The 63,132-nt window shown below is 31.0% G+C and overlaps 2 protein-coding genes, 1 long non-coding RNA gene and 3 pseudogenes across 3 annotated transcripts; 2 read left to right on the top strand and 4 right to left on the bottom strand.

The window, feature by feature from the left end:
* Positions 1-6,502: 6,502 nt before the first annotated feature.
* LOC110631490 (tubulin-folding cofactor C-like) lies at positions 6,503-12,287 on the bottom strand (annotated as a pseudogene).
* Positions 11,459-12,600, top strand: LOC131183765 (uncharacterized). The gene is made up of 2 exons (XR_009151785.1): positions 11,459-11,775; positions 11,909-12,600. It is a non-coding gene; the product is annotated as an uncharacterized LOC131183765 (long non-coding RNA).
* LOC110631508 (50S ribosomal protein L29, chloroplastic) lies at positions 12,585-16,189 on the bottom strand. The gene is made up of 2 exons (XM_021779361.2): positions 15,744-16,189; positions 12,585-12,946 (listed from the first exon to the last, which is right to left on the bottom strand). The coding sequence occupies exons 1-2, from the start codon at positions 16,068-16,070 to the stop codon at positions 12,773-12,775; spliced, it is 501 nt and encodes a 166-aa protein (XP_021635053.2). The 5' UTR covers positions 16,071-16,189; the 3' UTR covers positions 12,585-12,772.
* A 13,736-nt stretch (positions 16,190-29,925) lies between these two features.
* Positions 29,926-36,068, top strand: LOC110631518 (ubiquitin carboxyl-terminal hydrolase 4). The gene is made up of 6 exons (XM_021779380.2): positions 29,926-30,332; positions 31,305-31,421; positions 33,596-33,694; positions 33,848-34,036; positions 34,273-34,454; positions 35,301-36,068. The coding sequence occupies exons 1-6, from the start codon at positions 30,216-30,218 to the stop codon at positions 35,704-35,706; spliced, it is 1,110 nt and encodes a 369-aa protein (XP_021635072.1). The 5' UTR covers positions 29,926-30,215; the 3' UTR covers positions 35,707-36,068.
* Positions 36,069-36,607: 539 nt separating this feature from the next.
* LOC110631520 (calmodulin-binding transcription activator 3-like) lies at positions 36,608-44,851 on the bottom strand (annotated as a pseudogene).
* A 4,234-nt stretch (positions 44,852-49,085) lies between these two features.
* LOC110643571 (probable mitochondrial adenine nucleotide transporter BTL3) lies at positions 49,086-52,763 on the bottom strand (annotated as a pseudogene).
* Positions 52,764-63,132: the final 10,369 nt, after the last annotated feature.

Below are 63,132 nucleotides of genomic sequence, written 5' to 3'. Positions count from 1 at the left end.
AATAAGAGAGAAATTACTGTTATTGGACTAAATATAGTTCAAAGTTTATAAAAAAAAAAGATTATATAGTTGTAATTTTCAAATTACAAAAACTGAATGAAATTTAAATTAATGCTTAAAATAATCAAAAGAACTAAACAATAAATAGAATAAAAATATAAGAACTAACTAATATATTTTTTAAAATAGAAGAATCAAATAGTTATTTTCACTAAAATCAAGAGATTAAATAAAAATATAAGAACTAATTAATATATTTTTTAAAATAAAAGGATCAAATAATTATTTTCATTAAAATCAAGAGATTAAATAGTAATTTTCCCTTTTCTTTTCATAGAAATGAGAGTGAGATTGCTTCTTCAACTAGGGTTCCTTGTCGGATGGACCATCAAAATGAAGCAGGTTATGAAATAATATTTAATAAAGAAATGAAAGGGGGCAGGTGATGTCATGAGTATAGTGTTTTTATGATTAGAAAATATCATAGTTGTAGTGTCAGCTAAACAACTAATTTGCTTGCTCTCTTAAGTTTCTACCCAATACATCTAAACTCGGACTTTCTATGCATCCCCATGCCACGTATATTGTTTTTTGTCTTTCCATTTCCATGCACAAAGACGACAAATCCCTCCCATTTTCAACTGTTTTAAGCATATATAACACGCAACACAAAGTTAACACATATGATACCCAAAAATACAAACATAATATATAAATTCTTGGAATAATCCAGACAGAGGAAGATTGAAATTCTTTCTTTTCACGCATTGATTTGTTTAACAAATCAACAAGGAGAGATCAGAGACTTAGATATTGTTTCAAAACAGGAAAATTTGACACAAAACCCAACTGGGTAATTATAAACTTGTAAAAAGTATGCAATTCTTGAATCAATTAAGCTCTGCAGGATGGTTGACTCAAACATAGCCACTTGCAGCTCAAACAGAATTATATACTGTTTTAGGCCCTATCAATCAGGGGTCCAATATCATAAATCTTATATATATATGTATAGTCATCTGTATTAGTTGGAGGGGAAATTTTTGAAATAAAAGAAGTATATATATATATATATTTCTTTCTGGTTGTTCTTTGTCTATGTTAGAACCTGGATTAAAAATACAATTAAGCTAAGATTGGCTTGGACTAGTGAGGTTAATATTTCTCCAATTTGTGACAGTGACAGTTCCTCTATGCCTGGTTAAGCAGATGATTAAAGAAACACAGAAAAAAATAGAACAGAGAGGACAAAAGAAACAGTTCATTAAGAAATACTTTGTATTACGTCTACTACACGTGAATCGTGTATGAGAGCATATATCAAACACCAACTTCACCATTTTTCAACTGTTCATGGCCTAACAAACCCTAATACGCAAAAACAAAAATAATTCATGTGGGGTATGCAAAATCTATGCTAGTTTCATCGTATCTTTACCGTTTCAATGATAGTTACATGTCGAAACGGTTCATTTTTCTCTTCTGCTGCTCTATTGAGTTACCCTATTGGTCCCCATTCATGGTCATCGTCACCTGCTGATTAGCAAGTCAATTTTACTATATGACTAATCAATTTATAATCAAATCTTCTTAATTACATTACTATCTGGCTAGTTTTCTCAACCGTTATTGCCAACACTATGGGTAAGGAATATTTTACGAAGTTATCTATAAACAATTACATTATCAAGCAATAGAAGATTTTTTGTATTGTTTAATTTTAATTAGTATTTTAAATAAGCAATTATAACTCTCTCTATATAATTGTTTTAGCCATCAACTAATATGTCTTATTTGCTGGCTTAAGTTCAATAGGCAATGACATCATAGTTTACAGCTAAGGATAGTGAAAGAAAATGAAAGTTACAGTTGATTACTACATATTATGTACTCTCTTAATATTAAATAAATCAACTAAAAATTAGTAATTTGGGCAATCTTCTCATACGTTTAGCTACTAGTTTTATTCTCATATTTCCATCAACTTCCCATTGGCATACACTGAACATACCCATATGGTCTGCAGAGATAAATCACCCATCCTTGGGAAAGTTCAAAAGCAAAGAAGATTTACTAAGCAAATGTTTGGCAAACCATAATATAATGTAATAAAATTCTAATGTATTCTTCTACTAAAGTTTTGTTGATATGACATTATACATACATCCCCCATCCACCAGAAGAGGAGGGCTATTCCTACCGTATAGCTCATGCTGTGTTATAGCCCAGTTGGTCTGTCTAAACACAAAAACATGAATTCAAATATTTTTAAGCAGGTGAACAGGAATCCATACTCTATATAAGCCATGGTTTTGGTAAAGACCACAACTAAAACAAGAAAGATCAAATCATTCAAGCAATACAGAAGCACTCTACCAAAGCACCCTACCTAACAAGTGGCATACTCAATTAATGATAGTATATATAATGCTTGGATCATTGTTGAGGAATATGTCAAGGAACAGAGAATCATGATAGATTTTTGTTGATAAAAACAATAATGGTCTTTCTCATTGACGTAAAATAACTTTTATATAATAGAATTACATCATTGCTGGTTGCATAAGGATTAGATATTTCTCTTTATTTTTTTTTCTCTCTTTTCCAAATGGTTAATTAAATTAGCTTCTAAAGGCACTATACATGTAGAAGATCAAAGACAGCAAGCAACCAAAGTATATATAATTACAATGTTTGATCACCAAAGAGTCCTTGGAAAGAAATTAAATGGAAAGATCATGAAATTTATAAAGAAAAAAATAATGTTATACAAGGAAAACTATGTATAGTTTCACCCAATTATTTTGACTACAAAATGATTCCACAGAGAAACGTTTCAAGCATGTGGAGATTACCATATAATTTACCCAATTACTTTCTATTTTCCTATTAATTAGAGAAATGGAGTTGGCGATAATCAAAGGTTGATAAAATAAAATATATACTTTCAATAATAAATATTTTGACCTATATGGAAATTATTGAATTTTCAAGCATCAAATACAAATAATGAAAAAGCTTTTGAAGTATTTCTATATAATAGTTGAAAAACTGAAAATTTATAAACTCATACTAATTGAACTAAAATCTAAAAACCATATATACCAACAGTTGCCATATAATCAAATAATGTCTTATGATGCAATAGATCAAAGCAAAATCCCTAACATCCCTTTAAATAAAATTTCAAGATACCAGAAAATAAAAACTTTTGAGCAATTTTTTCTTTTAAATATTGTGCATCAATTGAGATATTAAAATATAAAAGTTATTTAATTGTATACAAATAGTAAAAAAATTGCTTGGATTGTTAAATTGATCTGGAGTCAACTCAAATATAAATCCAAACAAAAAAAATTGATCAAAATAACATTCTAGGCTTGTAAAAGATTACTCAATAAAAATCCCAACTCTACAAAAGAAAAGTTAAGAACTACACCCATTAAAAAAAACATTAGATATTACCGGCTATCATTTAAATGTGAGCAGATTTCGGTTCAAACTGGAAAATCAAACCAAACCGAATCAATTCAGTTCAATCGATTCGGTTTTATATTATAAAAATTTCGGTTATTTTGGTTCGATTTGGCTTTGAAGAAAAAAATCGGTTAAACCGAACCGAATCAAATAGTAATTTTATATATTCAAATCGAATCAAATTAATTTTTGAATTGATTTATTTTTATGGGAAATTTATGAATTATATTTAATTTTTTATATATAAATTGTTTAATTTTATTGATTAATGGTTATTAGGTTCAAACCAAAATCAAAATTAGATCAAATAACTTGAAAATCAAGTCTAAATTAAAAAATAAATAAAAATCAAAACTGATCAGTTTGAACCAAATGAAACCGAAATAGAGCGGTTCGGTTCGATTCGATTTTTCATCCATTTAGATTTAGTTCGGTTTCTAAAATATGTAATTCGATTTTCATAATTTAATTTGGTTCGATTCGGTTTAAACTGAATACTCACTCCTACTATTATTCACTTAATCAAGTAGATGATTTTGATTAATTTTAGTGCTGTTTCTCATAAAAAAAAATAATTCTAAAAATATTTCCATTAAAAAAGAAAAGATAAAATAATCATAATATGAAAAAAATTAGAGGACCCACAAGAATTGCTACCTTCATTTCTCAACATAAGGCGAGCATTGGTCAAAGTCATCACCAAATAGTTTAATTGTACACCTTTATCTCATTGACGTGTATCTTCAAAAGAAATAAGTGACATATACAAATATTATTCCTGCAACGAGTATTGCATCTACCAATGTAGACTCATCCATTTCACACATTGCTTAACCTGCAGCTACCAATGCCACTAATATTTTAATCATGCAGGTTTGTGTTCTCTTCATACAGAAATCATAAATTGAGGAAACTGTCCGAAGTTACATAATTAATTAATTAATTATTCATATTGGAGTTTTAAAAACACTATTTTTCAGATCAATTTTTTCCAGTGTAAATTGTCCTAAATAACTGTATTTGGTAATTATATATTGTACTTAAAAAATCAGCACTATATAGGATACGCATATATATATTTTGTCTGGATCCTATTTTTCTTCATAGAGGCCAACTTAATGTTTGATTCCTAGCCCATTAACTAATACAAGTAGCCTGCCACTAGAATTTCACCAATATCCAATTTCATCGTTATCCCTAACCAGATTTGCTTGAACAGTTTAGACTCCAATCATGCAGTCCCATTGCTTAATAGAAGTATTGTATCACCTTGAATTTTCCCCAAATCAGAACAGAATTCAACTGAGACCAAAGGTGAAAATTACTACTGATAATTAGAGTAAATTAAAGGTATTGACTCATAAGTCTTGTTCATTTTTAGAAATGACAATAAGATAGAACAGATTATTTTCATCCCTACCTCATTAACAAATCGAAACAGATATGTTACAGGAAATTAAGTACAGGAAGAAGCAGAGCGAGAGTGCATTTCCTTTTTAAGAATGTTGTTGATAATAAATTTATATTCTTATAAAGATAAATTTTTAATAGTATTAGTTAACATCTGAAAATAATAATAATAATAATAATAATAATAATAAAACAAAGTTTTTGTAAGTTTATATAAGATAAAATTATAATAGGAAATTTTTTATTAACAAAAAAAAATATCCAAATGTTTGGTTCAATTTGCAATTATATTTACATTAGTGCCAATTATAATTAAATTGAACTGTATTTGTAAAAACTCTCAAATTTTTAACATAATCGCATAAACAAATTTAAGAAAAAGAATGAATAAACGCATATTATGTTAACAATTTGACACCAATATAAAAGTTGTGTATGAAATTGCTAGAATTAAAAAGATTCACTATGACTGCAAATTGGACTAAAGATTTAGATTTTTCAGTCATTGAATCTTAAAAAATAAATCCATCTTCATTAGTTCATTAGTTTATCCAACCATTTTCTAAAAATTCAAAATTTGCAAAAGCTATTTAGTGCTGACAAGGAATTTTATTGAAATGGTCTAGTTTCCACTCCCTAGGATTCAATACCAACAGACCAAAACCAAGCAATGTGAAACCATCCTGAACCTAACCCATTGCACTTTAAAGATATGAAATTATAAAAAAGACTCTCGTGGACCGAAACACTTTAATGGGATATATCCAAACCCAATTTGGCATGAGGAAACATGTCGACGGGAGGGCCCAATTGCTGAGCCTGCCCAAAAACCTTCGTGCCTTCACAGTGGGAAATAAGCTCGGCAAAAAGTGTAGCTCATATGGTAGGGTTTTTTTAGGTAAGATTTTTCTTTATTTTTAAACCTTTATAACTTTTTATTCCTTGGGAGAGTTGAAAATTTTTAAGGTATTTAAAGATTTGAAAGAAAAAATTATCAAACCATTGATTTTATAGGTTAAAAAATGGAAAATTTTTAAAAATTTTCAAAAACCTTCGCACACTTTACTTTAAAAAATAATGGGTTCTTCCAAATACAAACACATAATTTTAAAACATTACAAAACTTCCTATTACTTTATAAAACATCGTCCTAACACATAATGTAATATTGATGGCTTCAAATTGAAGTGCAAACAGTAAAGACATTAACAACTAATGAATTTTCCTCAAGCGATATTATAATATTTTTAAAATTGTAAGATCTCAAATTCAAATCTGAGTCAGAGTTCAATGAACCAAAAGTTAAAAATATTAGTGAAATTAAAATTGCGTAAACGGCGTGGCCAAAGAAGATTTTGGTTCTGTATCTGTCAAGTCCACATCCCAAATCCCTTAAGAGTAGGGCAGAGGTTCATGGAAAGGAAAAGAGTTACACGTCTCAGTGTAATACTGATCCAATGAAGAAAAACAAACACAGATCTAATTGCAAAAACAAGCATAGTTCTAATTTCAAGCATGGAATACAGAGATCAAAATAATTATCACCATTAAGAAAATGTAGAACCAACATGTATATAGAAAATAAAATTGGCAAAGAAAGTAAGAAAATTGTACATCACTTGAATCTTGCAGCATTTCCATTATAAAATAATAATTTACAAATATTGAATTATTAACAACGGCAAAATGATAGGAAATACATACCTTGGCAATCGTCTTGGTCTCTGTACCACTCAATTGGATATCAGAAGAGAAAAGGTGCAAAATTGATCAATAAAGACATTTTAGGAAAACTTTATAATCAGCATACGCTTGCAACTGAGTTTCCTGAAGAAGACCAGTTTTGAGAGAGGCAACATCCACGCCTGTTGATTTTCATTGTGGGATCAAAAGCATGCGAATGAAGTCAAAAGTTCAATAATTGTACAGGAAAATTAGGTCACATGGTTGGAGATGGTGATGGAAAGAAGTATATCATTAAGATTCTATTCTGAAATATATAAGCTGGCTAGGCCTAATCAAAGAGAATCAAGTCAAAGCTTGAAAAAAAAAAATTCTGTGGGCAAAACTGTAGATCACATAATGGGAGTTGGTAGGTAGAATTAGAAAACATTGTAGAATTGACAAAGCTAAGCTAGCATGATAGCACAGCTACAAACTTTTATGCTAGGAGAAGTTTCCTAAGCTTTCAGCTTAATCTCAATTGTTTCATGTTACAACAACTACAATAACAACAACTAAACCTCATCCCAAACTAGTTGACATTGTCTATATAGATCATTTTTCATCATGAAGTTCTGTTTGAAACCAATTCCACATCAATTGTTTCATGCTCTCAAACTAAAATATTCAGCTTTATATCAAAAAAATCTCACTAAATTATTTAAATATAAAAGTTGCTTAAAGTTTCCCATATGAGTGAAATTATGAAATATTCCCTCCGTCTCATAAAATTCACGATACAGATGTGGGTCCTAAACAAAAACTTCTTGTGAGTAGTAGAATCTAACTGGTGTAAACCAGAAGTATGGAAAATATTACTTCATTGTAAATATATAGTGCTGCAAAATTTGATGAATACTTTTACAGAAATCTGAACACCGCAATACTGAAAAACAAGACCGACATATATATTTTTAAGAGTTCATAAAAAAACACACTTTAAGAAACTAGTCAACAACTATTGTTATGCTGGCAAGTTGGAAAAATCGGTGCAAGATACCATGGCATGACTTTTAAACTTAGTAGGTGATAGATAGAATAAAACAGACAAAGAAAAAACAAGGACTTTTGCTGGTGAGAATAACTGAAAATGTTCCTATTGCCAGTTCAACTTTGACAATATTGGAAGAGCAATCACTAAACGCTTGACAAAATCCAAAAGATGCAATTTTCATCTTTATATACCAGCACTAAGTGAAACCTTCAAAAAAAACTAAACGAAGAAGAAAATTACCACCTTCTGACAACCCATTTTTAAATTGGAATGATTATCGAAAACTGGCAAGATTCCATCTATTAGACCAATGGCCAACAATAAAGACACAGGAGATATCATCAAATGGTCAATTGGTCAGAACTACTACATATATGATCCGTAAAATAAAATCAACAGCCTAGCAAGCACCAGAACAGTTAGAAAATCAGGCAGATGAGATACCTGTGCTCGAGAACAGACAAAATGCCTATCTTCATAATAAATCTTACAAAGATTTGTAGGATGCTTATAAAAGAATTTCCTGCTAAAGAAAGATCCATACTTGATCATCTTCCAGCTCCAGTGAACGAGTGGCACATGTTTCCCACAGCATGGAGACATAATGAATAGTAGTTGAAGACAAAATGGAGGTTGCATTGCCAGCTACCAGTGTTATACAATCAAGTACCAACATTAAAGTCGTTTAACAAAAGATTTGAATTTTGCATTCCATGAAAAATCACAAATTCAGTTTGACATTTGATTTTACACAAAAGCATGAATCACCAAATTCATCATTCTGGGGATAGTTTCACTCAAGAACATATTCACTCCTGCAGCATTCTACAACTCTAAATTTTGCACAACAACCCAAGGAGAGGAGCTTCCAGAACCAATGGTGTTGATTGACCGGTAAATCACAGGCTTCAAAAAAATGATCGTAATATTCACCACTGAGGGTGTCTAGCTCATCTTATGGCAAGATGGCAAAAAAAACTTTTTAACTTTTGTCAGCCAGCGGTTCTCTGCAAAGTCCAAAAGCTGCAGTGGGATCAAGAGTCTAGCTTTGCAATTGGCATGGTACCGGAGCTATAGATTCGAAGCCCATCTTCTCTTCAACTCAGAACATCTAACATGAAGTGCACATAAATGCTTGAGTGTGTGTGCAAAAGAGAGAGACTAAGAGTAAAAATCTGGGTTGGCCGAATGTGTATTCTGATGACTTTTCAGTGGCTCAATTGAACTATAAACGTCAAGGTATTGATTTAGTGTCAAAACTAAGATTTGGATTTGCAACTACAAAGGAAAAATATCAATGGATAATTTAAAAAAAAAAAAATCATCAAATTAATGTACATTCTTGTCTTGTAAGTTGTAAAAAATTATGAACAAATTTGTTGTTCAGGTTCAAATCTGCATTTCAGAAAAAAACACCCTTTTAGATGGTATTGGAAAAAATTGTTTGAATTATTTAACTATTTTGGAATTCTTATTACTAAAATCTAGATTTCATCATTTGAGCACAAAGAAAACCAATAGCAACACAAATTTCATAACATAACTGAAACCAACATAAATTGTGCAAACTAGATCTATGTGTGAGCTAATGTACAATGCACATATAAGAACAAGAACTGCAAAATCCCCATTCCCATTGGTATTCTAACAACAAACTTCAACTTCCATAAGAGATAATATCTGTGAAACAAGCAATTATTCAATTCTTAGCATTCTTAACCTCAAATGCATTTGCAGGGTTAGGAGGTTGTTCCTAAACTGTTTGGTTAGCCATAATGGAGTATAATGGAATGAAGTTTCAGTTCATTGTTCAATTGGATTTTTTATTTGATTACATTCAATTGCACGTTCCAAATATGCCCTTCATGTACTGGTCCCTTACTCTTGCAAACACCAAACCACTATTCCAATAGTGTGAAACTTTTTGTTAATATAGAATGCAATAGATGCTTCCTTTTCAACAAATTGCAACAAACTATCACGATGTGATATCAATACATATACTCATCAAACTAGGCAGTGATGAAACACCTGTCGCTCCTTGTTGAAGTAAATAGATCAATCTCCGAACACAAGCATGAGCTGAACATGATAAAACTTGGAAACATTACAACATAAAAAGCAGTCAAACATCCAATCTGTCTGATTGACTTTACCAGTAAATTGAGAAGAGAAAATGATACACACCAAGTTTGCTTTTCTCTTATTTTTCTATTTATTCAAGCCATTCAAGCTGCTGTTATTACAATGTTCTTAGTTCTCACATAGGCTTGAGGATGATGAAAAAGATAATGATATAAGATACAAGTTAACCCAATTGCAGAATCAAATTGAATATAACTTTCAAGAAAATAACAGTATGATTATTTAAATTTTCCAGTTCAAAAAATTGCCTAACCAGATTAGAAAAATAATTTAATTATGGGACCAATATCTGATTCACAACAATCTATAAGCATTCAAACAACTTCGTTGACTTCAGAAATGCATTATCAATTTCATCTCTCTGCAGTTTAAGATCCCAACGACCACAAGGTTTACGTGAAAAATTACAATCTTCTCAAACAGTCAAAATCTCCAAATTGAATAGCAAAATATCAATGTTGCCATATCTGAAAGCAATCTCCCAACCTGTTTTCAGAAATTTCGAATAAAACATAACCCCGCAAGCTTCATTTCATATCAGTTATGGAATGCCTCTACTGTACAAACTTCACTCAAAACGTAACCTTTATAATCCCCATGAATGCAGCTCCAAAAACATTGACCAAAAGATGAAGTCAGGCCTCCACCCTCTAAAATATGAGCAATGAGTATCTCTTTAGGAAGCTCTCTATGAATCTACTTCAGATTGGGATAAAGAAAATTTGCAATAAGTGAGGATTGAGGGGGAAAGAAGGTCCATGCTTAGAGGCCATCTAAGGCTGCCGGCCATTATTCTTCATTTAACCAACATTTCTATGGGTTCAACATGAACATTCAAAGCTGAGGCATGAATCAATTCGAATAGCAAAATGCGAGAATAATGTATAGGTACCCATGAAAATTACCTTTTTCAACTTGGACCCAATTAATACTTTCTATATCTAAATTCATCCCAAATCTGATTAATATTTATTCTCAACTGCTGAACTCCTCTCAAACACTTCAACTAAAACCCATCTTAAACAAATCATTATTATTGAAAAATACCTAAACCCCTTTAATTTGATATATTTTAATTAATAATTTAAAAAAAATTTGTTAATAGCTTACATTTTAAAATTTTAATAATTTCATAAAATATTTAAATTCTATTTATTTAAAATATAATAAATAAAAATTTATAAGTTTTATTACGGAAAAATATAAATTTTATATTTATTTAATTATTTATATATAAACAGATATCATACACTCAACGTATAAAATCCAAACATTCAGATAATGGGTCAGTGCCTGCAACCCGTTGCCATCCCTTCACAACGACTAATATATTTAAAATATGACCCGTGGTCATTCAATGCACTTGTCAAAAATAAATTTGAAATAGTTATTCCATCCGCCACCAAAAGCTAAAACATAACCACAAAATACCACTTCGCTTTCATTCAAAATCTAATAACACATTGATCAAAACATCCACACAAGATCAGTAGCATAATAATTAAAAAGAAAAAAAAAATTAAGTTACCTGCACTCAAAATTTGCATATCTGAACAAAACTTTCACCACTTCCTAGCCCCTAACTCGCTCCATTCCTGTTTCCGAAATCCTTGAGCACAATTGCTCCGACCCTCTCACTTTGCGCCAAAACAGACCAAATGGGCGACTGCACAGCCGTCAACCACTTGAAATCATCAGCGTTGCACCAATTGCCAGTGTCCTACGCCAAAGCGGCCTCCTTCATATCGTCCTCAATCCCTTCTCACCTCAAACAGTAAGGCACGAATCTAATCCCTACACAGTCCTCAATTATTGGTCTGCTCCTTACTCTTAGATAAATCACTTCCTTTCGCGAAATGTATCGTTATCATCAGTGAAGCCAACACAAAAACGTAGTTTTCAATCTCCTCCATCAAAATTGAACCCATCACTGGTCCGCGTGAACTCTGCAACTCCTTAATCGATTAATGAAAAGCGCATTAACGCAACCGATTAACCTCTCTTCGGATGAATCCAAATCCAATAAGGTGAATTCGCCGATCTCTGAGCCTCTGAAATTCTTTGTTAAGATCTCATTTTCTTTGTTTCTAGTTCCTGGCAAATCCCTAACTTTGAGAGTTCGTTTTGGTGCCTCTGATTTTGTCATTTCGGTTTCTTTAGGTTCAGAGAGCGGAGATTTGCTAGTAGATTTGTTATTAAATGAGAATTTCTTCTTCGGTACAAGCACGGCGTTCAGACTATCGAGAGACTGCTTAAGTTCCGAGACGGTTTTGAGAGAGGAGCAGAGCTCGTAGGAAGGAAGAAAGTAGGAGTTCTCGGTGACAAGTCGTTCGAGGGAGGACATAGAGGAGGAAATATCGATGAGATGAGATTTCAGGCGAGTGGCATAGGTGGTGGCAAGTTTCGATGACTCGGCAAGTAGGGACTCAATTGAGCGTTGGGAGTCGGAGAAATTGGAGAGGAAAGGGGTGGCGGAATCAGTGGTGGAGGAGGAGGATTTGGTGCGTGTTTGGTGCCGCTTAGAGAGGCGATCGAGCATTGCTTGGTGCTTTTTATGAAAGGTAAGGTCTAGGGGTTTGGTTGGAGGTGGAGAGATCGTGGTGCTGTCGCCTGTTCTTCTTGCTGTTCTTGTCACCAGCTAGGCGGGAGCTTGTAGTAAGGAATCAAGGAATGATGAATTTGATCGCGTTTAAATGGTTGATGAGTGGGTCGAACGACAGCGTTTTGGTACCTGTTGTGTCTTGAAACTGGCCCAAAATTTTCTAAAGTAGGTATCGGATACATAGAAACAAAAACAAGTGGATTTTTTTTTCCCTAAATTAAAGGCGAAAACAAGGAACAGTAACACAGAATTAGTACTGCCAGAGTGTAAGCTAGGATTCAAATTAGACCAATAACAACCCCACTACCCCCAATACTTTGAAAACAATAGTTAACAAAAAAACTAATCAATGATCTAGGAAGCATTACATATCATGAAACTAAAATATGTTCATTGAGATATGCATAATTATATATATTGGCTCATGCAGATTTCTCAGCTTCTGCAGCTGCTTCTTCCTCTTGCATCTTCTTCAAAGATGGAGGTGGCCTCACAACAATGCTTTTCTTCCATTGCCGATCAAACTTTCTTGACAACCTCTTGTTGATCCCCTCATCAATCTCTCTTTCCCGTTTAACAGTAAGCATACGAGCAATCTGTTATCAATAGAAACGCTCATCAATACAATAATATGACCAATGGGCCACTGGTATACACAAGGTGAAGTATCCATAACAACCTTCACAGCAACAAAGTTAAACATGTGAGTATGAATTTTGCTGCTAATAAACCAAGTGATAAATTGTTGAAAGAGGAATAGGCAAGAATAGAAAAATGGGATTAGGGAAGTCGAAGTTAAAACATAAAGAATCAAAGTAGCTGACTTCTCTAAGTCACAAAGAAAGATAACAACTAAAACATTACAGCTGCTACCTTGCCACTTTGAAGATAGTCCAAGTTCCAACAATCCACTAGTGGTTTGCAGGGAACATAGCATACAATCAAATCGTAGCTTATTTTTAAGGCAGACAGACCGTTAAAAATACATCACTAATGGCATGCTTTTAAATTGATACTCAGAAGCATCATTGTGGAGTTGGATAGTCCAATCATTGCCCCCATCCCCTTCTTCAAAAGAAGTAAAATGAAGTCATCAGAACATCATTTGATTCTTTCCAACTTATAGTTGCCGCATCAATCCCATATTTTGCCAATTTGCAGTACATAGAGATATCATTTAACTGTAAGTAATCTAGTAATTTCCTCATATAGCATCATTTGGGCCCTTCCCTGTCTCTCTGCACAGCCTTACCCAAAACCAAAACCTCATCACCCTTAATCTCCAGTGGCCCTCTAGGCATGCAAAGTATTATACTCAAATTGCTTTAGAGTTTAGATGGCTAAAAAATTAACCTTATATATGTTGTGACATCACTGACATGCCATAAACTACTTTGCGCTCCTGATTGGATAAGATGCATGCCCTAGCACTTGTTTTGGGTACACGCATCAGAACTTGTCAGTGTATCTGAGATCATTCTTTAGATGTTAGAGAGAGAGGAGAGGGGGAGAAAAAAGAGAAGACGAAGAAGTTCCCTATATATTAGCATAGCAATTTAACAGCACAGATGCTGGAATGTGGCATCATTCTAGGGCCGGATCAAGATAAAGATATGCAACCAAACACAACACCTCAAAAGATCTGAAACAGAAATTGGATCTTTAATTGAAAACAGAAATTGAAATCCAAACCATTGGCAAAAGATGTCTATACAACAACAACATAAGCCTTAGGCAAAAGATGTCTATATCAAGAAAAATTACAAGTAACAAAATACCAATAAAGCTATGATCTTATGCTTTACTTATTGCAATATTATGAAATACAATTAGCACAGAATTTACAAGCAGGTATACAGAGTTAACAACAGAATAAATGACAGAAAGGTAATAGAAAAAAGAATTAGAGCTTTGTATAGTGGTGCAATTGTCCTCATTCAAATGTTCAAGAAAAAAGAGTTCACTTCAATTTAGATATAGTACAAAAATATTTGTTTCAATATACTCTCACAGAATTTTACCTTTTGGGATCCCTATATTTCTTTTCTGTTTTTTTCTTTTTTTTTTTTTTTTGCTTAAATGGGATTAATCATCAATGTATATTTTAAAGTGTTGATAAAATTTGATGAGAAAAAATATTAGTGAGATAGTAATTATAATTTTTAAAACTTCACGTTGATCCCAAATACAAAAGCACAAGAGCAATCTATTCTCTCAATAATGATAAAATTTGTGGTCTTTTTCTTTGGCACAATTTAGGTTCAAAACTAGCATTGCAAAAAAGAAAAGATTATTTATCTCCTTTAAAAAATAAAAAAAAATCCTCCTCTCTCCTTTTTGATGTCCACAATCATCAAAATTTCTGACTCCACCATTGCGCTTCACAATTTTATGCATTTATGAAGTTTTAAGCATTATCACAACATTGAGAGGGTTGATTTGAATGAAAAACTAAAACATACAATATCTGTTCTGCATTTTTGTTGTTTTAAGGTTAATTTGGTTCTACATTTTTATTGTTCTAAGGTTAAGTTTAGTAAAACATAATGTAATACAGTATAATCAATTATATAATACAATCAAGAAATTATAATAAAATTTAATTATCATTACATTTCTAATATAATGATAATTTTTATTTTAATATTTAATTTATTTATAATGTTAAATAAGTGGTAATAGTTGCCATGATTTGTGGTCAAGTGGTAGTGATTATAGCGACAGCGGTAGGTAGTTGATGGTAGTGGTGGTAAGGTAGGTAGTGTTGGAACGGTAGTAGAGGTGACAATAGCTCAGCGATGATAGCTGTGGTCGACGGTGAGAGCAATTGGTGGTGATAGCGATTGGTGGTAATAGGATAAGATGATGGTGATGGCCATGGTAGCGGTGGTAGTGGTGGTGGCAGTGGTGAGTAGAAGCAGTGGTGGTAGCATGATTAGTGGTGGTAGTATCAGTGGTTATCCAATTCCATAATACTCATGACTCATTATTGGTTATCCCAACCATAAATTTAGCCATTGATCATGGCATAACTACTAGACAACTAATCGCATAGAAACTTCAACTAAAACACCAAACATACAGGCTTCAGCATTATATTGAAAACCAAAAGCCATGTCTATCAACATCACATCGAAAGCCAAAAGCATCTCCCACCTACATTAATAATCCCCTGTACATGTATTGCAACGTGTGTTCACAGTACTATCAGTGTAATGGAAATTATTTCAAAGAAGGCAAGAACAGAACCCATCAACAACCACTCTTGCTGCAATTAGTAATCCGTGCCTCGGAGAAAATTAGAATAAACCCAGAACAGATTTTTTTTCCATTTAACGAAAATTAACTGAAAAAAGAAAAACAAAGGCAAAAACGGAGAAATGGAAAGCATACCCTTTTGCGCATGCGGCGGAACTCGCTAGACTTGAACTCATTGCGTGCCGATTTCTGAAGCCGAAGCATGAAGAGTTCGCCTTTAAGATCAACCACCTCCTCATTAATTTGCTCAGTGGACATACCCCTGATTTCCTTCATTTCTTCTTCTCTCTTCGCCATCATTACAACCGAGGGGAGCGAGTTTCCAGAAAAAGACCGCGTCATTTTGGCAGGTACCGAAATTGGGAGGGGACATGTGTGGCGGATTTGGAAGCCGGAGAAGCTAGATCTGGGGAATGTAGATAAGGATTTGGGAAGGACAATTGCAGTGGAAAGATTGAACATGGCTGGTTTTCCGTGTGACTTTTCTCAGATGCTGTGAGTGTTCTAGCCGAAGAAGTAGATAAGGCCCTTGGCCCTTCTCTCTGAGAAATTATTTCTCTGCGTTTTCACTTTTCACCTTTTGTTATTGAAAATTTAAATTTCGCCCCTAACTTTTGAGAGAAATACATTTGGTGAGCTTTTTTTTTTTTCTTTTTCTAGCTTAATTTGCCCATTAATAATATAATCCCCTTCAATTATTTATAGTATTAAAAAACATAATTGTTAATTAATGTCATATCAACTTAAAATTTTCCACACATTCTTCTTTTTATATCCTTAAAATTATCATTTTTCTTTTTTTAAATCATTTTGGTTAAAAATATATAAAATTACAACTAATATCACATTTTATTAAAAAGTTAATAAAAGATGAAATATAAAAATCACTATATTTTTTTAGAAATCTTAAAAATATTAATAGATGATGGAAACATTGATTACTAATAATTAATTAAAATAAGATTTAGCACTAAAATAATATGTAAATATGTAAAGACTTAAAGTTTGTTTTACTGCTAAAAAATCAGGATAATTTTCTTTTTTTAATTTAAAAATTAAATTTTTATATTTGCATGTATTATTTTTCTAAATGAAATTTTGAAAATTTTTTTAGTGCAAAACTAGAAAATTAGGATATTTTCACTTGTAAAAATTTAGGATAATTTATTAGAAAAATATCTAGTTACAATAAAAAAAATTAATTGTATTACTATAAAATAAATTAATAACACATATAAAAAAAATATTAAAAATAAAATTAGTTTTTAAATATATTTTATAATATTTTATTTTTTTAATTATGAAAGATATAAATATTTTTTTAATTTTTGAATTAAAAAATTTTTCTATTATTAACGTGAATGCATTTCCTGTTTTCTCCATATTTTCATGAAAAATGAAAACTACAATTTTCTTAAAATATAAAGATAGAAAGCAAAAAATTGTTTTGAATCTCTAATTTTTTTTTTTAGTATTTCAAAATTTAATTAAAATTTGAAAAACAATTTTAAATTATTTTTCTTTATAATAAAAATCCTATTTTTAGTCTATAATATATATAAATATATTAGGGGAGATATTAAATTTACCAAAAATACCCTTCATGAATTATATTTTTTATGAAAATACCAATAAAAACATATTTATGGTAACATATTTATATATTAGTCGCTAATAATATATTAGCAATGAAATTCCATCGTTAATTTAAATTAATTCGTTATTAATTACTTTCACGACATCGGATCCGTCACTAAAATTTTTTAGCAACGACTTATTTATCACTAATACTTTTAACAATAAGAAGTTATTCTATAAAACTTCATCACTAATAACTTTTAGTGTTGACTTATCTATTATTAACTATAATTAATGTAAATTGAAATTATAATATTATTTTAATAGTAATTTTACTTACACTATAAATAATATTATAATGTTATATTCTTAATTCTATAAGTATTATAAATTCATTTAAATTATTTAATTTATTATAAATAAAATTAATAAACAATCTTAAACATTAATTTTACTTTCACTAATTTATTTTATAAATTGTTCTAAATATATATAAATTTATAATATTAAATTATAAAATTACAATTAAAAATTTAACTATTTAATTAATATAATTATAAAATTATTATTAAAAATTAAATAAAAAATTTATATTTATATCATTAAATATGAAATTCTAATCCTATTTAATGTCAAATATCTTATTTATTATAAATTTATAGCTTTTTTCCTTGAAAAATATTAGTAATGGATAAATTTTTACATTTAAACACTTCATTTTACGCAATAAAACCTAATCCTAATTAACCTTGGCATATAATATGATTCTTTTTTCTTTTTCAGTGTTTTTTTTAATGGGCAAAATCTATTTATAAGTTGTTAAATTCTTTGAATTTTTGCATTTCAAATATCTTATTCTTATGAAGATAGTTGCACAGTGGCACGTAAATGTGATCACTAAGATTTTATTATTATTACCAATATCAAATGAAATTATGAATGCAAGTAGGGTATTTTTGAAAAATACCTTAATTTGATTAATATTCTCAATACTCGAACTCATCTCAAACCTAATTAAAATTTATCTTCAACTACATGAACTCATTTGAAACCTGATTATTATTACCGGGAAATACCATAACTCATTTAATTTTATATATTGTTAATTAATAATCTATATAATTTTTTTATTTATAATTTATATTTTATATTTTAAAAAGTTAATAATTCTATAAAATATTTAAATTTTATTTGTTTAAAATATAATATATAAAAATTTATAAATATTATTATAAAAAATATATTTCATATTTAATTAATTATTTATATAAACAGATATATATACCTAATATGCAAAATTTGAACATAATTCAAACTTAATATGAGTATTGTTTCTTAAATCTAACCCATCATAAAGGCGATTATATATTATTCAAACTCATCCTATTTGGATTCAATCGAATATCGGATACTCACAAATATACGGCCAGTTGTTATCCCTAAATGAAATTGATATCCTTGTACATTGAATAGTTAAGATAGATGTGACTGCCCTTATAAGAATAACAACTGTGGCATACAAAAACTCAAAAATTTTAAAAACTTATAAGTAAATTTTACCTGTTGGAGGAAAAAAGACACAAAAATATAGTGAATAAAGCCAAAAAAAAAAATCACATTATAAGTCAAAGATAATTAAGATTGAGTCTTACTACAAAAAATATAGTGCGTAAATATAAAAGTTATCAATTACTAATATTCTAAAAAATAGCTACAAATTTGAAACAAATAAAAAATTTGTCATTGAATAGAATTATAACTTTATATTTATTGATATAAATAATATTTGGAATGATTAATATCATTTTTATATAAAAAAATGCATATATAATTGTATGAAATTTTAATTTTCTTAGGTTTACTTAGTTTAAATATAGATTATTAATTATAATTTGTTAATATCCTCATACGCATGAATATATATTTTTTTATTTTTTAATTTATTACAATCTTAGCTAAGTTGTTGATTTAGATTATGAGATTATAAGAAAAACTAATTATATTTTTTTATATATTTATGTGAAATTTTATGTTTCTCTCAATATTTATTTTAAGTTGTTATATTTTAAATTATTAAAATAATAAAAACAAGAGGAAGATATGAAAAGAAAAGGGGAAAAAAACAATTTAACTACTTGAGAGTATTATTGTATGAAATAATTAAAAATATCTGATTAAATTTATATTTATATTTTAATCTATACTATATTTATAACATATATAATATAATTTATAATTTAAAAAAATACTTATAAATATATTAAATAATTAATATATTAAATAAATTTTAAAATTATTTGCATTAAATAATATGACAATATAAAATTTCAAGATATTAATATAATAAAAATAAAAATTTTGTAATGATAATACCATAAACTACAAAATACATTGTAAAAATTTTTATATTTTCTAATTTTATAAGTAATTTTTTACATATTAATCTAGCTATGCAACCTCATTATGCATATTAATATTATTATAAATTATGAAAAAAAATATGCAAATTAAACTTTTTTTAAGTAAAATAACAAAATTTAAACAAATTTAATTCAATGAACTAACTTTCATTTATTATTAATTTATTTTAATTTTTAAACATTTTTACTCATTTATATTTTTAAAACTTCTTTTTATATCATTTTGTTATTATATTACGTTTAAGTTTATAATTAAGATAATATTACATATTAATAATATAACACATAACCTTCGTTAAAAATATATGATGGAATAAAAATATAATAGATTTAAATTAATAAATATTTTTATCTTTAAAATTATTTAAAATAACCTTAAAATTAATATTTTAATTTAAATAATTAGATATAATATTTATAATACTATGATAATATTATATTATATATATATAAATAAACAAAAAATTATATATAAAAAATTAAATTATAAATATGTATAACGAGAATAACAACGTGAGTTACACGGGACAACAAGAAAAATAGTATTTTCTAATTAAGTAAACTACAATTTTTTATAAATCAAATTAAATAATTAATTAATAAAAATTTATTAAAAATTAATTCTTATTATTATAAAGTATATGAATAATACATAAGCAAAATAAGTTTCTAAATATGTTTAATATTAATTTATTTTGAATGATTTAAAATTTAATTAATTTCTTAATTTTTAAAATAAAAAAAAAAGAAAATGCATGTTTTATTTTCTTTTAATAAAAAAATGAAAACTAATTTTAAATAATAAATAGTTGTTTTACACTTGAAACGCATTAATACTTTCATAACATTTTGCTCTTGTAAAAAAAAAAAAAAAAAAAAGAATTTTGACCCTTTAACTTTTCTTGAATAGTTAAATTAGTCCTTAATAAAAATTTATAGTTAAATAAGTCATTTAAATCTTAAAATGGATTCAATTAATTCATAATTAATTAATTATATCAGTTAATGATGTTAAAATTTTTTTATTAATAAATAAATTATTATTTTATTTTTAAAATAATAAAAAATATATATTTTAAAAAAATTTAAAAATAATTGGTATGATTTATTTGTCTTTCAATTGCTAAGATTTGATGGGATGATATTGTATGTGATTATCAAAATAAAGTGATTGATAATTGAGATGATATTACTATTCTATGTAGGGCTGAGCAGAATTCGGTTCAAATTGAAAAATCGAATTGAATAGAGTCAATTCGGTTCAATCGGTTCGATTTTAAAATTTAATCGGTTCGATTCGGTTTTAATTTATAAAAATTTCGGTTATTTCGGTTCGGTTCTATTTTGAAGAGAAAAAAATCAGTTAAATCGAACCGAACTGAATAGTGATTTATATAGTCAAATCGAATCGAATCGATTTTTGAATTAATTTATTTTTATGGAAAATTTATGAATTATATTTAATTTATATATATTAATTGTTTAATTTCATTGATTAATGGTTATTAGGTTCAAACCAAAGTTAAAATTAGACCAAATAACTTGAAAATCAAGTCTAAATTAAAAAATCAATAAAAAATCAAACCGATCAGTTTAAACCGAACCGAACTGAAATAAAGCGGTTCGGTTCGATTCAATTTTTCACCTATTTCGGTTTCTAAAATTGACGGTTCGATTTTTATAATTTAATTCGATTCGATTCGATTCAGTTTGAACCGATTGCTCACCCCTAATTCTATGTGTGGAAGTGATAGAGCCACAAGGAGATGGCATAGAGAACTTTTCATGATGTTGTTGGGGCAATGGAGCAAGAAGGTAATGAAATGCAGTCTAAAGTCACTTCGGATAAGCTAGATAGTTCAAGATCACATCTTGAAAAAACCTTTAGCTGATGCAGTAATGAAAATAGCTCACTCATTTAAAGAATATTTAACAAATGAGAAGAATCTTGAGTTTCCATGATGCAGTTTCATAAATTCTTGAACTTCATCAAGTGGAAATCTTTGATGCAGTTCGAAATCTAATGGGCTAATTAAGAACAATTTTATTTACTTAAATCTCTTCCTGATCAAGAGAGAAAAATGATTGGATAGAATTTCATCTCTATAATAATTGCATTTAGTACTTTTTATTAATTTTTATGGTTTTGAAATTGTCAAACAAGTTTAAATATAAAAATTTATAGAAATTTGATTGATTTAGAATTGGATTATTATTATCTTTTTTGGGTAATAAAGAGAAAAAAACCCAAAACTATATAAAGAAAAAAAAAATCCAAAACTAACAAATTATACATGAGACTGCAAACCATCAGCCGAAGCAGGAAGAAAATGAGATCCCGGCTGAAAGTCCTTTGCTTGGTTGGCCAGCCAATCAGCAGGAAAGTATGCCTCTCTGAAGTTATGAACAGCCCTGACCTTCCCTCCATTTCTCATCAAGGACTGAATGGAATTAATCAAAGACACGCAATTACCAGGAGGAGGAGAAGTGCCGCAGATCATTGAAACTACCTCTTCATTGTCATACTCAAGAATTACCTGATTTAACCCCAAATCTTTAACCAGCTTTAAGCCTTGGAAGGCCGCCCATAATTCAGTTGAACAATCAAACATTTCCCTAGATTTTTAAGATAGACCCACGCACCCAATTACTTAAACTGTCCCTAACCAACCCCCCACCAAAGGCAAGGCCTGCATAAGAACTAAAGGCACCATCAGAGTTAACTTTGAACCAAGAATCGAGGAGGGCGGAGGGGGGGACAACAAACAAGGTGCTCACCTCGACTTCTAAAAATCTCCGCCGGCATGAGCTTAGTAATAATTGAAAGAGAGGACAAGCTTGCTCACTGCCCTTATACTCCAATTTAAAGATAATCTCATTCCTGCGTTTCCATATCAACCAGCAGGAAAACACCAAACAACAGAGGACAAACCATCACATTAATGAAAACACCACTACAATATGGTCTTCTAGAGACAAATAAGATATTTTATATTAATAACTATTATTTGAAGTAAAATTTTATTAATTTTTAAATATTATAAAATTTTATTAATTTTTAAATATTATATTATTTATTCTTAATAATAAATTTTTTGAGTTAGAAAACATATTTGTCTCTAAATGATATATTATTTGTTTTTAATAATTAATAAATTTTTAGAGTAAAAACTTATTAGTCTTTAAATGTTATATTATCTGTTTCTAATAATGAACTTTTTGAGATAAAAATTTATTAATCTTTAAATATTATATTATTTGTTTCTAATTTATTAAGGTTAATTTCATTTATATAAAAAGTTTTAACTGTCACGATCCAACCTATGAGCCGGACCGGCACTAGAACCGGGGCCAGCCTAAAGCCCCCGAGGCCCGTAGTAGCCTAATTATTCCTAAACCAAACTCTAAGGCCTATTTGGGCCCAATTTCAAGAATTCAACCGGACAGAGTCCGATCATAAAATGGACCATTTAACGGAGAGTTTTTGACTCACCCTACCTGTAAACACAATATATAATCATTTGGGGAACTCAACTCATCCTCAATATAATCAAATGTCATAAAAATAAATGGAAGCTCGGCTCCCTCATCAAATCCAACCATACATGCTTTTAATAAGTTTACAGACCCAATCAAATAAATATTTCTAACATATGCGGAAATTCTAGGAGTTAAAAAAATTATACAAACATTAATAAACGACCTGCGAAGAAGAAAAGCAGGTTAACCACAACAATAATCCTCTTGTAGCCTGGAAAAAATAATAAACAGGAGTGAGCGTTCGACTCAGAGAGTAAAATATCAATTTTAACCATAATCTCTATAGCTATCTAAAGCTAATACATCATGTGGAGTGAAATGCAACACCGTCATAAATTTCATATAAATCACATCAAAAAAGCAATTTGGAACACTTACACACCCGATAATGTCAAACAATACATATATGGGAGCTGATCCCCTATACAGCCCTCTTAATCCAACCTCTGCCAGTGAAGATCTCAAGCCGGACTTTCACTTAATAAACCAAATACGGGGTCCCAACGAAGAACTCAAGCCGTGTCAACCCCGAAGGATTCGGTCCCAGCGAAGATCTCAAGCTGTGTCTACCCATCCTGTCCATATCCAGCACCATACCACACGCACGCCAACGCACGCACACTGCTCCAAATTACCACAATAACATCCATGGCACTTTAACAGTTGTGAATGCAACATAAAACGTGCCTAGAGTTTAACTACATAAATATATATTTATAAGTGATACATGGGCATGCTTGAACATATAATAATATCGAAATTACAATTAAAATTAATATTTTACTCACAGACTTAACATGATCCTTTGTGGCGGTAAGGAGGAGGAAGGCTGTCCCGACTCACCTGACAATTTTTATCATAATTATTTAATAAATTTGACTCAATACAAACTAAGAAAAGACCAAAGATGTCCTAAGTTATGCTAAAAATCCAGCAAAGTCTCCCTTATACCTAGAACCTATTCAACCTGCAAATGGGTTTAAAACGCACTTCTATATCCACAAACCATTCACCCACAACTCAATCACATCACACAGCCCCTCCTGGGTCCATCCAAACAGTCATCAATCACAATATATAAAATTATAGTTTATTCCTTATAATTGACCCTTTTGCAAAAACTACCCAAATGAGTTCTAAAAATTCTAAAATTTTACCCCGCGGTCCTTAGCATTATTACTAAGCTAATGCAAAATGAATTATAATTTTCTGAGCCACCACGAATATTTTATGGATTTTTAATCACATTCAAGCACTAGAAAATTAAGAAAAAGCAAGGTTCGGGTTTACCTATGCCGATTCCGACCTCGGGAACGCGCTCGGGACGTCTGACAACGATGGGGTAGCTAAAATCTTGACCCAATTATGAGACTTTTTCGGTAGCCTATCTGTCTAGCCGGAAATTCACAGACCCGAGCAACTGTCGAATTTCCGTGAATTGAAGGTACCTACACAAAGCCCACAACATGAGGGTTAGTATATAATTTTTACGAAATTTTCTAAACTCATTTAATGCTTGGAAAAACACTAAGAAGTTTCGTGGGACCCACCGAAAAACGATGTCAAAAAATTTTGAAATTTATATTGCCGCGAAGCTCTCGACGAGTGGAGCGCTTCGGTACTCTAGGTTTTTTTGTGGGGTTCACGGTTTGCGAGAAATCTAGTCCAAGTCGAAATGGGCTAAAATTTTCCGAACAAAAATTGGGAAAACCGCTCGATGGATTTTTGTGTTCTTGGTGTCTATGGAAAGCTTTCGAGGTGTAGAAGAGGTTTGACACAAGACCCAGTCCGATTGGTGGCCGGATAGGCCAGATTTTGGCCAGGAATGTGAGGCGCCGCGCTTGTGCAGGGGAGGACTTCGCATGCATTTTCCGAACGGTTGGAGCGCGGGCCGGCGGTGGAGAAAGGCTAGGGCGGCGCGCTAGCGAGGTGGAGAGGCTGGGGAGGCCGCGGCGCGGCATGGTGAGGAGGGAGGAGAGAGAAAATGAGAGAGAGAGGAAGAGGGACGGGAACGCGTTGGGAAAGGAAGAAGAAGAAAAGAAAAGGCCGGTCTGATTCAATCGGTCTGATCTGGTCCAGTCCGGTTCGATTCAGCCAGTCCGATTCATGATACAAAATTTTAAATTTTTACTCTGCCTTGAAACAAAAACGAGGCCCAAAAATTCAGAAAAAAATTCTAGAAAACTTAGAAAAATTCGTAGAATCCAAATATATTTTTAGTTTTGCCACGTGGTCTTTAAATTAATTTTTAAAAATCATTAAAGTTTTATATTTTCGAAAAATCAATCCGATTTCTAAAATCCAAAAAATTTCAAATAATTTCTTAAAATTTAAATAAAATAAAATATTAATATTTACCCACAAAATAATAAATTCAAAAATTAGGGGTGTTACATTAACCATTTTCTTTTTAATTTGTCACAAAAAAAATTTCTCTTTCTCATGTAAAAAAATATTTTTAATAACTAATTAAACTATATCTAAATAAATTTTATAACGTGTCAATTAAATTATAAAAAGTTTTAAAAAAGCATTTTTTTAAAAAAAAATTATATATATATATACCTCTATTTTACCATATTTGTAGGTATTAAAATAAAAAAATTATATTTTTCTTACAATTTAATTAAGTTGATATATGACTAAAGGTTCTAATCAATATAATATTCTTAATCATTAATAATTTTAAGAAAAAAATTTTCAAAAGTTAAATAAAGATACTTCAAATACTTAACTATAAATAGTTCAGTAATTTTTTTATCTATATAAATTGCAATTTTAAATTATGAATTCAAAAAATAATAACATGAAAAAAAAGAAAAAAAATAGTTACATGTAAAAAAACAAAGAAAACCAAGTGGGGCCTTCAATAAGCCCACCAGTGATTATCTTTTCTAATTAGATTATTTTAATTTTAAATAATACTTTAATTATGTTTTAATTAATTTAAATTAAAGTTAATGGTAGTGATATTGAGAAACTAATAAAAGGAGACAATAATCTATTGTTAAAAAATATTATTATAAATAAATTTATTTAATTCTAAAAATTTTAAAAAAAAATTGTATCTAAAACTAGCTTTAGAGATAAATAATATAGTTCCTAAAAATATATAAAGAGATAAATTTTTTGCTCACATATTTAAAAAATAAATTATTGTCAAATATAAATTTATTTTTATATCTGCCACTAATTATATATTATATTTAATAATAACAGTAAATGGAATAAATATTTATTTATCTGTAAAAGGATATAAAGACAAATAAATAATTATTTAAAATAAAATTTTACGTCTGAATATAACAAAATTGGTTTAGCGAAGAGTTGTCGTACAAATTCATAACAATCCAATCCTTCAGCTATAGCGAGATATCAACAAAGTAGACCAGACCAAGGAGGGATAAAGCAACAGCCAGACGTGCTTTCGCGAAAGGGCAATCATGCAATACATGCAAACCACTCTCAACATCCATCCCACAGACACAACATGAAGGAGAGTGACTAAATTGCTGTCAAAATCTCTCAGCATTAGTCAATAACCCATTACTCAAGACAAGCCAAAGGAACATTCTTACCCTCTGTGGACCCTTCCAATGCCAAACCTTCAACCAAGAAGCGCAAGGATCATTCCAATTGTCTTGCATAAGAGAAGAATACGAAGCTTTTAAAGAAAGTATCCTTGATTTTGACTGAGGCTAAACAGGTAGAATTATCCTCTTGAGAAGGAAGAGAAGGGAGGAAAACAGCAATATACAACTTCTCATCTTGTGGAATCCAATCTTCAAAATGATTCCAGTCTGACTTTCCAGACAAATTTAGCAATGACCAATTCCTTCTCTGCAGTAGACAATTCATCTCTCACAATTTCATAGAGATGAGGCGATCAGGGCCCAATGATCCACACCAAAATTTCACAAAGAAGCCATTACCCAAAGCCCAATTTGAACATTTGGACAAATCACATTAGGCACCTTATATTTAAAACGAATCACATCCACCCACAATGCAAGAGCATTACTCAAAATTCTCCAACTAAGCCTCATAAAATAGGAATGATTTAGTTCAACTAAATCCTTAAAGCCAAGTTCTCCCCTAGCCTTCAGTTGTTGAATACTCGCCCAAGGGACAAGAGCCACATTTCTCTTCTCCTAGTTGGATCCCCATATAAATTATCAAATGGACTTTTCCACCTCATTACAATCAGAGTTAGGCAGTTTAGGGTTTGCATGGCATAGTTGGGCATAGTAGCAAGCACAGATTGGGCTAGCGTTACCCTCATTGCAAAGGAAATCTGAGTAGCATTCCAACTAGCAAGCTTCAACTTGCCCTTATCAATGACACGCTGATAAGTTTTAGAAGTTACTCTGGAATGCAAAAGCGACACTCCCATTATTATTATTATTATTATTATTATTATTATTATTATTATTATTATTATTATTATCATTTGGAATGCCAAGTCATTCCATGGGTCTATAATATATAAAAAAAAGAAGAATTTTTCATATAAAAAAATTTTGATTAATTAAAATTTCATGTTAATTAAAAAAATATAATTTAAGTCTTTAAGTTTTAGTAATTAAATAAAATTTATTACAAATTCAAATACACGGTTAATTAACCATCCAAACAACAAATTTCAAATTCAAGATTTAAAATTCTTTGCATTAGCCAAATAAAATATTTTTAAATTTATAAATTTTGAATTTTAAATTTCAAATACAAATCAATGCATCCAAACGCAACCTTAAGAATTATCAATATTAATCCCTTATCTTTTACATTATTAAGTTATTAATTTACCAAAAATTAGACTATAAATTTGTTACTTTGATAATATTTTCAAAATCATACTATGAATTTTAATAACAATAAGATTCTTAATTAGTATGATTTTATTTCAAGTGTTGGTAAATATTTTTTTGGTTAAACTATAAAAAAAAAATCAAATTTTTTGTGTCAATTATCAATTTCATCAAAACTTTAATTTTATTAATTTAATCATAAATCTTTTCAATTAATTTAAATTTTAAAAATAAATTTAATTAAAAACAATTGAACTAATCAATTGATAAAATAATTCAAAATTTTTTTATTCGTTATCAATTTTAGCCACTCATTTTAAAATTATTAACACTTGAAATAAAATTATACTAACTAAGAATATTATCATTAATAAAATTTTATTGTATGATTTTAAAAATATAAAATATAATAAACCTCGTATTAATAAAAAAATAATATATCTAATATTATTAATTTAATTTTTAATTTTTTTCTCTCTCTTTCTATTTATTTTTAATTCACATATTTTTCATCATTAATTAAAAAAATAACAAATAACAAATAATATAATAAAAATAACTATAATTATAACTTTCAAAACGATATAAAAATTAATTAAAATAATATTTTTTTTATCAATTTGAAAATAACTATTAAAATTGATATAAAAAAAGATTAGCTGATATTAATAATGTAGGTTGATATTTAAATTACTTTTTTAAATTAAATAATGTAATTAAGCTAGTTGTTAAAATTAACATTAATGTGAAAATTTGAGATTGCATTGATAAATTAAAATGTTTAAAAGTTATGATTTTTTTAGTCATTTAGTTTTTTTTTTTTTAAATAGCACTTATATAACTTTATATTTAATAGAGATATTAAAATATATATCATTTAGTTTTAAATTTTAAAATAAGTTGATTAATAAATTATATTTTATTATTTTTTTAATATACTAATAAAAAAAATAAACAAAATAGAAAAAATTACATATACTATGTGGCAATTTCTAAAGTGTCATTAGAATTCTGAGTTTTTAAATATAAAAAATATTTTTAATGATAAATGCTTTAATTTTATAAATAATTTTTTATTAAAAATTATTTATATATATATATATTAATATAATAAAAATATATTTAAATTTACTATGTGCAACGGCCAAACTTAGATTTTAAAATAATTCACCAATTTTTTAATTAATAAAAAATTTAATTAAAAAATTGATTTTTAAATATATATATATATATAATATGATAAATAGATTTTTTATAAGTTCAAAATTTTAAAATTCTTAATAAATATAATAAAAAGAATTTTAGTCAATTATTTTTTTATGAGATAAGATTTAATAGTTAAAATTTGAAAATATTTGAATAAAAATTAATGTTTAATATTTTTTATATAAAAAATATAAAAATATAAAAAATACAACCAATTTAGCACAGTTATCTACAAATTATCTTTAAAATTGTAATTCTGTACAGATGTATTAAATAAACCATTTGAGTGCATATTTGTACTCATAAGTAATTTAAATGTAATATTTCCTCTAATATTTCAAATTAGAGCAATGAAATTCTCTTTGAAAAATGCTAATATTTATTTTTATTATTTATAATAAATACATAATAAAAACTTAAAAAATATGTTTTGATATGAGTTAAAATTTTATATGACAATGAGTTTGGTAATTATCAAATTAAATGTTTAAATTAAAATTTATGTAAAATTAATTAAATTATATTGATTATTATATAAATTTAAATATAAATATTTAATATAATAATTATATTTTTTAATAAAATAAAAATAGAACAATGAGAAATTAACAGCTCACCCCTATTCGTTCATTAATTAACCAACACTTTGGTGGTTTGGATCACGTGACCTTAGAGTGGTAACAGTAAAAACTGAAGTGCCGGTGGTGATCCGTACTTTATTTATTTATTTTAATAATCTTTTTATCACTCCTTTTTATATATTTTATTTTATTTAAGAAAATAAAAATTAAAAAAAAAAAGAGAGAAGAATTCTTCCCTTTGTTCATTTTTCATTTTGTTGGTTTTACTCTCTCAAAGCAAACAAACCCTCGTCTCCATTCCATTACCTGCAAAATTCCCATTTCCCAAGCAAAACCCTAATAGCAATCCAAACATTAACCAACAGGGACAGACAGATAATAGCCCAGAAGACTTGTTGATGGAAATTGTTGAATCCTTAAGTTGAATCGGATAAGTGAGAAACAGAGATCTGAGTCTAAACAATCCATGCACTAATGGGTGCTGCAGGCTCCAAACTTGAGAAAGCTCTAGGAGACCAGTTCCCTGAAGGCGAGCGATACTTTGGCCTCGAGAATTTCGGCAACACTTGCTACTGTAACAGTGTCTTGCAGGTTTACCTCTTTATTTCGATTTCAATCCCTCGATTTTATTATTGTTGTTATAATTATTTGTATTGTTATTTTTGCTTATTGTTTCTGTTAGTTGTGTCCGGTTATCATTTTGAGCTTTTCAGTTTCTGAAATTTTGACCTTTTGAATTGATTGTAATTGGGTGCTTCTACTTGGGCAAGATTTAGCGTTTTGGGTTTCTTTATAGTGCATTTGACATTTCTGTATCCCCTGTGCATAAACAAGATATAAGTGGAGATTAAATTTGCTATATAACATTAACAACAACAATTATGGTTCAACTTGATACCCCAAGGAAGATTTTCATTTCCAATAGGTTTTGTAATTTAGTATTCTGGGTAGTGTATTTCTGTAGGTTTGAACTTGGTAAGTGTGTTTCACTTAAGCTTAAGCTATGTATAATAACTTACGTTAGGTTTACTGTAAAAGAAATTAGGGATTCTTGTAATTGGCATCAACTTTTGAATTGGTTGAATTTGACTTTAAAATTTTGTAAATAGAAATCAAGATTTTCCGCTGTGGTATTGGCAATTGAGTTGGTTCAATTAGATTTAGAGCTTTTAATTAGAAATCATATGTGTTTACCATGGCCAGTTCATAAAGATGTTATAATTTCATTGAACTCTGTGTACTTGCTGGTGCATGTTTGTTCAAATTCTTTACGTTGTTCTTACATTAAAGGATTTATTATTCTTATGCTTCTCAATGTTTTATTGAAAAGTTTGGCATGTTGTTAATAGTCAATATTGTCAGTTTCTCAAATCTACTCCAATATTATTGTCATTATTGAGACAAATGTCAACTTCTTGAAGATGGTTTTCAATTTGACTTTATGTGACTGAGTTTATTCACCATGAGTCTGGAAAGGATTCTTTGCAACTATGTTTGAAATTGTATTCACTGGTACTTCATCAAGCTTTAACCTTTTTTTTTTTTTTTAACCTTCTTATGCAGGCACTTTACTTTTGTGTACCATTTCGAGAACAATTATTAGAATATTATGCTAATAATAAAAATACTGGGGATGCTGAAGAAAATCTATTGACATGCTTGGCGGACTTATTTACACAGGTAATAACTCCATGGATAAATGTTTGAATGATACTTTGGGTATCAAATTGAGTAAGATTCACTATGAAATTCATTTCTTTATCAGTTTTTTAAATGCTCATAAAATTCCCCTTCAGGTTTCTATGAGTTCTTGTTGTGTATTATTCTGATGCAATATGGATATGTGAACGGCTAGAGTTCTTATTAATTATAAATGTTTAATGTATTTGATTTCTTACCTTTTCCCTCTATCTGCACATGCTTTTACTTATTTTTCATGTTTCCTTTTTTATTTTATTTTATTATTTTTTTAATTTTCTTGGGTTGTTACTGTGATATTCTTCTATCAACTGACATTTTCTTTAATGATTCATTGAACTCTTATCTCAAAAGATGGGATAGAGACTTGTGTACGAGGATTGAGAGTGATTCTTGTTAGAACATAAATACTAGGATGTTAGTATTTTTCCTTTTATCCATTTTTAGATACAAATGTTTTGTCCATCCTTCATATTTGCAGAAAAAGAGGGGGGGAAAATTTCAAAGTCAATGTGCTATGTTTTAATGCACTAATAAAATGCTCTTTTCTTATTATGTGCTTCTGTAAAGTTTCATTTCTTGCATTGATAGCATTGGTTAACTATTTATATGAGTTTTTCACTTTTGTTAGCTCTACCTTCAATTAGCATTAATGTAAATGTTGTCCTCTTAAGACATTGAATGAGCCAATGCAAGGTGTTAATTAATATTTCCTGTGTCACTTATCCTTGGGATTTACTGGCAATAGGTTTGATAATTTTTTTTTTTTGGTGTTTCTTTTCTATTTTTGTTCAACGATGTGATGCATTCTGGGGAGAGTTGTAGTGTTGTACTATCTTAAGTTTCAACCTCTTTTAAAGCACACTCTCAATTAGGGGTGGTTACGGTTTAGGAACCGCCGGTTTAGATTCAATGAAATCATGAACTTAAACCAAACTGCCAGGGGACGGTTTGAAAGACAGTTCTTGAACCGCCGGTTCCTGTTTGAGCCCCAGTTTAAAACGGTTTGAAGGGCGGTTCGAAAAAGAACGGTTCAAGACAGTTGGAGGATGGTTTGGAAGCAGTTTATGGATGGTTTAAGGGTAGGTTAGACAACAAAAATTAGAGAAAAATTTTATTGATTCAAAATTTGAGTTATATTTGTAAAAATATTTTAATTTTTCTTAAAAATATTTCAATCAAAATAAAATAAGAAAAAAAGGAAAGAGAATAATTTATCTTTAAGAAAAATTTAATAAATAAAGACTTGAACCTGATTAAAAAACTAGAGATGAAATTAATTTTTTTTAAAGAAATAAGCAAAAAGTGTATAAACTTAATTTTGCCTAAATATCCCTTTAGGATTTAGAAGAATAAAAATTTTTATTTCTATTACTTGCCTTTTTTTAAAAATTATATAATAATTGATAATTAAAAAGTATAAAAGAGAAAAAAAATTAAAATAGAGGTATTGGAAATTTTATTGAGGATTTAAAGTAATAACAAAGTAATTGAGATAGTATTGAAAATTTCAGTAAGTATATAAAATAATAAAGTAGGAAAATTGAGAGAGTATTGGAAATTAAAATGAGTGTAGAAAATAATTATTTAGAGAATTTGAGAAAAATTGAAAAAATATTAAGAATTGAAGAAAATGCAGAGAATAATTGTGTAGAGAATTAATGATATATAACAATTAATTAGGAGTGAGGTAACATATTTATTGAATTTTTTTATATTTAAATCGCCGGTTTAATACGGTTTGGAACCGCCGGTTCACGGTTCTTAAAAAATATGAACTTGAACCAAACCGCATAAGGACAGTTTCGGTCCGGTTCGAAGTCGGTTCCGGTTTTGACCTGTTTTGGTTCGGTTTTGACAGAACCGGTTCCGGTTCGGTCCCGGTTCAAAACCGGACCGTGGCCACCCCTACTCTTAATTGTTTAGCCTTAATATTTTTTTCATAATTGAATTTTCATTTTCTCTATGAAAAAGAATTGCTTGCCTGGGGCTTTTTGTTTAATTTACATGTTTAGTTCTGTGCAAGTATTTACCTTTCACTGACTTACCGGAGAAGGCAAAAAAGAGTTCCCTTTCACAGAATACATATATTAGTTACTTGTTTTACTATTTCAGCAGTGGTGCTGGAGCTAACTGTTGATTATTCTTGTGTTTAGATAAGTTCACAGAAGAAGAAAACAGGTGTAATTGCCCCAAAGCGTTTCGTACAGAGATTGAAAAAACAAAATGAGCTTTTCCGTAGCTATATGCACCAGGTACATGTTCATCTGTAACTGATTAATGTATCTTGGGATCAGTTTGACATATACATTTACACTATAGTAATAAAATTTTACAGATTCATGAATATTTATTTGCAGATGAATGAATATTTATCTATCTATTTTGCATGCATATTCATTTTGCAGGATGCTCATGAATTTTTAAATTTTTTGCTAAATGAACTTGTTGACATACTGGAGAAGGAGGCTCAAGCTGTAAAAAGTGATCCAGAAACTTCATCCCCACCTGAAAAGACTGCAAATGGGCCAAAGAATGCTCAGGCAAATGGTGTTTCAAAGGAGCCTTTGGTCACTTGGGTGCACAAAAATTTTCAGGTGACTTTCAATAGCCAATTATATATTCTCATTTAATATTTTTCTTGTGTAAATTATTTGCATAGCCTTAGTTCCTTGCTTAAATATTTTAAATGGTGGTGGTAATATTCTTATTGCTCTGCACCGACCCCCTCTTTTCCCCTTTCCCCTCTTTCCCCCTCTGCCCTCTCTCCAACCAGCCAAATAAATAAATAAAAAGCCAGCGTCTCATGGTTTCTCATTCATACTTGGATCAGGGAATTCTTACCAACGAGACAAGATGCCTGCAGTGTGAGACTGTTACAGCAAGAGATGAAATATTTTTCGACTTGAGCCTTGATATTGAACAGAATAGTTCAATAACTAGCTGTTTGAAAAATTTTAGTTCCACAGAGACTTTGAATGCGGAGGATAAGTTTTTCTGTGACAAGTGCTGCAGGTAGGTACTATTGTTTAATTTTCATTTGGCATTGGCTCATGTTTGTTGTTATTGATAATTTTTTTGGTAGTTATATGAAATTAAACTTCTAGTGCTGATTTTTAGTAGTTTGTGTAACAAACTTTACTAGTTTTGCATGGAATTATTTAGACTCTGGTTTCACTCACTGTGACCCTGTATTCATTGCTTTAAGGGCTAGCAATTGCCGTAAGCTTGAAATTAAAAGTATGTTATTTATTGTGATTGTTTCTTTAGCTTGAAAATTTTGTATTTCTTTGTCATTGTAAAGCAAGTTGCAAAAGCGGTACTTTGAGTATGTCATGTGGTTCTAATGCTAAATTAGGTGAAATAAAAATCAAAATAAAGGTTATGTTTCTGGCACAAAACATTTGCCAGTAACTTCTCTCTCTCTCTCTCTCTCTCTCTCTCTCTCTCTCTAGCATTTCCCTTTTTCTTTTTCTCTGGTACAGTGAAAAATTTTAAGCGGAGGCTGTAACTGCTATTAAGTGTAAGATGACTAACAGGTTACCACTGTTTGTACTCTGTTCTATTGTGTGACTTTTATACATATGAAAAATATAATTTTCCGCACAACATGCTGATGGCCTTTCAAATTTACAACATAAAAATACCTTATAATGGAACAATCTTATTGTATTATAGATGGCGCTTGTTTAGTTGGTTGTATTTGGTCATTTGGAATATTCTTGAATGTCTTTAAATGATTATTGAACCTGCAACTATTAATTACAATGATTGTAATATTTACTATGGGTTGAAACACGAAAATTTCCAAACATATGAGGTTCAATAAATAAGTGATAAATCTTTTTGTTTCACTTGCAGCTTGCAAGAAGCCCAGAAGAGGATGAAGATAAAGAAACCTCCTCACATCTTGGTGATCCATCTGAAGAGGTTCAAATACATTGAGCAGTTGGGTCGGTACAAGAAGCTATCTTATCGAGTTGTCTTCCCACTTGAGCTTAAGCTGAGTAACACCATGGAAGATGCAGATATTGAATACTCATTATTTGCAGTAGTTGTTCATGTTGGAAGTGGACCCAATCATGGACATTATGTCAGCCTTGTCAAAAGCCACAATCACTGGCTATTTTTTGATGATGAAAATGTGGAGATTATTGATGAGTCTGTTGTACAGACATTTTTTGGGTCAGCACAGGAATATTCAAGTAATACGGATCATGGGTACATCTTGTTTTATGAGAGCCTTGGTGCTAGTAGCAAGAGTTGAGAAGAGGATACTTTGGTTTTACAAGTAGGTACTTGAAACGTTTGGACTGATCTTGTCTTTTCCTCATTTTCTGTTATTATTGGTTTTCTTTTCCCTTTAGTCCAACCACTGGGAACTGGGAAGAGCTCTCAAATTTAGACATTTGAGATGACGATGATATGGGTTGTTGAAAAATGTATACTTGGGTTGTTTCCATGTACAGTGGATGGTGGAAGCACACTGTCCTTTTGTTTTTTCAGAATAAGAAGAAAGAAAGATTAGTGTATATGGTGTGAGAGAAATTCACAGACGCTTGTATTCTTCATGGTTGAGAATGTTTAATCAAAACATTAGAAATGCAATCCAATTGGAATTTTCTCGCAGCTATCCGCTTATTACTGTATTCTTTTTGAATCTATGTAGATCTCGTGTATTGAGATGTTTTGGTACATCTCCTTGGCCTTGTGCTAGAGGACTAGTAGTCACATTTCATCATTGGACTACTAATTCATGGTAACAAGTGTTTAAATTTTATCTAACTTCACCCATGTTGCATAGTCTAATTAAACATGCGTAAGTACAAATTTAATGTATTTTTTAAAAACATTCCGTTTATAAACTTGAATTATTTATATATAAATAATATTGGAGTCCATCCATATGTAAAGAAGAATTTTATTTTTAAGTCAGACTTCGTCCTCAAATTTAAAACCTTACAATCTATGCAAGCAAGCCGGTGAAAGCAGATTGGCTGCAAGTCAATATGGCTTCAATCGCCTGAATGTGATACAATTTCCTAAACGTCTTTACCAGTAACAGTTATGAGAATCAATAGGGACATTTACAAATGAATTTTAGTACAGCCAAAGAGAATACAATGAACCAGAGATTGGATCAAGAAGCTGTAGGCATGAAAGTGTCATCATCCGACATTGCTTAAAAGATCAATCAAGTCATCAAACTCGAATGTTACTTCCGAATTATTAGTGCAGTCATACAAAATCTGCAAAATTAATTAAGCGAGAAAATGTCATATAGAACCTTTACATCAATTCATAATTAAATCAATAAATTAAAATTATTGTTGTCGAATGAATGGCAGGATAATGAAGAGAAGGGTTTTGAATCCTTACTGCAGCAGCATGCACTGGCTCATCTTGTTTCCTGGCTTGAGTGCCTTAAACGCAACAGGTGAAAGAGCACGCTTGTATCCAACTTTATCATCACCAAACTCTTTTAACAGATTCGTTTGAAATGACTGCACCCTGAAGACTTGGTGAATATGAACAGCAGCTTGAGTAGCATTACAGATAACAGCTAACGAGTCCTTTAGAGAAAGTCCATGTGGTAAGTCCCCATCACCAGTTGCAGACGCACTATGCTCTGGAACTATCTGCACTGCTCTTGCCCCAGAAATTCCTGCAACATCACTATACTGCTTATCCATGGTAAGAGAAGAAAGCTGAGCACTTAATGCAGATTCTGCGAGATAACCAGCTATTCCTTTGTGTCCATTAGTAGAAGCTAGGTCAGCAGGTGTTCGGCTTGTAGGATAATTGGGAGTTGGATTTGTTAATGCTCCAGGAGCTGCACCAAGAAAGACGAGGGAAACAACCGTGTGCTCTCTCATATTTAAGCCAAAACAACAGAACCAGAAATGCACAAATTGAATGAGTATTTGTATAAGGTAATTGCAGAAAAAATTCTGAGGACTACCACTTTGCTCAAGTAGTTTGATCCCTAGATGTAAAATTAAAACAAGATGTAACAAACGTGTACAAATTCACACAAATACATTTCCCTTTCCCCTTTATCGCTTCTGTAAACCAGATTATAACCTTCAAATTTGCTCTATATAAGTTTGTCTTTTCAACATGGTTTTAATGTTTAATATCATGAGAAAACAAAATCCCCTGTCCCCTATGAGGTTTGTTACCAAACATTTTTCCAAAGCAGTATCTTTTGGCATTCTTGTTGGTTTGGTTTGCAGCATCCTCTTTTCCATTCATCAAATATTTTATATGCTAATACAACATCATAATCAATGCTGAACCCCAGCCTGCAATATGAATGTTTTGTGCAGTAATCTAAGACAATAAGAAAGGATCATAATTCAAAACAACATTTTCATTTTGATTATCCGCCACAAGATGCTGCCCAATGAAGTGCAGTCCATACATTCACGTCATGGAAATTGATACTTACACCTGCAATTGTTGTGGGTTCAAGGAGCTGCCAAATATAGGACTCCTAGACCACCTTTGTCTAATACACTTGAGCCTTTTCCACCTTCAGCTGCCTTCCGCAAAAGCCAAACATGTAACCTGTCTTTGAGAAGCTTTTGAAGAAGTTCCTCCTTTACTTTATCTGAGGAAACTCCTGCTTCTGAAGTAAGCTTTAACATTTGTTCCCATTCTTCATTATCCTCTTTAAGAAGTGAACTAATTTTATCGTTCAAATGAGTATTTTCGACTATATTTCTGGTGTTGCATTCTGGAAGGGACAATAATTTTCCAAACCGCACGTGAAGATCTACACTACTATTGCTGAGTCGGTATTCAAATTCAGGCACTTTGCTACACGCTACTTTTTCTGAAAAAGTAAACATAAAAAGGAACCATGCCAGCCTTGTTTAAAGAGAGTCTGGCAACGAAGAAGACCATCAGCTATAACCTTTGCTCGAACTTCGATTTCCCAAACACACATGACCATTTACAATTTTGTGCTGCTTCACCACTCTTCAAGAATCTTCCAGTGATAAGAACCTGTATAAATTACAGAATGAATGATAAAAGAAAATTCTAAAATGAGAAACAGAGAAGTTATATATTATCATCAGCCAGAGATTACAGCATAGTTTATCCCTCCTCAATCCTGTCTATGGGAAAAGACTGACAACCAGTACCTTAATCTTAGAGCCTACATATGCCCAGTTAGGTGAAATATCAATGATGCTAAAGAGTTGATCCTGGGAGAGGGAAGGACCTAGCACATAGGTATCCAAGTGCACTTTAGAAGGGACTTTGGGATCATCGATCCCATTTTCATTTTCAACCGCATCCCGGTTAGGCCCAGAAATGGACTGCACTTGTGACTCATTTACATCACCAAATTCCTTACTCATCCATTGGTTGAAACTATCAAACTTCTTTAGACCTTCTTCTGATAGAGAATAATCTAATAAATGCTGCTTCACAGCAGCAGAGTAGACAGATTTTCCTTCCAGGGTTATACTTTGCTTTGTATTGGAATACTGTAACTGAAGTTCTGAACATCATTTTGTACAGGATGACCACTTCCCTGCGTTTGAAAAAGCTCAAGTGTATTAGTTAAATCACCACTGACAACTTCGTGAAAACTAGTAGTGAGATCAGACGTTGAATCCGGATACAACAACTGAACCATGGCCTACTTTAGTTCCTTCAAAATTCTGTTTGCGAGGTAATTTAACGTCTGAATATAAATAAATGAATTGCAAGAGGAAAATGTAATGGATTCTGTTGGTGAGTATACACTGCTTGAGCTAAAATGTAATGGATAATCCAGCACTTAAAAAATAAATGCAGTACGAACTGGCACTCTTAGAATTCATACATGGAAAAAACTACTGTTTTGTCATTGAAATTTTTGAAATTTGTTTATTAAGTCCCCATTCTTAAATTGTTTGTTGTTGAACACACAAACTTTCTAATTGAAGGGCACAGAGGACTACGGCGGTTTCAATAAAATAATAGAAAAGGTTTTCAAAAAAATTGCCCTACTCAACGACGAAACACAAAAATTACGAGAGCTTGGAAACTGGTGTTTCCTTTCTCCAATCTAAATAATTTTCAGTGGAAAAGCAAAGTAATTTTTTTAAATGTTTTTAAAATTAACATTAAAAAATTTCTTTTTTTTTTTAAATTTTTTTAATTACGCTTTTAGATAAGTTCTTAATGTCCTTCAATTGGAAAGTTCCTGGCCTCAATAGGACAAAATTGAAAAACCGGGACTCAATAGACAATTTAAAAAATTCAATGACTTGGAAATGGGTTTTGCCATTTATATATTCTAGATATTAATAATTCATTAAATAATATGATATGTTCTAGAATAATAAGAAAAATAGCACTAAAAGCCATTCTAGTAGAATGGCTTCTAAGATGAAATTTGCAAAAGCCCTAAGTCATAAATTTTATGAAGCAAAAGGGTCAACAAATTCAGCCATTGTTGAAAACTATTGCAGTGAAGAGTTTGGTTTCAGAAACCATCATTTTTATTTGAACTAAAATTATAATGGCAAAAAGCACTGCACAGCAAACAACCAAAAGTCACCCAATACCTGCCACACTTTCTGGATTGGCATATGACTTGCAAACTCCTCCCTTTTACCAAAGCTGTTGGTAAGAAGCTGCTTCAGTATTTCATCTTCCTGTTTAGAAACAATTCCTGCACTATCGAGTTGTATGAAGAAAAAAAAAGGTGATGGAAAGATGCAGATTCAGTTCCATGAGTACAATTTTCTAAGATGTCCTCCCAAGAGGGTAATTCATAATGTTCCTGTGGCTGATATGCTAACTCAGCACCCTTATTGTCTTCAGCTTTATCAGCTTGGGCCAGTGAGAAAAAGTCTCTCCCAGAAACAATTGACAACGTCCCTTGATAACTACCTATTAACAGTTTAAATATTATTATGTAAGCTCTTATCTTTCTTTATAAAGTGAAATAACTACCGTATAGAACACTTATTTGAAAAGGCATGAACATCAGATAACATGATGCAGAAGAGCCACTTTACTTGAAAATGACACAGGATCATGACAATCGAGCAGGCAAGCATCAATCTTCGCTCCTGCAGGCTGCTGTACCTCAAGAAAAGAGTGAAATCCCAAACTTTCTTGTTGCTTATATACTGCATTAAATATCATAATCCCTTGTAAAAGTAAGGGCGAAAAACAAGCCATTCACCATGATTGGAGTTAATACATCCTTCAAACAAAATACACTAGAAATTTCTTATATTAGAAACTGACACACATAAAATGTATGTACAAGCACCTGATTCTGCATCCTCATATTCTGATGCCTGAGCACTATTCATGCTTATTATATCCATATTTTGCGAAGGCACCTGGTATTTATCACGATGAAAATTGGAAGAAACAGAAGTTTCCACCTCAGAATCAGGTTAGTGTCTTCAATCTCTTGGGGTTGGGGATATGGAATGGCGTCTTCATACTTCTTAACACAGTTAAATTTTGCCTTGTTGCCCTGATGAAATATTTAAATCCAAAGCAGTTCAAAGTTCAAACTCAACATGTGAAGAAGATTATCCTAAATAAATAATTATCATATCAAAGTTACAAGAAACAGATACAGATCCTATATCCTAAACTTTGCAACATTTTTTTTCATTGCATTTAATTATTTTAGTTTCATCAATTTAAAATTGGTCATAATTATATTGGAGTAACTTATGCAGACATGGAATTTAATTTGCATGCTGTCATGTAGGCCTAGCCCTGGTCCAGTTTGGACCTGGAACCGGCCCAGAGCTCGAGGGTCCAAACTGGAACATTTTCCTCTCCTCTTGAACAGGACCATAACCAGGCTGGTCCAGTTCAAACCAACATTTTTTCTTTAAAAAAAATTGAAAAAAAAAAAAATTCAACTGTTGGATTGGCTCAAACAGGATTGAAATGGAACTGAGGGGACCCTGCAGTCTGGTCTCAGGCCCTTGGTTCCAAGGACTGGAACCAGCGGTTTCGACCCACTGTCATTGAAGGATTAACTGACTGGGATTATAACTGAGAAGCATGACTCACATAATGCTCTCATATCCACCAATAGGGCCCATTAAGATTAAAACTACTTTCACAATAGCAGTGCTTGGTGAGTATCAGATTGTGTGGACCTCACTCATTAGTTAAGAGCCTAATAATATTATCCCACCTCTCCATGTCGACATGAGAATTCAGTGCTAGTTAGCATAGACACCCTTTAGCCATGATTCTCACCCTTGGGATATAATTGATAACAGTTATAAAGTATACAGTCTAAATTGATTAAATTAAATGAAATGGATAGAATTGAATATGGTCACAAAGTCTATGATTTGATGGATTGTTAGCCTACCAAAATTAAAAACAGAAGCATAATGGGAAAGCATCTTTGCTTTCTAGAACCAAGAGATAATCGTCATAAAGGGAACCATTTTATGCAACACCCTACAAAAAACATCAGAGACAAGAAAAGGAATTACACTATTGATATGTCAAAGGAATTTAAATAACATAAACATTAAAGCTGTGTTCATGACATAAATAAATAAATAAACAAATTCCAGAAATAATTGCTTAGAGGTTCATAGTTAATGTTCACAGTTTCAAGGCCTTGGTTTTTCACCATGTCAAAGATCTAATTCAAGCTTTCGACAATTATTCAGGATTACCAGCACAGCTTCATGTTGAAACAGTTGGACTCTTTTCAAGAAATTAGCAATAGTTTTAGTGTTAATGCATGACAATGGATGCAATCTTTTAAATATCACTGAGGCAGAAGTATTGTCAATCACTTAGTTAAGGGGTCTCATTGAGCTATTTACTTTTGCCAATCCTTCTCTAAGCCTATAATAACAATGGTAGACCACTAGATCCAGTCTTTCATGATCGTATAGTTGGATCATTTTCACCCATTACTCCATTAGGTTTTGTACCACAAATGCTAGATAATTGTTCTAGAGAAATAATTGTTCTTGGTAGTTATTTTCATATTAAAAACTTTTTAGTGCACAAGTCTAATCAGACACTGAGTAATTTAAGGTAATTGCATTATTTTCACCAGAAAGATCAAGGGACAGCCCCACATCTTCCCAATTATTGGATTGAGGGATATTTTTATTTTAACCATATTTCTTTAGAAACTTTTGTTGATAGTTTTCTTCCGTGAACCTTTTAATTGGTTATGCTCCCAGTGCATACATGTGGCACCTCTTTGGTACCTTATAGTAAATTTATTTATTTGCTTAAAGAAAAGGAACTTTTACTTCCCGATAGTGCACAAGTACTATCTGAGAAAGTTCCCTGCATCACAAGCAACTACATATGAAGCAGAAGGCAACAATCTTCACAAGTTAAATCTAGAAATAAAGAAACCACCAATTATTTTATGCAAGTTTAATGGCATTCCAAAAAAAATATATATATCAGCTCTAAGCAGTACATAATTGATTGCTGTAACTTACAATGTTTCTAATTCAACAATTCCCAGACTGCAAGTCATGCAGATATTTAAGCGAAAGAGCAATAATTATGTCAGTATGTGCTAGAGAACCACAGTTGCATTAAGCATAAAAAGAAAAACAAACTCAGAAACTTGAGGCAGAAAGTAAATAAACAGGAAAACATTTTATGTAGATATGTCAAAGCTCCAAGTTTTTCAAAATGTTCATGATAACTATAATTTTCCCCCTCCAAAAAAAGGGGAAAGAAACATGCTATGGAATTTTGTTTAAAAATTTATCTCAGGAAAGGAAATTAAATGAAAAAGAAAAAGGGTAAAATATAAAAGCCTTTAAGACACTAAAGAAAGTTTACACTTGTATCCTGCTTTAGTATACAATTTAGTTATTTTAGTCCCTTACATTTTGAGTAAAATAACACTTTAGTCCCCTAATTTTATGTAGAAACAACACCTTAATGCTTCACCATTTCATTTTTTAGGGATTAAAAAAGTTGTTTGATTTGAAAATGAAAGAACTAAAAATGGTGTTCAAAATAAAATCTTAGAGACTAAAGTATACGATATTTTAGACACTAAATGCTGCTCAAAGGAATGACTAATGTGTAATGAAATTAAAAGGTCAAGGACTTTAATTTATTTTGAGAAAAAAATTATTCATGTGTAAATTTTACAATTTTCAGGGGGCTTAATTCTTTTGTCACTCATTCAACAATCTAGGCATTGGTACCACAATAAGAACTACAAATAATTTTAAAATTAACAGCTACTTAAGCAGTGCAAAAGTCTAACAAAAAACATCTGTACACACAAGTTGCAAACCAACCTGATCTTCTAATTCTGACCAATCTACAATGCTTTATGCATCCCAACGAGACAAATAACAATACAGAATTATTTATTAACAATTTTGGAAAAATGCAAGCACATAGAAGATAGTTTGATTAAAAAAAATGCATCAATGAAAACTGGGCATGTAAAGATTAACAGACTCACTCTTCAAGCAACCAGTAACAGACTCACTCTCCAAGCAACCAGTAACTCCGTCTTTGAAAATTTCCATTTTCTTCTAAAAAATGCAACACATCAATACTTCCGGACTGAAAGAAAGCATATATTTTCAATTACATAAGATTTGGTTCAACAAAAACAATGCCCTATACCATACCAGGTAAAGTTATCAGCTCAAAGCTACATGATTCAAATAATTCTACGTAAAATTTAATAAAATGAAAAATCTAATTACCATTGCTTCTACTTACCTTGAGCTTCTCATGAGCTTCTTTAACTGTCTTCCCATCTTTTTTTCCTTCTCCAGTTATGTCCATCTTTTCTGAAGTATCTCAGCACCTTACGGTCAAAAAGAAAAACAAACCACCAGAAAAAAAAAATTAAAAAAAAAAAGAAATTTATTGGATGATGATGCAAAGCTTATGAAGCAAAACGACCCCAGAAAAATTAGAAGCAAAAATATTTACTTGGTGGCATATACAGAGGTTCAGGGGCAATACGGAATTTCTTATAATTGCGAAGAATTTCACAAATTTCAGCAGGTCGTAGCCATCGATGCTGTGCTTCTACGAGAATTTGCTGAATATCTGCATTCGAGTAACTTCACATCAATTAAAATTTGCACAGAGAGAAAAGCAAAAAGAAACGTCAATAGCTGATCATCTTCCCAGACGAAATTGAAAAAAAAAAAAAGGATCAAACCAAGACAAATGAGTATACCTAGCTGGTTAAAAAGAGGATAGCGCCTAGCCTCCGCCATTAACTCCTCCTCCTGCTCTTCAATGTACCTGTCGCTGTGAGAGAGCGATAATTTTAGACGGTTTTGGAACTGGCTGCGAGAGAGAGCATCTCAAGTGGAATTTTGCAGGCAGGTGACGATAACTGATTTAGTCAAGAAATGAGTTTACTTCGACGCGTGCGTTCCGGGACATTGTTCGTCTTCTGCTTCCCTTCTTTTCTTTATTTTTCCTTTTCTTTATTTTTTTAAAAATTTCTTATTATAAAAATATTAAATTTTTAATTAAGATTTATGAAATAAGATCAACGGATAATGAAAATAGATGAGAATTATGCGCAATGTGAGGAGTTTTTATATTTTCCAACATCAAATCTATCTATATTTATATCTATCTACCCATATATTCATATGAAGCTTTCATAATATTATTATATAGTATTGTCTATAATATTACTATATTTAATTCTATTTTACTTTTTTTTAATTATTTAATAAAATTTTAATATTTAAAATAAAAAAATAATTATATAATTAAATAACTTTAAATAATTCTATATTTTTAGTAAAATTTTTATTATAAAATGTTTAAATAATTCTATATTTTTAGTAATATTTTTATTATAAAATGTTTATTAAAAATTTTAAAAAATAAAAAAATTAATAAAATAATATATATTCATTTTCTTTTTCTTTTCTTAGATTTTGTTTGGTTCAAATGAACCATTTCCAGGAAAGTCTACTTCTTAAGAAATTATCTAATTTTTAAGGTAAATAGCTTACTTTTTGAGAAATAAAGAAAAAATGGCTTTTTTACTTTTCAAAAAGTGAATACTTACTTTCAATTAAACAAGTTAATATTTTACAATTTACAAAAATTTAAAATTCTCTAACTCCCTTGCTCCAGCCAAACAATGTCTTAAAATTATTCAATAAAATAATTTTTTGAATTTCTTCTTTCTTAATCAAAGTCAACTCTACCAAGTAAATTTTGTTGTGACTGAGTTTAAAATTAAAATATTGATTTAATTAAAATAGATTTAAATTAAAATTGACCAATATTATATTAATCAAAATTAATATTAAAACAAACTAAAATTAGACTAGAATTAGCTGGTTCAATTTTAAATGAAACTAAATTTTTTTATTTTTTTAAAAATAAAAAATTAAACATAATTTCAAAATCATAATCAGACCAAAATTAAAATCAAATCAAAATTATAATTTCTCAAAAATTTAAACTGAAACGGCCCATTTGGGCCCAAAATCAAAATGGAATCGGCATTAGCTGCCCGTACTATACAGTAGAAGCTCTATTTACATTATTAAATTTCATTATCTTGCAAATGTAACTTTCTTTCAATACTTTTCCTAAATAAATTATACGAGTCAATCTTTATTAACTTTTTTTTTTTAATTTTTTCAAAATTAAAATAACATAATTGATGAAATTGCATATTTTAATATTGTTTGCTCCGACTGGGTTCATGGCTTCCCTCTCCATACCAGGTTGGTTGTTGATAGTTTCGATTTTGGTTTTGGCTTGCTGATCCTGAAGCTTTAAAGGTAGGGGAAATACATTATCGATCAGCCATCTGCTAGAGCTGAGGTGAGGCTCTGTTAGAGCTACGATTAAGTTCATAGTATGCTGTTCTATTCTGGGTTTAGAGGCATCCATTGCTGTGATGGGAGGGGTATACGCATGTTGATGTCGAGACCTCCAGGGTCATAGCCTTTCACTTCGGCTGAAGGTGTTCCCCAATGGCTAAATGAGATTGAGACTGCCGAGGAGCTCTTCTGCATCTCTCTTCTAGCCATGCATGTGGGTTTGAACTTGCTAAAGATGGTGGTCTATAGCTGAACGAGCTTTGAGCCTGCGCTTCTTGTTGCTTGTTATAAGTCTTTTTTGAGATTATTGGTTTTGTTGGTGATCTCAACCTTATTCGGTAATCCAGCGTTCTGAAGGTTGTAAGAACGGTGGCGTGATGCTTCTTCCTCTTCTCCTAGGGTTTCTGGATAGGTGGGAGTTTGGGTTGGGCTGCTAGTATATTTGGATTGTTTGAGCTAATTTTGAGCCTCTATTTTTATGATCTAGGGCCAGAAATGTATGTTGCCCTTTGGGCCATGTAATGCAATGCAGTTGCAATTCAAAAAAAAAAAAGAATTAATTTTTTTTAATAAAAAATCTTTTCCAATTGTATGGAATAACATATGCAGATAGGGCTGGCCACGGTCTGGTTTTGAATCGAAACCAAATAGAATCGATTTGGTCAAAACTAGATCAAAACTGGTCAAAATTAAAATCAATTTCAAACCAGACCGAAACTGTCATTCTGCGATTTGGTTTAGGTTCATATTTTTTAAGAACCGTGAACAGTAGTTTCGAACCGGATTGAACCGATAATTTCGAACCGGATTAAACAGGTGATTTAAATATAAAAAAATTCAATAAATATGTTACCTCACTCCTAATTCATTTATATATATCATTAATTCTCTATACAATTATCCTCTGCATTTTCTTCAATTCTTAATATTTTTTCAATTTTTCTCAAAATTCTCTAAATAATTATTTTCTACACTCATTTTAATTTCCAATACTCTCTCAATTTTCCTACTTTATTATTTTATAGACTTACTGAAATTTTCAATACTATCTCAATTACTTTGTTACTACTTTAAATCCTCAATAAAATTTCCAATACCCTCTATTTTAATTTTTTTTTTCTCTTTTATACTTTTTAATTATCAATTATTATATAATTTTTTTAAAAAAGGCAAGTAATAGAACAAAAAATTTTTATTCCTCTAAATCCTAAAGGGATATTTAGGCAAAATTAAGTTCATATACTTTTTGCTAATTTCTTTAAAAAAAATTAATTTCATCTTTAGTTTTTTAATCAGGTTTAATTCTTTATTTATTAAATTTTTCTTAAAGATAAATTATTTTCTTTCTTTTTTTTTCTTATTTTATTTTGATTGAAAGATTTCTAAGAAAAATTGAAATATTTTTACAAATATAACTTAAGTTTTGAATCAATAAAATTTTTCTCTAATTTTTTTTATCTAAGCTAGCCTTAAACTATCCCTAAACCGTTTCCAAACCGTCCTCCAAACTTTCTTGGACCGTTCTTTTTCGAACCGCCTTTCAAACCGTTTTAAACCGGAGCTCAAACTGGAACCAGCGGTTCAGGAACAGTCTTCCAAACCGTCCCCTGGTGGTTTGGTTCAGATTCATAATTTCATTGAACCTAAATTGGCGGTTCCTGAACCGTAGCCACCCCTAGATGCAGAACTACATCATCCGCAAATATCATGCACCAAATGAGACTCTCTTGTAAATGTTTCATCAATTCATCTAAAACTAATGTAAAAAGGTAAGGGCTTATAGCTAAACCTTATTGTAATCCAACTGAGATAGGAAAATCTCTTGTGTCCCCTCCTACTGTGCGCAAAATAGTAGTTGCTCCTTCATATATATTTTTCAACATTTGTATGTACCTAATAGATACCTTCTTTTGTTCTAACACTCTCCATAAGACATCTTTTGAAACACTATCATAAGCCTTCTCCAAATCGATAAAAACCATGTGTAGATCTTTTTTCACATATCTATATTTCTCCATCAAGCTTCTAATGAGAAAGATCACTTCTATAGTTGAACGACCGGGCATGTAGCCAAATTAATTGGGAGAGATAGAAGTGTCATGATGTAGTCGATGTTCCACAACTCTCTCCCATAACTTCATAGTATGGCTCATTAGTTTAACTTCCCTATAGTTTGATAAACTCTGTATGTCTCCCTTATTTTTAAAAATATAAACTAAAATACTCTTCCTCCATTAATTAGGCATTTTCTTTGAGTTTAGAATCTTATTAAACAATTTAGTTAACCATACCACTCTCATATCTCCCAAGCACTTCCACACTTCAATTGGTATTCTATTGGGTCCACAGGCTTTGCCTACTTTCATTCTCTTAAGTGCTTCCTTTACTTCTAAAGATCTAATTCTTCTAGTATAATTCACATTCTTTTCTATTGCTCTGTAGTCTATATTCACGCTATTATCACTTTGACTATTATTAAAGAAATCATCAAAATAATAATAATAATAATAATAATAATAATAATAATAATAATAATAATAATAATAATGAAAAACACTTGAACATTGAAACATAATAATAATGAAAAATACTTGAACATTGAAACATTACTATTAGAACAAATAGATTTTATCACTTTTCCTCGTAAAAATGCCAAGGAAAGGCCGAAGGAATATGAAGGGTTGTTTTCCTTCAGTTGTGTAAGAAAATTGTTAACTAGACTTGTTCTAGAAGTCTAACAAATCACTAATTAAGCATCATTAATGGCACCTCACTCATAGAACAACAGCAAAAACCCCTCCAGATTTTATATGAGCAGAATAAATCTTTATATCGACTCAACTTTGAGCACTATCTTCATGAACTCGTATACGAAGCAACTTATGGCAGCTGATGGTAATACATGTAGGTATAGAGAATGCAAAGGTTTTATCAAGTAAGAAAGTTAAATATATGCCACCCCAAAAGCTCCATAAAGAGTTATTGATGCAAAAGCGAGAGAATTATCACAAGAAGTAGTTTTCAAGTTCATGAAAAAAGTGGAGAAATGGGTAGGGGGGAGAGAAGAACTGATTTTTAGTATATGGTGAAGTTATCATCCAAAGTGCATCCTCTAACTTCAAGTCTTATGGTTGTGTTTAATGCTTCTGCCAAGTCCTAATTTTCAATCCCCAAGTGGATCCTATTTTGGTCCTAACTCATTTCTAGTAGTGTTGACAGTCTTGTTATAGTTGTTTTGGATAATATGCAACTTATTTAGAAATTATTCAAGTTCATCACGTTCCACTCATTAATTTCAAGGCATCCCAAAAACAAACTACATTTACCAATTTTAACCCTCTTTTAATGTCATACTCTCCTTTCTCAGATAGGACCAACTATACTCAATAGTTATTTTGTTATTCTTTTTTAGTGGATGCTATTGTCATTGTCTTCATTTAATTCTGACACATCAACAAGGTGCAACGGTTTAAAGTGCAAGAATATGTACCTCCTTGTTCCATGATGAAATACATAAATTATAAGGCATAAAAACCATTCTGGAAAAAAAATTAAAACTTCTATTATATAAAGGAATAGAATTTTCATGTATTCAAAATGAATGCGGCATGCCATACTTGCAATAAGCTGAGAGTTAATTCTACATAAAGAGCAGGAATACCTCCTTGGTCAACTATTTTGACACAAGTTGCCAATGCATTCATCTTTGTTGCTCGGACTTGCATTTGCAAGTGTCTCCTCACAACCTCAAATGGATATGTAGTAGCTTCAGAGTAACAGCCTACAATAGCCCCATAAAGCAATGTTCTCATGGTGCCCAACTCTAGTTGTTCCAGTGCAGACAGTTCCTGCCCTTCTTGTTTCAAATTTTGAATTCTCTTCTGCCCTTATAGTGAATGGAGATAAGTTGACTTTAATATATCATAAACACCATAGAAAATTGCACCTGAGGGTGCCATGCTCGCTATTGAGGGTGCTAAACCCTTATAAAGAGAAAAAAAAACCCTTCAGTCTGGACCATGTGACGGAAAGTTCCAATTACACCACCCGATGCTTCCCCACTAGGTGCTACCATCTTTGTCCTTATCTGTAATAGTTTACGGCATTGCTATAAAACTTCTTTGCACAAGTCCACAAGTACCATAAGAAATAAAAAAAATAAAAAAGAAAGCTGAAGTATTTAAGAACAATGTAGATAGGTCAAAGAAAAAAAATTTTCCATTATTGACTTTTCTTCAATATTAACCAATAAAAAGAAGGTGTCAATCTGCACAGCTGCTAAGTAGTTTGAGTCTCCACGACTAGTAATTAAAGGTCCAAGGTTAAACTTGTCCACACAACTAATGCATATGTTTCCTAGGTGATTATTATGCATATCACACTAGTAAAGAAAATGATAAAAAGAAATATGTAATAATATTTAAAAAAATAAATAAATAAAAGACTTCCTGCATAATTCAATACAATTACAAGAAATATAGAAGCAGAATTTTCTTGTTAAAATTGTTAAGGAAGCACTTGGGTGTTTTACAAATACAAATTATACAATTATCTTCATATAACAATAGGAGGCAAGAAACAATAAAATGGACTTCATTTCCATTTAATTTAAGTAGGTTTGGCTGATAAATGATAATTTTCAACAAATTCAAGTCTAAACACGTCCCAAGCCCCCACAAAAAATGCACAAATGCTGAGAATGCACATATTTATAGGACTCATAAAGATGTCAAAGAGAGAGAGAGGGAGGGACAAGATTACTGCCTATTATGATCTAAAACTAGTTCACATTGAAAAAACGCTAAGGAAAAAAACAATGAACTTTGCTATCAACAGCTAAATATTTTTGTAAAATATCAATTCATAGTTTCTGTAGTGACAAGCAAAATTCTATCTTAAAAGATCAAGTAAGCTAACTCAGTGTCAACAAACATAGTACCAATGTTGCATCAGCAGAAAGAAAATTTGGAATCATTAATAGATCCAATGGCATGAGGTTATGAATGTTGGACAGTCAAGATCCATCAAATAGTGGATTTGCATTTCTAATAGCACCATATGCATAACATAAGCAAGTCAAGATGATACTTGCAGTTCTGCCATGACTTGTATAATACATCATTATCTTTAGCAGCACATATAAAAGCTAGAATATAAAAATACTTGACAACACTATTTCAACCTCCAACAAGAAAATAAAGTTAAAATATAAGAAAGAAAGATCATTAGATAGAACTAAAATGCTTTTGAGTTTAAGTTGCTACATACAGTGTCCATTGGCAAGCAAAGCAAGGTTGCAGTAATTTCAGCTACAGCACCCGCAATAAACCTCTCAAAATTTGTGGTTTCCTTATTCCTAAACCATTTCAGTAGTTGATTTTTGTATGTATCATAAGCATATAAATTGATAAATTTAAATGGAGCAATACGAAGAATATTGACGAAGTTCCCTTTACAAAAACCTTTCAGTCCTTCAACTGCCTTAATTGTCTTAATGAGCTCAAAAAGACTCCTTTGTTCAGCACGAACTGCATACTTGAGCTTCAATCTCTCCATAGGCACAATAAAAGTTCTGTTTTAGCAGAATGGAACATTAATTCATGAACTATAACCAAATAAGCTACTAAGTTAAAATGTGTACTTATGAGCTAGTAAAAACTCCAAAGCTATTTATAATCCATTAACACCAACCCACCCAAAATCATATAATAAATGGTTTGCATAAAATTCTTGCTTGACAATTTCATAATATTAAACGATATTACCATGAACTTGGACATATAATAAAAGCTCACAAAAAAGAGAACAATCTTTACATGCTGACCAGTGATTTCACAAAAAAAAACCCTCACTTTTTGTGATCTTAACATGCTATCCAACGATTTCAACCCAAAAAATATAACAAAGCTACTCACTTTTGAACATCAGAATAGAATTGGACATTTTATAAACAATTATCCAATGCATTTTATGCTCCAAAAAGAAAAGAAAATGAAGATAAGCAATTATAGTAAGAAACAAACTTTAACAAGTAGCAAGCAACTTGAAACCATAACAGCAACAATGCCAGCCCAGAGATGTTTGGTGGTGTTTAAAGCAGCTGATCCTGCTCGCAACACTTGGACCTTCTTCTTCATCTTTTTCTCCTCCTCAAAAATCGCCACATTTACCTCCCCCAAATTCTTCTCCTCTTCATTTTGCCCCAAAATGTCTCGCGATTTCCCAACGTAACCTTCTTCTTCCTCGCTCCCTTTTATCAACAAGCTCACCGATAAAAAGAACCTTGCCTTATACCTCTTATTTCTAGGTGCCGATCCTCAAACCTCAACGTTTTCCTTGAAAAACACAAAGAATAATGGACATTAATCTTGGACGAGATAAAGGAAACAAAGGAAGGACATATAACGTCATCGCTGATGAAGAGGCCGCCTGGGAGGAATGAGTGATCAGAGGATTCAGAATTCAGTTTGATAAGAGTGGAGAAGAGCAGATTGTGTTCGTGCATTATGAGACTAGAAGAATCTGAAAGGCTTAAGCAAAAACAATGAGGAGAAGAAGAGAAACAACATGAAGGACTTTTTTTAAGAAATGAAAAGTGGAGGGAGAGGCTTGAATGGGAAGAGAGAATAGTACGGATGTGTTGATGTTGGTGGAGATGTGAAAGTGACAGAGGAATTTCTGAGACGCCGAAGGAGGTGCTACTGCAACTGTTAGGCTCACACCGCTATGGTCACATTGCTTTCATCGGGTGGTTCATGGTTGGCACGTGGGTTTTTAGGCTATCTTGGTTTTGTCGGTGATGTGTACGATAATGCTACTTGTTAAACGATAATTAAATTCATTCAAGAATTTTGTCACTGAGATGGATGAACTGAAGAATGTCAATTTCAATGAGAATTTTCAACATTTTACATCTGCATGAAACAATATAATAAATAAAATTTCACCGGGCTTAATCAATGTATTATATGGACCAGTGGATCATGGATCATGTTAGGCCCCAAATATTCTCCATAGGAAGATGTTCCTGGCAATCTAACTGGTATTTTTAATATATAATAGGGTTTAAAATAAATTTAAATTTAAAAATTGAGTTTAGGTTTTATATGTTGATGTTTCCTTATTAGAATTTATTTATATAAATAATTAATTAAATATAAAATATATTTTTATAATAATATTTAGAAATATTTTATATTTTTTTACAAATAAATAAAATTTAAATATTTTATAAAATTATTAAAATTTTAAAATAACATTTATTAATAAAAAATATATTTCTATATAAATTATTAGTTAAACCATATAAAAATAAATGGATTTAATTTAGATAATAATAATTGAATTTGTGATGAATTTAGATAATTTATGATAAATTTTAATCGAGTTTTAGATAAGTTTAGATATGAATATTAATTGAATTCAAGTTCAAGTATGATATTTTTTTTGCTACCTAACCCATTAATTATCATTCTTAATTTTGTCTAGCGATGTTCATTAGTTAAATAAACCTGTCACGACCCAAAATTCTGAACCGTGACCGGCGCATAATTTAAGTATTCTTAAATCATGCAAGCCTTATCAGAATATCTTGAATAAATATATTGTTACTTACTAATCCCAAAAATAGACAAAATCCAAATAAACAAAATGCTGAATAAACATCATAAATATCCCATAGGTAAACTACGGAGTCTTTACAGATTTCAATAAAAACTTAAACTGTTCAATAAACTAAACTAATTATTAGCCCGAGAAAACATGAATTCGGGCATACCATGAAAACAAATCAAAGTTGTCCCTCTCCAGAGAATGGATTGAATATTTGGATCAGCTGCAGAATTCTACTGATCTGAAATAGATAACAGACAGAGAAAACGTGGTTTGAGCTAAATGCTCAGTAAATGATAATTATAGCACACAACGGAATAGGAACAGACAGACGCTTGATTAATTTCACAATAAATTTTCTATTCAATAAAATCATGCTCATGCTGTCAAAAATCATTAATAAAATAACTTCATAAAAACATAAATATAAAAGAAATCATTCAATAAAAATTTTATGGTACAGTGCACCAAGGTGATGATACCCCACATCACCAAAGGCCAGATGGTAAGCGCGCTACCAGATATCAGATACCTTCCTCCTCCTTCACAGATATCAATGCATATGATACTAATGCAAGCCATAAACTGCAATGATGCATGACTCGATAATGCAACCTAATACCGTGATAGTCCACACGGGGCCGATAATGTAAAATGACATCGGGCACAGGTACCAATTCAAAACAGAAAATCAATATGTACAAATCAATCAAAATCAATAAAAAATTTTCAGATAGCAAATAATAACTGATAGTGCAATTCCAATAGTGTATTTCAATAGTTTCAGAGAGTCAATAAAATCAAATCAATTCAGTAACACATCGATAAATTTTATAGTCAAATATCAATCAATATAAATACATTAAAGGCCTGTTCCCGGAATCCTAATGGGTCTAATGCAGAGATAGTTGACAAAATCAATTATTTAATCAAAATTGAAATAAAATTCAATAATAAAATAAAACTCTAGAAAATCACATATAAAATATTTGTTAAAATATTGATTTAAAATTTCATTTAATAACAAACTTAATGCTAAGAAATTTTAAACGGGACTAAAACGGTGCCATGTACTATAATTACCACTCACTTGGAATCTCCGAGACAATAGTTACTTTCAATGGACGAGAGATAATTTCAGCTGACAGAATGAATATTTGAATCTCCTACATACTCAAAATATAAAATAATAATAAAATATAATAACTTATATATATATATATATATATATATATATATATATATATATATATATATATATATATATATATACACGTGAGCTGGACGCAATGGTGGGAGGGACGTACGGAAGTTTATATATATATATATATAATAATTAATTATTGTCCAATAGCAATTATGATCAACCAATTCAATACTAATGATCAAAGAAAAAAAAAATTTCTAGGGTAGTTGTAACAAATTAATGAAAGAAAATAAAATCAAATTCACCAATTATTGAATAAAGAATGAGAATTTTTACCTTGAAAACAGAATCGAATATGATGAATAGAGAAGTAAAAATTTAGGGATTCTCAGTTGAGAGTATTTGATAGAAAAAGGAGGTGACAAACAGGTTTTGAGAGCAAAGTTTAGCAGAAGAGATGATTAGGGTATATATATATTTCGAGAGTTCTATTAGGTGTAGAATGGGATAAGAGTTATTATTGAACTGGGTTGTTCAGATTGCAGATATATATTTAATTTCAAAAATAATATATTTATATATCTAAAAATAAATAAGCAGACAATCTAATAAAAAATATATATATATTTTTATAAATATATTAAATTATTGTTAGCTAATTAAAATAAAATAATAATAAATAATAATTGTATATGGGTTTTCACATACTTTCCCCCTTAAAAAAAAATTCGGTCCCCGAATTTGAATAGACAAAGTTCTAACCTGAAGAATCAAATAAGTGAGGATATTTGGCTCGCATTTCAGATTCTGCCTCTCATGTGGCCTCACTACTTGAGTGATTATGCCACAAGACTTTGATCAAAGCCACTTTCTTAGATCGGAGTTTCCTAATTTGTCGATCTAAAATCTTTACTGGTTGCTCCTCATATGACATATCATCCCTAAATTGCATGGTTTGAGGTTGTAAAACATGAGATGGATCTGGTACATACTTCTTAAGCATAGAAATATGGAAAACTGGATGTACATGTGCAAAACCAGGTGGAAGAGCTAAACGGTAAGCAACTGCTCCAATTCTCTCCAAAATTTCAAATGGACCAACAAAACGAGGGCTAAGCTTCCCTTTCTTCCCAAACCTCATGATTCCTTTCATAGGGGAAACTCTCAGAAATACATGATCACCAATCATAAATTCTACATCTTTACGCTTAGGATCAGCATAACTTCTCTGTCGACTTTGAGCAGTCAAAAGTCGATCACGAATTAGTCGAACCTTCTCTGAAGTTAATTGTATCAACTCTGGTCCAGTAAGCCTTCTTTCTCCAACTTCATCCCAACAAACCAGTGACCTACACTTTCGACCATATAATGCCTCATATGGAGCCATCTCTATACTTGCCTGATAACTGTTATTATAAGCAAACTCCACTAAAGGCAAATGATGATCCCAACAGCCACCTATTTCCATAACACATGCACGAAGCATATCCTCTAATGTCTCAGATGGTCCTTTCTCGATCGCCCATCCGTCTGAGGGTGAAAAGCAAGACTAAAGTCTACTCGTGTTCCTAAAGCTTCTTGGAATTTCTTCCAAAATCGAGAAGTAAACCGAGTACCACGATCGTGAGACAATGGAAACTGAACTCCATGAAGACTAACAATCTTGTTTATATACAATGCGAGTTTAGCAAAGTCATATGTAGTCTTCACAGAAGGAAATGAGCAGATTTTGTCAATGGCCCACTATCACCAGATTGCATTGAAACCATCTCGTGTACTAGGTAAACCCACAACAAAGTACATGGCAAAATGCTCCCACATCCACTCGGGAATAGGCAATGGTCAAGTAACCTGATGGTCTCTCGATGTTCTCGCTTAACTCACGACAAGTCAAACATTTAGCAACAAATTCTGCAATATCCCTCTTCATGCCACCCCACCAATAATGCTCCCTTAAATCACGGTACATCTTAGTTGAACCTGGGTGTACTGTGTAAGCAGAATGGTGTGCCTCCTCCATGATTTCTCTTCTCAACTCATCAACATTGGGGACACAAAGTCTAGTGCCATAACGAAGAACTCCATCATCATTCAACATGAACCCTTGAGCTTGGTCTTGATGAATATTATCTATAATCTCACACAGCTGAGAATCCCTCTTTTGAGCCGCCTTAATTCGATCAATCAAGATAGGCCTAACTCGAAAATGTGCTAAGAATAATCCAGCTATGATTTCAAACTCTACTCCCTGATCTAGCAACTCATGTAATTCACCAATCAAAGGCCTCATCTTGGTAGATATATGGGCTAAACTACCAGAAGACTTCCTGCTTAGAGTATCAGCCACTACATTAGCTTTTCCAGGTGATATCAGATGGTGCAATCATAATCCTTCAAAGAATTCTACCCATCTTCTTTGCCTAAGATTAAGATCACGTTGGTCAAAAATGTATTTGAGACTTTTGTGGTCAGTGAAGATTTCACAAGTCTCACCATACAGATAGTGCCTCCAGATTTTCAAAGCAAAAATTACTGCAGCCATTTCCAAATCATGAGTTGGATAATTCTGCTCGTGCCTTTTCAACTGACAAGAAGCATATGTAATAACCCGTCCATGCTGCATCAAAACACATCCTAAATCAATCCTAGAAGCATCACAATATACTACATAACCCCCTGATCCAGATGGAAGGGCTAACACTGGTGCTGTAGTTAAATGAGTCTTAAGCTCCTGAAAACTTTTTTCACAAGCCTCAGACCACTGAAATTTCACATTCTTCTGTGTCAACTTAGTTAAAGGTGCTGCAATACGAGAGAAGTCTTGAACAAACCGTCTATAATACCCTGCAAAACCCAAGAAACTACGAATTTCTGACACAGTTGTGGGTCTAGGCCAATGAAGCACTGCCTCAACTTTCTTCTTATCAATGCACACCCCATCCTTAGATACTGTATGGCCTAGGAAAGCCACACTATCTAACCAAAACTCACATTTTGAGAACTTGGCATATAGCTTGTGTTCTCGTAAGGTCTGAAGGACAATCTCAAATGCTGTTCATGCTCCTCCTTACTCTTTGAGTACACTAGAATGTCATCGATGAACACTATAACAAATTGATCTAAGAAAGGCTTAAAAAATCTGTTCATGAGATCCATAAAAGCGGACGGAGCATTGGTAAGACCAAAAGACATTACAAGAAATTCATAGTGTCCATACCTAGTCCTAAAGGCTGTCTTGAGTATGTCTTCTTTCTTGACCCTCAATTGATGATACCCAGATTGAAGATCAATCTTGGAAAAATACTTTGCACCTTGAAGTTGGTCAAACAGGTCATCTATGCGTGGAAGAGGATACTTATTACGCACAGTTACCTTATTCAATTGCCTATAATCAATGCACATTCTCAAAGACCCATCCTTCTTCCGTACAAATAACACAGGAGCACCCCATGGAGAAACATTAGGGTGAATAAACCCCTTATCTAGTAGGTCCTGTAGTTGCTCCTTCAACTCCTTAAGTTCTGCGGGTGCCATACGATAAGGTGGCATAGAAATGGGCTCAGTTCTAGGAACTAAATCTATACCAAACTCTACCTCTCGCTCTGGGGGTAAACCTGATAAATCTTCTGGAAACACATCAGGAAACTCCTTAACCACTGCAACATTCTCCAAACCTGCACCTTCTACCTGAATGTCTCTAACATAAGCTAGATACCCCTTACACCTCTTTCGCAATAATCGGCTAGCACTCAGCACTGAGATAAGATTACTAGAGGCTATACTGCGATCTCCCTGAAATTGAAATTCTGCCTCCCCAGGAATTTTAAAGAGTATAACTTTATTATGACAATTCAATGAAACGTGATAAGTGGCTAACCAATCCATGCCTAAAATCACATCAACCTCAAATATATCTAAAGAAACAAGATCTGTAGCTAATTTCCTATCTCCAAAGTGAACTATACATCCCTTATACACCATATCAGTGTCTATTGCGTTCCTTATAGGTGTTGATACAGATGAAGGATACTCTAACAAAGTAGGTGGTGAACTAAATATCATGGAAAAGTATGGAGAAACAAAAGAATGGTTGTGCCCCAATCTTAGCCATAGGCATCTGTTCAGATGTCTGATTAATAGTTTTAGGGGGTACCTCCCTTGTTGGATCAAGGTTTGCACCATTAAGACCCTTGACCCAAGCTCTCCTCTTACGTTTAACAGACTCAGGCACTTATTCATTTTAATAAACAAGTATTAAATTTGAAAATGTGAGCCAAATTAAGACAGGTGAAAAAGTACAAAGGACGCAGATATCTGAAGCAATGATAAACTGAAAAGACGTTAAGGATCCTATGCTCCGCAAGTTTACTAGACCTCAACCGAGCTCTGATACCAACTTTGTCACGACCCAAAATTACGAATCAGGATCATGCATAATTTAAGTATTCTTAAATCATGCAAGCCTTATCAGAATATCTTGAATAAATATATTGTTACTTACTAATCCCAAAAATAGACAAAATCCAAATAAACAAAATGCTGAATAAACATCATAAATATCCCATAGGTAAACTGCGGAGTCTCTACAGATTTCAATAAAAACTTAAACTGTTCAATAAACTAAACTAATTATTAGCCCGAGAAAACATGAATTCGGGCATACCATGAAAACAAATCAAAGTTGTCCCTCTCCAGAGAATGGATTGAATATTTGGATCAGCTGCAGAATTCTACTGATCTGAAATAGATAATGCATGAGAAAACGTGGTTTGAGCTAAATGCTCGATAAATGATAATTATAGCACACAACGGAATAGGAAATGCATGCACGCTTGATTAATTTCACAATAAATTTTCTATTCAATAAAATCATGCTCATGCTGTCAAAAATCATTAATAAAATAACTTCATAAAAACATAAATATAAAAGAAATCATTCAATAAAAATTTTATGGTACAGTGCACCAAGGTGATGATACCCCACATCACCAAAGGCCAGATGGTAAGCGCGCTACCAGATATCAGATACCTTCCTCCTCCTTCACAGATATCAATGCATATGATACTAATGCAAGCCATAAACTGCAATGATGCATGACTCGATAATGCAACCTAATACCGTGATAGTCCATACAGCGGGGCCAGATAACAGAAACAGATACTGGGCACAGGTACCAATTCAAAACAGAAAATCAATATGTACAAATCAATCAAAATCAATAAAAAATTTTCAGATAGCAAATAATAACTGATAGTGCAATTCCAATAGTGTATTTCAATAGTTTCAGAGAGTCAATAAAATCAAATCAATTCAGTAACACATCGATAAATTTTATAGTCAAATATCAATCAATATAAATACATTAAAGGCCTGTTCCCGGAATCCTAATGGGTCTAATGCAGAGATAGTTGACAAAATCAATTATTTAATCAAAATTGAAATAAAATTCAATAATAAAATAAAACTCTAGAAAATCACATATAAAATATTTGTTAAAATATTGATTTAAAATTTCATTTAATAACAAACTTAATGCTAAGAAATTTTAAAAGGGACTAAAACGGTGTCATGTACTATAATTACCACTCACTTGGAATCTCCGAGACAATAGTTACTTTCAATGGACGAGAGATAATTTCAACTGACAGAATGAATATTTGAATCTCCTACATACTCAAAATATAAAATAAAAATATCAAATAATAATAAAATATAATAACTTTTATATATATATATATATGTTGGGTGGGACGAATTCGGCGGTGGACGAACAGGGGACGATGGTGGATGAACAGGGGATGAAAGTATATATATATATATATATATACACACATGAGCTGGACGCAATGGTGGGAGGGACGTACGGAAGTTTATATATATATATATAATAATTAATTATTGTCCAATAGCAATTATGATCAACCAATTCAATACTAATGATCAAAGAAAAAAAAAATTTCTAGGGTAGTTGTAACAAATTAATAAAAGAAAATAAAATCAAATTCACCAATTATTGAATAAAGAATGAGAATTTTTACCTTGAAAACAGAATCGAATGTGATGAATAGAGAAGTAAAAATTTAGGGATTCTCTGTTGAGAGTATTTGATAGAAAAAGGAGGTGACAAACAGGTTTTGAGAGCAAAGTTTAGCAGAAGAGATGATTAGGGTATATATATATTTCGATAATATATTTATATATCTAAAAATAAATAAGCAGACAATCTAATAAAATATATATATTTTTTTATAAATATATTAAATTATTGTTAGCTAATTAAAATAAAATAATAATAAATAATAATTGTATATGGGTTTTCATAAAACCGGATCAAAACAATTGAACTAAATCAATCCAAACCAACACATCGATTTAAAATTCAAAGTTAGGATCTTGTTAACTACTTATCTTTAAATACTCATTTTTCGCTCGGTTTAGAGAATTACTCATTGAATACCCAACTTCCATTTTCTAACCGCTCTTTTTCTCAAGTTGTTGTCACCATCTTTTGGTCTATGGCTACTGCTTTTTCAAACCACCAATTCTTGCACAAGATTTCAAGCGACGAAAACACAATAATAATGCAGTGGTCTGGTTTTCCTTCTTATTCCTCTTCTTCCATTGCAAAGCAGTAGTCATCGTGTTAATTTCGTGGCCAACAGGTGTGACAAAGTAGATTTTCTCATATGATGTCCTCTTCTCCACCATGCATAGACTAATCTCAAAATCTTTTTCTCTCTAGCAAAATTTGGAAATTTTGAGAAATTATTGGGTTTTAATATCAAATTTGTGTATTGCTTTGTGTATTATTGGTGATTTCTTTTTGCATGATTGCTTTTTGTGTGGGCCTGTATTTATTGGGGCGAGCAGACTGAGCATTTAGGACTTTGAGCCAATAGCAGAGATGGCACTTAATTGAAAGGCTTTTAAGCTTGGCTTTTTTATAATTTTTTTTGTTGCTTTGCATATTCTGGTAATGTGATGAAATTACACTTCAAATGTGTTGATTTCATTTGGATAATTGTGTTTTAAGTTTTTTTTTAATAATTGCTTTTATTTATTTAATTTTTAATGATAATTTTTAATATTTAAAATTTAATGATGCTCTATCATTTCAGCAAATGTGATACCACGGATAATGGATTGCATCACCGACTGACCAACCACAAATAATAATAATAATAATAATAATAATAATTCTACATCAGGTTGGGTCGGTTTACATAATAAACTCAAATTTTTTCCAAGCCAACTTCTGAACCACCCTGATTTTGTCTAATAAATTGTTTTATGTATTTTTTAACTTTTTATATTATTATTATTATTATTATTATTATTATTATTATTATTATTATTATCTATGAGATTTTTTTTATCATTTTACTTTGATTTAAAGTCAAAATTTTGAAGTATTGAAAACTAATTTAATAACACTAAATTAAAATTTATTAATTATAAAATTAAATCAGAGGCCTAGTTCAAATATTATTGATAACATTTTAATAATAAAATAAAATTTATATTTAATTGCAATTTATCTATTAATAATTTTTATATATAGACAAAATAACTGAGAACAAGCTAATTAATAAACTAATTATATATTTTTCAATGTAAAATTAAAAATGACAAATTTTAGCTTGACTTATTAATTTAGTTTAAACTTGTTGAATCCAAAGTGACCTGTAAATAATAGAATTCACAGAGATTTTCATCATTCATAAGTCTTTCTTAAGCTTTTTCGATCCTGAGTGTGCTCATATATTCTTAACTAATTAAAAAAAAAATCATAGAATAATTCCATGCAAAATTTTTATGTCATGACCCAATCTATGGGCCGAACTGGCACTAAGACCTGGGCCAGCCTAAAGCTCCCGAGACCCGTAGTAAGCTTAACTATTCTTCAGCTCAATCCTAAGGCCCATTTGGGCCTAATTGCAAGAATTCGACCGTACAGAGTCCGGTCATAAAATGGATTATTCAACAGGAAGTTTTTGACTCGACCGACCTATAAACACAACATATAATAAATTTGGGGAGCTCAGCTCACCCTCCACATGCTCATAATATCAAAAATCTAATGGGAGCTTAGCTCCCTCATCCAATCCAGTCATG

Source organism: Hevea brasiliensis, chromosome 10, assembly GCF_030052815.1.
Source record: "Hevea brasiliensis isolate MT/VB/25A 57/8 chromosome 10, ASM3005281v1, whole genome shotgun sequence".
In the NCBI taxonomy this organism is placed as follows: domain Eukaryota; kingdom Viridiplantae; phylum Streptophyta; class Magnoliopsida; order Malpighiales; family Euphorbiaceae; genus Hevea; species Hevea brasiliensis.
The sequence above is the reverse complement of the archived record's forward strand: the minus strand, read 5'-3'. Positions and strand labels throughout refer to the sequence as shown.

Bases quoted from the DNA above. Each gene is read 5' to 3' on its own strand.
- LOC110631508 (XM_021779361.2), bottom strand. From the start codon at position 16,070: ATGTTCAATCTTTCCACTGCAATTGTCCTTCCCAAATCCTTATCTACA. The intron at 12,947-15,743 runs GTATGCTTTCCA...TATTGATAACAG, and splicing joins TCCGCCGCATGCGCAAAAGG to ATTGCTCGTATGCTTACTGT.
- LOC110631518 (XM_021779380.2), top strand. From the start codon at position 30,216: ATGGGTGCTGCAGGCTCCAAACTTGAGAAAGCTCTAGGAGACCAGTTC. The intron at 30,333-31,304 runs GTTTACCTCTTT...CTTCTTATGCAG, and splicing joins ACTGTAACAGTGTCTTGCAG to GCACTTTACTTTTGTGTACC. The intron at 33,695-33,847 runs GTACATGTTCAT...TTCATTTTGCAG, and splicing joins TCCGTAGCTATATGCACCAG to GATGCTCATGAATTTTTAAA.